The sequence below is a fragment of the Dunckerocampus dactyliophorus genome, chromosome 11, assembly GCF_027744805.1.
Source record: "Dunckerocampus dactyliophorus isolate RoL2022-P2 chromosome 11, RoL_Ddac_1.1, whole genome shotgun sequence".
Lineage (NCBI taxonomy): Eukaryota > Metazoa > Chordata > Actinopteri > Syngnathiformes > Syngnathidae > Dunckerocampus > Dunckerocampus dactyliophorus.
Genome location: NC_072829.1, coordinates 13,489,534 through 13,561,622, shown reverse-complemented (window position 1 = coordinate 13,561,622; position 72,089 = coordinate 13,489,534). Strand labels below are relative to the sequence as shown.

Here is a 72,089-nt window from a genome sequence, read left to right as displayed (position 1 = left end):
TTGAGTAAGTAATATATTGTAAGTCCTATATTATGTAAGCAACTTTATTTCATGTTCAAAGTTTCTTTCTTTCAATTTTTAATTTCTTTTTACAGGAAGTAGTGAGGAGACTACACAATGCCCAAGATGACCCAACAACAAATATTGTACTGAATTGTAAAAGTCTTGTATGCTATGCCAGCTTGCAGGTCTTTTTTCCCGACGAATCACAGACTTCCTTTGTTCTCTTGTGTATCTTCACCCCACAACACAAAGGTAACGAGGAGACCATATTGGGTGAGTTACATCGTCCTTGTGCAATCTAAAAGTAACTTGAAGTGAACATGTTGTCTTCCTGATACAGTATCTTGAGTTTATTCTTTTTATTATGATTTACATTTTTGTTTTTTTACTTATTAACTGAACTCTTTCCTTGACAGCCTAGCGCAAAACATATTTTGAAAATGTTTGATGACGTTTCAAGAGCTAGGAGGACAGTCTTAAAGAAAGGAGAGCGCAGAAAGAAAGGAAACAAGAAACAAAAGGAACCGAAGAATAATTTTATCTCTCCATGTTTTTCTTTGGCGCTACCCTATCTGATGTGTTCATCGCTCAAACTTAATTTTTTTGTCTGTGCTTTTGCAGATCTACAAAGCCAGGAGTGGTGTCGTTCATAGCATTGAAGAGGCTGTATGGAAAAGAGCTACAATGGATGTCATGTCAGAGGAGGAGAACGCCATCTTGGACGCAAAGCCCGAGTGGGTCATACGACCTCCACATCGTAGCGGCGAATTAATAGCACTGTGCGGTGTGCTGCTACAACGATTTGAAGGGGACAAAAATTCCGTTGCATGTCATCACCAAAGAGTTGCACTAAATGCCTCCAACGGCATGTGGGGTCAATGAGGTGGTCTTCTTACGTGGTGCTGTGACTATTTAGTGAGATCTTTTGTTTGTTGAATGGATGCACAGACTATGTTAGAAAGCGCACAATTGTGCATGTGTAAGTAAATTTATGATTTCACGAATAATGTACAGCCACTTTGTTCGGAGGTCCTTGAACACACCATGTGAGACTTATGTGTATGACATTCTCCGACGCTGCAAATCCAAACGTTTATTTTCCATTGTTCCTTTTCACCTCGTCCTTCTTCGTCCTTCTCTCACAAATGTTAATGTGCGCAAATGCACAGAGATGAGGTTTAATAATCGTAGCTCTGTGCTCCTGTGCATTTTCGCTTGGTTCATAATCTTACGTATGCTATATGTGCTCATATGTCCATTTGGCTCAGTAATAAGCCTCACATTGAATGAATTTGTTTATTGAAGTCTGTACGTTATGTGCCTTTGTTTTCATAATTATTTATAATTACAACGTTTACGTGTAACATTAGTTGCATTGTACTGATTACTTCCATGTTGTTGCAAATCAAAGCACAGCCAAAGAACATAAAGATCAGTTCACCACATTTTACACACACCTTGTCACCAACTGTTGTAAATCCAGCAAACAGAAGACAAACCTGCAAGGAGATATATTACACTTCAAAAACCCTCTCTATTTTAAATTAGTAGCCTATGTGTGCAGCTCAAAAATAAGACACATTATTTTTTTTATATAATGTCATAATATATAATATACAGTATTTAATAATCTATCAATGTTGTCTCGTTGTGTGGTTTTATGGTTATTTAGGCTGAATCCCAATTCTACCCCTCGTCTTACCGCTTACCCCTAGTTTTGCACGTTCATGAGAATCAAGTGGTGTCCCAATTCTTCTTAAAATGAGGGGTCAAGGGTAAGTGCTCAGGGGTATACACCTCTTCAGAGCAAACAAATTAGAGTCCTCATATCTGCTTCAAGTAACTTTGCGTGAAAGTTATGTTATTCTTGGTGGTAAAGTGATGCAAAAAAGTTAGAAGACAAAGAAAACGTAAAACAAAGTTGGGTCTTTCGTGTTGGCTGTAGTTCCAGTGAAGTACAGTGGTGGGTTTTTTTGCATGTTTGTCACACCTGTTTGACATCATCAAATCTAAATATGAGTCAATGAGAACACAACTGAGCACAAAATGCAGTTTTAAAATGAAACTTTTGATTATTAAGGGAGAAAAAAAATCCAAACATGCACGGCCTTGTATGAAAAAGTGATTGCACCCCTTGTTAAAACATAACTGAGATTAATTGAGATCTATCAGTTTGGAAAACGTTACAAAACCATTTCTAAAGCTTTGGGACTTCAGCAAACTACAGTGAGAGCCATTATTAACAAATGGCGAAAACATGGAGCAGCGGCAAACCATAAGTGGCCGGCCAACCAAATTACTTCAAGAGTGCAGCGACAACTCAGCCATGAAGTCACAAAAGACCCCACAACAACATCCAAAGAATTGCAGGTCTCGCTTGCCTCGGTTAAGGTCAGTGTTCATGACTCCACCATAAGAAAAACGGGGCTGACAAAAATGGAACTTTTTGGAAGGTGTGTGTCCCATTTTATACGGCATAAAATTAACGTGTCATTTCAGAAACAGAACATCATACCAACAGTAAAATATGATGGTGGTAGTGTGATGGTGAGCTGTTTTGCTGCTTCAGGACCTGGAAGACTTGACCTCAAGCTGAAACGAACTTGGGTTCTGCAGTAGTACAATGACACAAAACACACCAGCAAGTCCACCTCTGAATGGCTGAAGAAATACAAAATTAAGACTTTGGAGTGGCCTAGTCAAAGTCCTGACCTGAATCCTATTGAGATGCTGTGGCATGACCTTAAAAAGGTGGTTCATGCTCGAAAACAATGTGGCTGAATTACAGCAATGAGTGGGCCAACATTCCTCCATAGAGACTCATTGCAAACATTATCGCAAACGCTTGATTGCAGTTGTTGCTGCTAAGTCCGGCCCAGCCTGTTATTAGGTTTAGAAGGCAATCACTTTTTCACACAGGGCCATGTAGGTTTGGATTTTTTTTTTCCCCATAATAAAATGTTTTGTGTTCAGTTGTTTGTCATTGACTAGCATTCAAATTAGTTTGATGATCTGAAAAATTTAAGAGTGACAAACGTGCAAAAAAAAAAAAAAATCTGAAAGGGGGGCAAACACTTTTTCACACCACTGTATACACCAATAAGATTCAATTTGGAGGTCAATGCATATATAGCATAGGACTTTTTCACCTATTATAGCAAAAAGCAATGAAAATGCTGAGTGTTGTCATGGTTATAATATAACCAGAACAGTGTTGGGTACATACGATAAAATATGGAACTATAACTTACTTCCTTGGCAATCTCTTCATCTTTTATTGCACTTCTTGATATTACTTTCTCAAAGCTAGTGTGTGGTTCTCCAAAGATGTAGACCGCATGTGAAACATGAATAAAAAGTAAATTAGAAGTACAGGTTACTAAGCCCGAGACTCCCGTTTCTCTCCCTGAATGGAAATGGATGAAAGAATCCCTTCATCACTACTTAACAATTGATGCAGATTCAACAGGGGAAACTGCCGAAGGGGAAGGTGCCAAGGAGGTGCAATTTCATTCATTCTTATCGGAATATCCCTAGGATTAGTGAAACATTCCTGGGCAAATCACGGTTGATTCCAAAAAGCAAAGTGAGCAGATGGTCTGCTGGTAAAATATGGAGGCATGGTGAAAAGATGTTTTTGTACTGCACAGCAGAAGTAGACCAAAATAGCAGCTTATGATTTGAAAGCACATTCAAACAACTGGCATGTGTAAAACAGGCAAGGCAGCAGAGGTAAACAAAGTCCTCTGGGATTAGTTTTGTCAATCTGTCAACAACTGACCACTTTTAACTCGCAACCTAATTTTTATCTGTTGTTTCGTTTGTTTCTCTTTAAAACTTTAAACGACTCTAAAAAAATAACGTCTTTCTTTAATATTTGAACTTTAACCATAAAACCCACAAAATAGAATCAAGTCCTATTCCATTATTCCTGGCTGTGGTATTCAGATGACCAGGACTGCTTTGAACGCTTCGAGCCCCACGGGACACTCACTCAAATGACGTTATTTTTCCTCATAATATTACGACATTAGTTTAATAAAATTACGACTTTTTGTCATTAAATTACAATTTTTTTTTTTTATTACTTGGACTTTTTTCATTTTCAAATTTTCAAATATTCTTAGAATGTGCCACAACCAATAAAAAACACACAACACGTGCGTTCCTCATTTCCTCACCGGAGCTGTTACCTAGAGTTTACTTACCTGTTTATATTCCTATCGTGTTGTTTTCCCACACAGCCTTTGTTCCTGTTCTTTTGTGAGTTCCTGCATCTGTGCAGTTAAAGAACTTTTGTTTGCACACCACCGCCTCTTCTCTGCTCTGCCCTTCTCAGCTTCCGACAGCTCCGCCCGAACGTGACACAAAGCAACAGGCACGTGTGCACTTGAGCATCTGATTGAGCCTTCCTGTGTTCTTCCCAGGGAGGCGCAGCACTGCAGGTGGCTAAGATGGGACCTGGGGTTTCAGGCCTTTCCAGGGAGAGGAAGAGTCTTCCATGGGTTAGCTTCGATCACAGGCTCTGCATCGATGCCATGGGGTGTCTCGGGGCGTGCCAGGCGAGCTCAAAACCTGTAATCAGGTGGGGACAGGCTTTGAATTGTTTTTGTTGTGGTGTATCACTGTCAATAAAATGTAGATTGGATCAGTTATTATTACGACAATCAGCAAGGTTTGTGAAATATATCAGTTAAGGGTGTTGCAGAGCAACTGGCTGCTTCTCTTCTAGCCTTATGGGCAGAACAGAACAGCACAAGACATCAAAGTCTTCTTCTTCTTTTCCTTTCGGCTTTTCCCTTCAGGGGTCTCTACAGCGAATCAATTGCCTCCATCTAACCCTGTCTTCTGCATCCAACTACCTTCATGTCCTCTTTCACTACATCCATAAACCTCCTCTTTGGTCTTCCTCTAGGCCAAAGAGGAAGGCCTCTCGGCCTCCTGCCTGGCAGTTCCAAACTCAGCATCCTTCTACCTATATATTCCCTATCTCTCCTCTGGACATGTCCAAACCATCTCAGTCTGGCCTCTCTGACTTTATCTCCAGAACCTCTAACATGTGCTGTCCCTCTGATGTACTCATTCCTGATCCTATCCTTCCTGGTCACTCCCAGAGAGAACCTCAGCATCTTCATCTCTGCTACCTCCAGCTCTGTCTCCTGTCTTTTCCGCATTGACACTCTAGACCAAACAACATCGCTGGTCTCACACCAATTTTGTACACCTTTCCTTTCATCCTTTCATTTTAGCTGAAACTCTTCTATCACACATCACACCTGACACTTTTCTCCACCCGTACCATCTTTCCTGTACACGCCTCTTCACCTCTTTTCCACACTCTCCATTGCTCTGGACTGTTAGTTATTCAATAGTTCCCTTACTCAAGGAGTGAGTTGGTCATCATTTTAGATGTTCCAGAGTTTCAGTTATTCAAGAAACTAGATCGTATAGTTCAGTGGTTCCCTAACTTTTTACAGTGGCGTAGCCCTTCAGACACTTGACCTGAAGCCATGTACCCCCTGCACACACTTAAAAAACATATTTTGATATGAATTAACTAGAAATATTGAACACAATTAATTTGTATTAATTTGATAGTAATTTCGTGTCAAAATTGTGTATTTTGGATAATGTTTCACATGACGTTTCACATGAGCACTAAAAAATAGATAAGTAATCACCCAACATGTGTTTTACAACTATTGAAAATAGTTAATTGGTTAATTAATTTTAAAGTAAATCTGAGTTAAAGTGTGTATTGTGTCTGGTTACATTTTGATAAAATTTCACATGAGCACTGATAAATAAATAATCTTACATATGTTTTTTCCAGTCTGAAGCTGGCATTCTTCCATTTGAATGGCTTGAATTTGAGTATCATATTTTCTTGCCCACTGACTCTGGCTATGGTTTAAGTCTGCATAATAATTTATTACCAAATTGAAGGGGAAAGTTTAACAATCACGGTAATGCAGTATCTGAAGTACAAAAATATATACAACCAGCGATTAAACCCCACTCACAGTGACAGGTTTTCACCGCTGCAGCAAGTGGAGATTGGAACACCAGTATAAATAAAATCTTTGAGATTAACACTATTAATGCACAAAATAATCATCAAGCTTACTTATTTGTTCACATGATGTACACAGAGCAATGAACAACATTGTGTGTCCTTCTTGCTTTCTGCTCCGTTCCCCATTGCGCCGTGAGGCATTCAGGAGCACTCGTAGTTGAGAGTATTTAGGCACTAATTGTTTAAAATTTTTATTCATGTGCCCCCTATTACAATTGGCGTAACCCTGGTACTTTGAGAACCTAGGGTATAGTGTAAATCAGGCAGTATTGAATATTTTAGCTACCGCCATTTACATTACATTATGCAAAGACTCCCATATTAAAGGTTGCAGTTAAACACTGTTGTAGTCATTCCCTGCAAACAATAGTTAAATACTGCAGCAAACCAGCTCAGCATCAGCCATACTATTAGCTATAGGAAGGGACCAGTCCAGCTGAGATGATTTTAACCCGGGGGAAGAATTTGAGGGATGAGACAGTTCCAGTGCATCCAGGCGATCACAGGCGGGGAAGAGATTGGATGACCATCTACTTCATGCATGTGACTTGCCAGGTCACCAACTGTGCCAAGTCACCAGCTCATCTCCCTCCAGTCCCTCCAGATGACATCGTGCTGATCATCGTCGGGTGATTGAAGAAAGGGACTGATGACGGCCAACACCGTTCTTACAGGGGCACAATAATCCTCTGGGCAGTTATAAGTCACACACATCCCTTCTTTATCACCAAACTGGATGTGTGACACCCTGATTCAATTAGTCAATCTGCACTCACGGCAGACTCGGTACAACACTCTTCACCTTCACCAATGTTCCCTCACATCACAAGCTTGCCCCACTGAACATGGAGCATCATGAACGTTACTATCCATTTAGACTTACAGGGTTATATGGGTTTAGAGGTTCACTGTACATGTTATGCGTCTCTTTCACCACATTTCTGGTATGGGCTCCAAATTGATAATTGGTTTCCTCAAATTAAACTTCCTTATTGACTAAAGTCGTATCTCCTTATATTTAATTAAGTTTTATGACTGTTTATATGATCAAAGCGGGGAAATGTAATGGAAATCTTATGTTACCATTAGGCCAATTGATCTGAACAAGTACTGTATAGTATTTCTTCTAATATATATTAATGTCACAATGATTTGATAGAACACACCTTGTTATGACGGCGTCGTGTAGCCAGTAACAGGATCACAAGATGCAGAGATGAGGCAGTTTCCATCTAACAAAAATTTATTACAAGTCCAAGCAAAAAAAGTACAACAGAACAAAAAATATAAAAATGTAAAAAGTACAATAGAAATACTTCCGGACCTAGCCACGAGAATAATACAACAACAAAAGAAAAACTAACTAAAAGCGCTGCTAATATGGAAGTAGCAGGAGAGGGAAAAAAAAAAGCCAACAAAAAAACACTGCTAAGGAACAGGAAGGTAACAAGACTAGGAGTGCAGGTATACGTGAGCATGAGGAGACAATCTGGCAACAGGTAAGAGAAAGAACAGGGTCTAAATCAGGGGTGTCAAACTTGTGCCATGGAGGGCCGAGACACTGCAGGTTTTCTTTCCAGCCAGTCACTACAGCAGGTGATTTTAATGATCAACACCTTCAGTTTGAGGGAATGAGCTCATCAATTAAATTACCTGCTGAAGAAACTGGTTGGAGAGAAAACCTGCAGCGTCTCGGCCCTCCATGGCACGAGTTTGACACATGTGGTCTAAATAGTCCAGGTGAGTAATTGCTTGTAGGTGTGTCATGAGCTCCTCCCCGTGAGCAGGAAGTGTGCTGGAACAGACAACAAGTAGAGGGCAGCAGAGCAGCACCACAACTCATGCCAATTTGCTTGTTTCTCCAAGTTTCTCCAATGGCGTTTCCACATCAACAGGTTTTGATCAACCCAGAATAGATCCTTGCACCAGATGAAGTCATGATAATGTTTATATAACTATGCTTCTGTCCTGTCCTGCCACTTACAGCAGACTCTCAAGGATCTGTTTCAACTGTCTTCCCCTTCTGCAGAATAAATATGATAAAAGACAAATTTGTTGTTGAGCAGTTTATTTCTTCTCTCCACCGGTATTAACGTAAATTTTCCACGACATTAGTTAAATCTTCTATGTGTTTCAGGGCATAAAATAAATTCCTTTAATTATATTCTAAATCTTCCATCCCCATAAAATATGTGTTTTTGATCTTGGGGAAAAGTATATCAAGCACTTACAAGCACGTGGGGGCCACACAAACTACTGAGAATCATTTTGAGTTGCTACAATGACAGTTTGGCAAAATGGACCAGTGTGCTGCATCATTTTTTCACTTTCATTTTTGGGGTGTCTTTGATTTCCCCCCTCTATAGGGTAATCATTTTCATTTCTATCAAATGATGTGGCATCATTTTGTTACTAATACATCACCCACTTATTATCAGGAAAGATATTCAAGATCATTTTTCCCCCAGTTTAAATCTGCTGTGTTTTCCAAGTGTTCCTTTAATTTTTTTGAGCAGTATATTATGTTCAAGAGACTCGTTGATCTGCGGGTTTTAGAATTACACTGAACACTAATTGATGCATTATGTGCTTTGTGTGTCACATCTATACAAAAAAAAAAAATCTCCTTTTCAGCACAAAATAGGTTTGTTTAGATAGAGCCTAACAACAGGTTAAAATCAAATCAAGAGCCATATCATTTGGATGGCTTTGTTAATAATTAATAGTTCTTCTAGTAATTTTCTGTGATGACAGGCTCAAAGTGACTAAATCAAGCACATCGTAATTAGTTGGGAAAATTCACAAGAAATGGTCTTCTTAGTGGATGCAGTAGTTTTTTCAAATGAATGATATGAAAGTGGCAGACTAAGAAAGTGAGAAGATTTGCTATGCCAAGACAGGAGATAGTGTCAATGAGAGGACACTAAGGTGAAATGTAAGAAAGAAGTACATTCTTTTGTGCAGTTTTCTTGGTGACACATTAGGCGATGTGGGGCTTTCACTATGAACCTGCGATTTTAAACTGTCCTATCAAAAAGTTCCCAGTGCAGCAGTGGATCGCTTACAAGGCCGTAAATGTTTGATGTGGCTCTTGTCAGGTTGGATTTATCATCCTCTGCGCTGTAAATCGGTTCTCTTTGCAGACCATATGGCCAAGCGTAGCGTGCCCAATCTCAACACTGATTTATTTACCATTGTCTTATGTGTGCGAGGAAGAGAAACATGGCCGAAAATCAGTTCTTGCGCAATGAGAAGTATCAGTCCTATGGTGTATTTATGGTGGCTTTCACATCCACAGTATTGGATCAATAGTAATATCATATGCAGCATATTCATATCCACGGTAAAGCTTTCATAACACCACTGTACACTACCTTCTTAGCAACTTACAATGCAATATCTGTCTTTGTCCAACCACATTGTAATGAGCAGCACTTTTGGTATGTGTTCTTACATGAATGAGGCATGAGATGGCAACGACATGGTATGGTTAAGTCAAGGTGCATCATACAAGGCTAACACCGGACTGGCAATGAGACTGTTTTTAAAAAACAAATTGACACCAACTCTGCGATTGGCTGGCGACCAGTACAGGGTGTACCCCGCCTCTCGCCCAAAGTCAGCTGGGAGAGGCTCCAGCATACCCGCGACCCTAGTGTGGATAAGCAGTATAGGAGATGGATGGATGGATGGAAATTGATATCAACTGTCTCTGTGGCACAGCTACAGATGAGGGAATTGTAAGTACAGTGGAACCTTGGTGGGCATCATTAATGCGTTCCAGAAGGTCTGACTCCAGCCGAAACATGCTCAAACCAAATCAGTTGTTCTCATAAAAATAACGTAAATCCAAGCAACCAAACATTAAAGTTGTTAATCTCTCACCAATTTGCATATACAAAATTAAGTACTGCTTGTTCTGTTTCAGTTTATGAAAAACTTGCAAGAAAATATCACATTTTAATACAGTCAAACCTGTCTTAGCGGCCACCTTTATAGAACGGCCACCTGCCTATAGCAGCCACTGAAAAATCCCCCGCAGCAAATTTACATGTTATAGACCCTGTGTATAGCAGTCACCTGTCCAACGCAGCCAGCGGCCACCCATTTTGTCTCCCTTGGTCAATATCTGACTGCATATAGCGGCAAAATTACCAACTCAAGGAGAAGCTTCATGCACGAAAAAGTTTCGTTTTTCAATCAATGAAGCCGTCATTTGTAGACTTTAATTACTGAGTCCTAGCTCAGTCACAATCATTCACAAGATCCACACAAACTGTCAGTTGTTCCACATAAAAAAGCCATCTTCTTTTGAGCTTGCTATTTCCTGGTCAAACATGTAACTTTTAAGAGCATTTGCACCAAAACATTACCGCAAAGTAGGCTGGGAACAGGACGTGCTCCCAGCGGCGCTACAATAAAAAAAACACAAAAAAAACCCGCTAGCATGCATGCGGAAGCGGGAGCAGAACTGAGTTCGGTTGTACTTAATTGAAGTATTTTAGAATGTACTCACGTTATTTTTGATCAATCCTCATCCACAAATCCATCAAAGTCCTCATCTTCTACATTCGACACAAACAAAGCTGTCTTCTTTTCCGTTCGCTACTAGTCTGTTAACTTGTCAGTGTTATTCAGCTCCGAAGCAAAGAAGGAAACTTCCTGTTTCTTCTGCCAACTTTATTTATTGAACGCGGCCACCAGACAGCAGCTCAGAACACACACATCTCTCAACATCGTCTCTCCTTCATGCTTGCCCACAAGGCAAAGGTTAAACAAGCCCCACTACATAGCTGTCCAGCCAATGCCTGTAAGAAATGACACCGTTTACTTCCTGGTGTGCACTGGTCAATACTGTAATGCCGCTTGTTGTGGGGAAGGAGAGACTCGCCGATGCACTTTAATGGTTTTATTAACAGCGGAGAACACTGCAGGACTTTACATCCACGCCAACATAAACACACTTCCCAACTCTCTCGAAAGTCACAGCTAGCACTGAGCCTAGCTCTCCTGCTCGGGACGCCCACCGTCACTTCCCGTCACTTCCACTCTGCCGTATAAAAAGTAAAATATTAAAAAGAAGCGTAAGACTTTACTAGCACAGCTTTGTTCTGTGGGTCGTGGATATATTCTACCAGTTATTGTTAAGCCTCTAGCTTCCTTTTAGTAAGTAAAAAACCTTGGCTATGATTGCACTACATTGTCATGTAGACCTACAAAGTACACTTGGAAGAACAAGAGGTGAATAAATGTATTGAAACTGATGAGGGGTAGGATTAAATAAGCTTTGCTTCTTCCTACTCCTTTTTGGACATGCAAAATTGTGAATTGTACTATGTGATGTGCTACTGTTTGACTCATGCATGTTCAGGATTAAAACCATGAACCATGAACCATGATAATAACAAGCTTAGTAGTGCTGTACAACTTTTATCCGCAGTCCGCAGTGCCCTCTACTGGTCAACGTTATTATTATTATTTTTCCCCCTTTTTTTTCTTTTTTTTCCTCTACTGGTCAACATTCAAACTGGACGCCAACTTGTCTATAGAGGCCACCTGTCTATAGCGGCCACTTTTGCAGACTCCCTCTAGTGGCCGCTATAGACAAGTTTGACTGTATATTGCATGGCAGCAGGGCACAGTTGACTGGAATCTCAATGGTAGCATTTAGATAAAAATACTCAAATGTATGTACTTATTGTTGTACTTATATTGATAAACTCTTGATTTGCATTTTGTATGAGAAAATAAAGACGTTTTAAATCAAAGGTTTGGAAAAAAAATTCTGACTTTTTTTACATGCTTTTTACGCGTCTCAGTGTGTTGAACAAGTAAGTGCCTCACTGTTTCTTTAGTTTTTCAGTCATCAAAAAATGATATTGTGCACGCTATTTATTACAATTTATGATGGTGAGGCTTTTTCTGTGAATTTACGTTTTCACAGCTTTACATTTTTGGTGTTTGGGCTGACCAGGATGTGATGTAATGGCGACGTAATTTGACATAACACAGAGTGGATGAGCCATGCTTCATACTGCGTGTGAGACTCATCACTGTGTTCTTCAATTTCTCCCAAAAAATTAATTAAATAATAAGTGATTTTCATATGGCTATGGCTTCAAATCAATGCAGCCTAGGGGTGTCACGAGACGAGACGATACACAAGAACAAAATGAGATTTTGACATTACTTTTAAGAAAAGTAAAATGAAAAAATATTAAAAACATACATTGCAATCTACTACGTTGCACTCTTCTGCACTCTGTGTGTATGCTAACGGCTCCTCCTCCACCCACGGAGACAAAGAGCCTGTATGACTGACAAAAAGGCTCAGTCCATTCATGCTGTTGTTCTATGGAACAAACGCGCCAAGGTGTTAAAACTAGTGCCAGAGTGAATACTCTTCCTGTCTGTTTGGAGGCGGGAGAGGAGGAAAACAGACACGCATGCACATGGCAATATATTGAGGCCGGCAAAATGATCGAGTTCATTTTCATTTATTGTGTGATTACGTCTGTGTAGGCTCTCAGTCGTACAGGAGTTGTCCATCGAGGAAAAGGCTTCTTGAGACGTCATCTGTACTTCTGTGAAGAAGGTGTCGGACGTTTCGCTCCTCATCCGAAGAGCTTCGTCAGCAAACTAATAAGTGCTGGTAGCTGTATTTAAGGCCTAAGCTACCAGCACTTATTAGTTCGCTGACGAAGCTCTTCGGATGAGGAGCGAAACGTCCGACACCTTCTTCACAGAAGTACAGATGACGTCTCAAGAAGCCTTTTCCTCCATATTGTGTGATTACTTAATTATTGTTCCAAGACTAGTGCCATTTAGACATAGACATTTTTTTTCTGAACAAGAACTTTTCTCACGTTTTAATCATTGCGAGATCTTGTGACACAAGATCTTGAGACACCCCTACTGTAGTCTGTGCGTCATACCCCTCGAAGTGACGGCACACTCGCTGGTATGCTTTTCGGGAGAATCAGCATATAAATCATTGAATAAAAGGGATAAATGAACATTTGAAGGTTACTTTGAAGACCTGATTCAAAGACACAATATGGTAGTGAGATCAACACGGACACCACCTTCGTGTTTTGCCTTGACTTATTTCTTGAATTCAATAGTGCTTCTCACCTCATTTCTGCTTTTCTTGTGATCACAGCTGCACAATAACCCAAAATGGAGCCGAAGACAGTTCAAATGCTAGCATTTTGATAAAGAAGATAACTGTGTGAGCAAAAAAATTACAGCGTCAACCGCTGATGGAGCTAACTTCCGGTTCTTGTTTCCATGTATCAGCAAGCTAATAGGATGATAGCAAGGCCATTTTGTGATTACAAATACATTAGGAACTAGGGATGAGCGAGTACACCACCATCTGTATCTGTTCACCCATCTAAATTATCTGTATTGTAGCTGTACTTGGAGTGGGCATGGCACAAACCTGAAGTGAGCGTGGTTGACCGGAAATAGGTGGGGCTTAAATCTGTACTTATTTTATCTGTAATTATTTTAAACCTGAAATTGACATGGTTTGGTCAGAAGTTGCCATATTTATTGTTTATTTTTAGGCTATATATTTGTACTGTGTATGTGTGTAAGTCAGGGGTGTCAAACATACGGCCCGCGGGGCGGATCAGGCCCGCAGACAGTTTAATGAGGCATGCGAGCTGAAGTATAAAAATGAGCTGCAATTTTTCTACTTGTGTCCACTGGATGGCGCAATAGCAATTGCGTTAAGCCAGCAAACTGCCTATACCGGCGCAGTTCAAGAAGGTCAAGGAAGTGCAAGCAGCTACTTTGTGTTTTGCCCGCGCTATTGATTATGGCTTCCAGTTTTAACATTATGTGCTTTGGCACCCTCATTGCCTTAAAATGTCTCTGTCAAAAAAGAGAAAAGTGGACGCAGAGTGAGTGTCGAGTGTGTCAAGAAAAATGGTTGTCCTCCTATTTATTCACGGAAGTGAACGGGAAAGCTGTATGTTTGTTGTGTTCACAGCATGTTGCAGTGCTGAAAGAATATAACCTTCGTCGCCATTATGTGAGTCTTCATGCTGACATGTTGGCGTGTCTGAAGAAACAGCAGTCTTTGTTTACTCACAGCCGAGACATCAGGGACGCTGCAGCGAAAGCTAGAAAAACCATTTAGTGAGGGTGAATTTGTAAAAACACGCATGATGCGGAAAACATGCGGAAATTGTGTGCTAAGAAAAGCGCCAGGCTTTTGCAAATACCAGCCTGACAAGAAACACAGTTACAGACAGGATTTCAGATCTTTCAGTGGATTTGGACAACCAGTTAAAGCACAAAGTGAAGTCATTTATTGTGTTTTCAATTGCCATTGATGAAAACACGGACATTACCGATGTTGCACAACTGGCCATTTTCATCCGCGGAGTTGATGACGCATTGACCGTCACCGAAAAGTTTGTGGAGTTGGTGCCAATGACAGATACAACAGCAGCTGATATTTTCACTGCACTCGTCGGCGCGCTGCACAGGGTGGGAGTGGACTGGTCCCGCAAAGTCAGCCTGGCTACAGATGGTGCGCCTTCAATGACAGGGAAAAAAGCAGGTGTTGTGACAAAGTTCACAGCGAAAGTGCAATCTGCAAATGGAGGACATGATTTTTGGACTTTTCACTTATTTTGCACTCGGAGGCTTTGCAAGTCATTAAAGATGGATAACATCATGAAGGTGGTCATTCAAACTGTTAATTTCATCCTATCCAGAAGCCTAGATCACCGTCACTTTGACAGCCTTCTAAGAGAGAAAGACCACATCTATTGCCTGCCATACCACACTCAGGTAAGGTGGTTAAGCTGAGGTGCTGTGCTGAGGCGTTTCTTCGATATACGAGAAGAAATTGAACAGTTCATGGAAGAAAAGGGCAATCCAGTGTTAGAAATTCATTCTGCAAAATGGATGCAGGACCTTGCATTTATGGTGGATGTTACAGAGCACCTGAATAACTTGAACAAACAGCTGCAAGGGTGCAACAAAGTTGTCACGCAGTATTATGACAGCATATGCTCTTTCAAGTTGAAGCTGTCATTGTGGGAGGCGCTACTCGTCAGTGGTGATGCAGTTGACTTGCCCTGTCATGTGCCCTTGCGATGTGTGCGCGACCCAATATGTCGCAGACATGAAGCGGTTCAAAGATAAAATAACAGCACTGTTATGGGAGTTTGAGCAGCTTTCAGATTTTTGGTGAACTAGAGAAAGACTTCAAAGTTTTTTGCTCGCCATCTCCGTAAATCCCTCTGGTCTGCCCGTCAACATCCAACTTGAAATAAAAGACTTGCAGTGTGACTCAAATTAGCTGCAGCTGGCTTGGACACATTTTATCAGAATCTCTTGCCAGGTTACCCCAACTTGACAGCCCTCACTGCAAAACTGTTATGCATGTTTGGAACCACATATCTTTGTGACCAAGTTTTCTCGGTAATGAGCATAAATAAAATAAAGCTGCGCTCAAGGCTCACACACAAGCACTTGAATCACACCCTGTGGTTGGCTGTCATTCAGGATGTGACACCTGATATTGATGCTCTGGTAAAAGCTAAAAGATAGCAGGTATCAGGAGTCAAACAAACAGTGCAACCCCACTTAAAGTGCTGCATGAGAAACCCTGATATAGTTCTGTGATATACTTCTGTGAATCACTGAGGCATTGTGCGTTTGTGTGGTCTTTGTCCTTGGAATTTTCTAATAACCTGAGGTTATGATGAATAGTGATGTTTTGCTTGCATAATTTTGGACACTTTAATTACATTTTTTTATTTGTTTTATTCTAATCATGGTATATAATATATACCATGATTTTACCATAATCGGCCCACTTGGGAGTACATTTTCCTCCATGTGGCCCCTGAGCCAAAATGAGTTTGACACCCCTGGTGTAAATGATCAAAAAGACTTTATTATTTAATAATTTTTTTAATGATCTATGTGAAGTTGGTGATTCATGCAAACATCCAGTGATGGCGATCAGGGAAATAATCTGTCAGCCTTGTTGACGGTATTTTTCTCAAAAGCACTCCGTTCAGTACTACAAGCAATGTTTTCCAACTGACTTTATATCACCAGCCGAATTAGAAGCAAGCAGATGAGAAAAAAACAAAAAAAAACACAGGCAGGGACTGACGCAACACGAGACGTTTACAGCTCTGTCTTGTCAAATGTACCACGAATGTTATAAAACAAGGTTACCAACTAACTTTAAATATTGAGCTGAGGAAAACTGAGTACTAATTTGAGCAACGTGAGCTGGAGTCAAGCCACTATCTGTGTATGAAAGAGTGAGGCATGGGTCCTCTCTGGCTGGGCTGCAGCCTGCAGCAAGTCTGCCTAGAGAGGGGCGGTTGCTGTGTGTGACTGGCCAATCACACAGTGAGAATAGTAAATACATAAGTAGTTACCCAATAAGGATTTTCCTTCAGCACGAGTACAAATAATGACAAGCTGTACTCATTTCATACTCGTACTCGGCAAAAATACATTATCTATAACGAATACTTGTCTAAAACGAGTACCCAGCTCAGTCCCGTTAAGAACACAGTTGGCGTTGCGTGCCATGTTGTACGCTAACAGGAAAGTGTACACAAACCGAGGCAAAATTTTGTCATAAATGTTAAACTTTAACTGAAAAACGCTCTAACCGCGGTTCCACTGCATTAAAAAATGATTATGGTTTGTGTTTCTCTCTGTTTCTCTGTGTTAGCTATTTAGCCCAAGTCAGCGCTAACAGTTGATCTAACATTAAGGATCACATGTCAAGTTATCAGCGTTACTTTTTGGAGCAATTCCGTAAAATTTTACTAAACTCTGATAATGTGCATATTGACATAACATTATGCAGTGTATAATGTCAAAGCCATACTTGTGTCACACTTGGTATACTTGGGGTAGGGTGGTCTGGACAGCCCCCCTAGAATCGACAGGGATGTTTAGAGAGAGTTATAAGTCTGCTGAAATTCTGTATGTCACTTTTATTAAGACACCTTGTAGTTGTTAAAGCCTGTGAAGAAAATGCACGTGTCTCGTTGAGTATAAAAATTAATTTGATAATCCTGTTTTCTAATAAACAATGATTTGATTATGTACAAATCAGATGGCTACAAATGTTACCTTGCAGTGGTTGAAATGTTGTGGTGTGCATGGCCCAGCAGCGTACTTGTTATAGCAATAAGGTGGAAAAGGAACACTGACAACTGCAATCAACTGTAATGAAAATGGAGGGAACATTAAATGTAATGACTTGGTGACATCATTTGCACTACAGTGAAAGTTATCAACCTGGTCCCACAGGAGGAGGTACCAGATACTAAACAAGTCTGGAACCCTCAGACTTCATTAGATATTTTTATTTGGCAATAAGCATTTGCCTCAATGCCTCCTCTGTGTGTTGTTGTCATTTGTGTCCAATTACTGCAAAAATAAAGTTTAGCCAGCCTGGGACTTGTTAGTGATGCTGCATTGCAGTACATTCAAGTCTTGTTATTGTTAAGTATGCACACATCTGTCACCTGTACACGCTCTTTACCAGTTGAATCTCACGGAATCACAGCATAATGTCCCTTTTGGATGGCTCTTAACATGCATCACAGTTGTTTTACAAATAAACTAAGTAGCCTCGAGAGTGCAAGCTGCACTGTGAGTTTTATCGATTAGAGTAAGGCAATTTATACTTCATTAATCTCCTGATATAAGCTTTAGAATGTTTCATTTCAATAGAAACTTTTCTCATCTGCTTTATTTGAGTGGTGTCATGCCAATCATCCTCCTCCTATCTTGGGTGTCCTCTTCATCAACGTGTCCAAACGTTCCTTGCCTCCTGAGCATGAACGAATGAAAAGACAGGACGCTTATATATAGCGCCAACACTTCCGCACCCAAAACATTGTCAAAAAAAACCACCTTCCTGGGTGAGAGACATGCCTCCTACTGTCCGCCCCATGTCATTTCATTTATGTCATATTTTTCAACATTTGAACAAAAAATGTTCTCTATTTTTTTAGTTTTCGGTAAAATAATAACACAAAAATAGAAGTTTGTGTGAAATTGACATATTGATATATTTATGGAGACCAGGGGCCTGTACTACGAATCAGGATTTCTCCTTATCTTGGATGAGTTTAAGTCCAGATATGGTCATTTATATACATGAAGACATGCACACATACACAGAGATACCTGTACACATGTACATATACACACATGTACTTTCCCACATAACTCACTGATTTATCCAGAGTGGTGTAAGTTAAGTTAGGTTAAGCAGTTGGTTTAATTACAGTGACGGTGATGTCGTCAATATGATTTTAGTTATTACAATTGTGTGTATTACAGCCACTGTCATTCTGTTCACTATCGTGGTTATTAATTTCATTACTGCTATCATCACTAATATGTATGACTGTTTCATTTCAGTATTATCACTATGGTTGTTGATATTATTTTGTCCTCTCCATCATCTCCGTCTTTATGGCCATAACAGACATTTGCTGATGTAGTCCTGTTTATTTCCGTTGTTATGTTATTGTCGTCGCAATTGTTGTTGTTGCTGTTGTTCTTGTCTCTCCCTTCACTCCCTTCTCTGTTTTCTTTTCTCTTCTTCTCTGTCCACTCCTGCTCATGTCTGGCCGCTCCAAATTTGCATAACAACTAAACGTCAAATAAGGTCAAATAAATTCTGTATAACAAGAGAAGAGTATCTTACACTTTTCCCTGGCAGAGCAAATCTGTTGAACACGTAAGGGCATTTAGATCAACAATACTATCTGCCCTAATGCCAGGACACAAAAAAACAAACAAACAAAAAAAAAAGTCCAGAGATGCCTTACTACAAAGCTGGTTCACTTTCTAGCAAGATAGGCCGCCATGATAACTCATACAAAATACAAAATACAAGAAATCACAGCCTATAAACCACTGACCAATCAGTTGTCTCTGAATATGACGCCATCGTTCATTGACAACAAGCGCAGATAATAAGAGTCATTCAGGCCTTAAAAGCAAGGATTGTCCAGATTTTGCCTCAAAACTGTTTTCTCCATAATTTCCATGAGGAAAGTTCTAGATCATTGTTGGGGGGAATGGCTTATAGCTTCTTGGGTCGTATATTTACAAATTGACACGGTGAAAGTGTATTTTATTTTATTTCACATATCCAGTATGTGTTGTTCCTGCTCCTGTTAATAAATCATCTCAAATCCCTTCCATTGGTTGCTCCTCTGAATTTCATTGCTACAGGCTCACACCGGTGAGTCACCCCACTTTTTAATGTTTGGCCAGGAGCCACATCTCCCCGTAGATTTCCTTCTTGGCCATCTCCCTGAGCCCTCGGCTGGGAGGGTGTGTGAATAGGTGACTGAGGATCGAAGACGCCTGCACGTAGCCATGGATGTTTCTCTGAACCGTTTAGTGTTGGCGGCGCGGCAAAGAAAACAGAGACATGACAATGTCCTGTGTAAGTCGTTCAAGTTGGGCCAAAGTGCATCTGAGAGAGGTTGGCCCAGGACGCCAAAAGATCCAGGATTCATGGAGTTCTACAGTGTATTAGGTGGTGAGGGCTTCTGATATTGGCGGTGTGGTCTACTTGATTTCTTCTGTTCATCAGCTTGCTCAAGTCAAGCAAGTGCACCGAACTGCTTTAAAGCCAACTCTTCCCCCTTCTGATATGGGTTGGGAAGCCCAGCCACTGTGTGCACCAGCAGACGCCAGTGATGATCTGTAGTCTGGAGCTTGGATGGTGCTTCGAGAGCCAGTCAGCCATCCCCCAACACCCACTGAGCAGTCTGCTCCTACAGCAGTGTCACTAAGTCCGGGTAGGCGCATGTTTGATGTTGAAGTTAATTTAAAGTTAGTTAAGGCTTATGGTTAGTTTTTGGCTGGTTGATTTTCTTAAAAAGCATAGTAGTTGTTGGGGAGAGACTAAAAGTCATTACACGATTTTTTACACAAATTTAACAAAGCTAAGGTTAGCAAGTGGAAGCAAACAGAGTAAAAGGGAAAAAAACTGAAGTAAAGTTAGAATGTTTACATAAATCTGGCATGAGGATGCTGAGATTGTGGGCTATGACGGCTGCAATGACAGGGAAAAGTACAAAAAAGTGTAAAAAAGTGGGGCTCACAAGGCGAGGATCCTGAAGGAAAAATATGTGAATTTGGGAAATGGAATATGAAAGAGAGTCAAGCTGGAATGTTTGAAAACCATAAAGATGCATTAAATAGTTCAGGTTTTGAGAGGTCCTTGTCTCCACCTTGTCCCAAACCAAAATCAAAATTTAGATAATCTGAATTATGCCTGACATCATGGCTCCTGTGTCTAAACTTTGAAAACATCAGTGAAACTCAATAATTGTTTAAGATAATACACTCCAGTTTGTGTCCTTCAGAGGAGCCAAGGGGGACATCACACCCCCTCCTCCATTCTGTTCCTGCTGTATTAGTGAACCAAATGACCAGCAGTTTAGCCTTTGGGGACTGAGAATTTCTTATAGGGCCCTTTCATAGACATTACAGTGTTTATTAATCAGCTGTGCACAACTATTATCCAACAACTCCAGATGCAGCCCCCTGATACACTTTTAAATTCTGAAGAAAAAAAGTTTGACCTAGATTGAGACTTTGACTCATTAACACCCTCCCTTTTTACTTTGAAGCACTGATGATAATGCTGTCCCCTAAATAAGGAATAGATGTTAATAAGTACTTGATTTAAATGAGGTATAATAGAAAGCACATACACGTGCATCTCAATTAATTAAATGGTTGAAAAGAATGTATTTTATTTATGTATTTTATTTTAGTTTAAGACTATGAGACCAGGCTCAGGAAGTTTGTAATGCCTCATGGCTAGCATGCTGGCCTTGCAGTGAGAAGAGCAGGGTTCGTGACTCCAGTGGAACATCTCTGTGTGGAGTTTGTGTGTTCTCCCCGTGCATGCGTGGCTTCTGACTTTCTCCCACATCCCATAGAAATTGTTAGGTTAATGGGAAACTCTAAATTGTCCATAAGTATGAATGCGAGTGTGAATGGTTGTTTACCCCTATCAAAATTATTAGGAAATCCATTTTTGGAGTAAATCAATGCATTATAGGGCCACACTTTTTGTATTGGATTACTGAAATAGGTTAGCTTTAGGATGATTTTATGGTTTGTTGAGATACATTAGCATACTTACATATACATGTACTGTATGTAGTACATCATAGCAAGTTGTTCCAGAAGGCTGATGATGACAGAGGAATGGCAATACACTGTAAATCACTAATGGCCAAGTTTCTCAAATCCTCTCAAGCTTGAGTTTCAGAGGCCAAGGAGGAACTGAAGACCAGAGGTCAATAATCTCGCCAAAGACATCTCAGAAACTTGGATTAATGCTAACAAAAGGTATGGACTTTGAGCTGGAAGGATTTGAAATGACCAGTATAAACCGGAAAAATTCAAGAGGAGGAGGTGTGGCTGTGTACGTCGACAAACATCTGAACTACAAAATCGTGAAGAATATGTAATTTGTTATTGACAACATTTTAGAATGTATAACAATTGAAATCTGTAAAGAAAAAAGCAAAAATGTGTTAATAATTTGTTTATATAGAACTCCAAAGTCAAGGATTGGAATGTTTGAGGACTGGATTAAGGCAACCTTTAAGGACATAGGTCAAAAAACAATTTTTACATGTGGAGATTTCAATATTGATCTTCTGAATCCACATAAGTACTAGGAAATAGAGGACTTCATAGACACAATGTACAGTTTGAGTCTATATCCTAAAATCATTAGACCAAGCAGAATAACAGACCACTGTGCCACCATTATCAACAATATATTCACAAATGACTTTGATAATAACACAACTGTTAATCAGTGACATTAGTGATCATCTTCCAGTGTTTATAATTTACAATGAACATTATAATAAAAGACAGGTGGTGGCTAAAAAGACTTTCCAAAGACTACGCACAGACGATAGCATCAGCGCTTTTAGGAAAGATGTAGAAGAACAAAAATGTGAAAAAGATGTGGAAAAGAAGAAGTGCAAAAGATATGGATGAAGCATATGATCACTTTCTATGCACTTACTGTATATGGAGCTCTATGATAAGAACTGTCCCTGGCAAGAAAAGTCCAAGAAGCAAATGAAAAACAACTAGCCATGGATGACAAAAGGACTACAAACGGGGGGGATTCAAGGCGGAGGAAGCCACCGGCTTGAGGCGAGAGACGTGGAACAGCAGGTGGCACTTAAGGGACGCTGGCAGTTTTAGATGTGCCGTCATTGGGTTGATCATACGCTTCACTTCGTAGGGCCCAATAAATCTCAGGGCCAGTTTCTTAGACTCTCCCCCCAGAGAGATCTCCTGGGCTGATAACCAAACCCTCTGACCAGTCTTGTAGTTCGGGGCTGGTTTGCGATGGCGATTGGCCAGTCTTTGGTTGCGTCTGGCCGTACGTAATAGTGCAGCCCTTGTGTTGCGTCAAACACGATAAGCACGGCGGAGGAATGCGGCCACTGAGGGCGTTGTACAGCCAGCCTCCTGAGATGGAAAAATGGGGGGTTGATAGCCGTGGACAACATGGAAAGGGGAGAGACCTGTCTATCAGCTGACGAAAGTATTGTGGGCATACTCGACCCACGGAAGGTAGATGGACCAGGATGAAGGACGCTGGTGACACACGCCAAAGTGCCACCCCCAAATCTTGGTTGGCTCGTTCCGACTGTCCATTAGGCTGGGGATGGTGGCTGGACGATAAACTGGCCGTGGCGCCCACGGACTTACAGAAGGCTTTCCATGCGGCTGACGAGAATTGCAGGCCTCTATCGGACATCACGTCCTGGGGAATCCCATGAAGGCGGACCACATGCTGAATCAAAAGTTTGGCCGTCTCCAGTGAGGAGGGAAGCTTACGGAGAGGGATGAAATGAGTCGATTTGGAGAACCTGTCCACAATCATCAGAATGACGGTAAATCTGCTAGAAGACGGTAATCCAGTGACTAAATCCACCGCGATATGAGCTCAGGGTCGGGAAGGAATGGGGAGGGGCTGGAGCAATCCCACAGGGACCTGATGAGAAGGTTTGCTCCTGGCACAGGTGGTACAGGCCGCGACAAAGCTCCTAGTGTCCGCCTGGAAGGTCGGCCACCAGAAACGGTGGGCCAGCAGGAAGGCCGTCCACCCAGCTCCCGGGTGACAGGCGATCTTGGAGGCATGGTCCCATGTCAGAACCTCGGAATGAAGCGCCGTCAGAACAAACAGATGGTTGGGGGTTCTACCTGATGGAGGAGGGGAGTCCTCGCCAGCCTCAGTGACACGCCTTTCAACTTTCCATCGGAGGGCCCCCAGGATCCTGGACTGGGGAAGGATGGCCTCAGGGGAAGAGTTCTCCACCGCAGCCGGTTGTCGAGGCGTATGGACATCGTGAGGAGCTCCTCCAGTGTCTGGGTCTCGTCCTGAGCGGCCAGCTCATCCTGTAGGCGGGCTGAGGCTTGCCCAGTACGCGCTTCTTAGCGCCTTGTCGTTCCAGCCACTCTCTGCCGCCGGAATGCCGAGGGAAATGGAGTGATCCGCCACAGACGAAGAGCCTTGACGTATCACCGAGAGGCGGCTTCCTGCCTCTCGTTCTCTCACCGGGTGGTCGAAGACACTCCAGAGTTTGGCGACAAACAGAGGCATGCTGGAACACAACTCCGGCTTGATGTCGCACGCTGCCATCGCCCAACTGGCCGGAGAGCAAGCTGAGCATGTACGCCACCTTTGCTGCGTCTGTGATGTAGGTGTGTGGCTGCTGTGCAAAAACCAGGGAGCACTGATGGATAAAGAGCTGGCACTGTCCAAAATCCCCTTCATACCGCATAGGATGAGGAATGCTGGGCTCCCGGGGTGAGAGAGTGGAGGGTGGCGAGTGGCATGTGGTCAGCAGAGGCGGCGGGAGGTGCACTTGCCAGCTGCGCGTGCAACTCCCAGATGAGCGTGGTTAGCTCGTTTAAAGTTTGTTCATGGTGGCTTATTCACTGGCCATGAGCTCGGAGAGCCATTCCAACTTTGTCGTCCCCCGCGGGATCCATGGCACTCAGCGTCACAGAATAGCAGAGTCGAGTGCTTATGAAACAGTTAATTCTGGATCCTCAAACAATGTACCAAGATGAGTAAATTAAAAAAATAACACAAGCAGTTGATGTTTGCTAACTATAAAGCAGAAGAGTCTTGAACTTGCTTTATTATGCTTGTCTTCATCTTATTTGTTTATTATGATATTGATCATTATATTTATTGTTCCGTCAAGCTTGTTTTTATTTTTTTTATTATTTATTTATTATTACACTGATTATTATATGGAATAATATTACATGTAATACAGGAAGTCAATATTATGTACTGCACAAGATGTGGAACGGATGGGGGGTAGGATTAAATAAGCTTTGCCATTTGGACATGTGGAACTGTGAAATGATTCATTAGATGTATTCAATTGTAACCTGCATGCATGTTCAAATAAAATTAAACCAAACCAAACCAAGAACACCGGATGCTGTAGAAGCACGTGACAGCTCCACGTCACCGCTCCCAGCCACTGCACTCTGTCATGGACAACACGTACAGTTAACATCAAATATTCCTGTGCCTAATGATATTCTCATCATAAACACCCTGCCGCCTCCTCTGGAATGAGGCTAAAGAAGTCGCAGGAATGTGCGACGCCGCTGCCTGGCCAACCTGGAATACAAATTTGTTTTCCACTTTGATGCAGTGGGAAAAGGAGGGGTTGGTAAGTGGGTCACTGGGGTACTAAAAAAAAAATAATACAAATCTTTGAAAAGCATGTATAAAAAAAAAAACATAGACAATTGCAAGAACGCAAGGAGGGTGTGTCAGAGTCGTCATTATTATACAAAACAGCCCATGAAATGCACCATTTTCTTGTGAGCCACACGTCAGCACTCACACCTCAAAGGAACGATAAGTACTCTATGTCATATAAAGCATTATTATCGTCATCTAACGATTTGCCATCATTGCTCAATTATTGTAGTTCAGCACAAGCATGAGCACTTTCAACCTGCTGAATCAAATGTCAGCATCTCGCCTACATCTGCACAACCTTTTGCATTAGTCACACTCACACAGTTGACAGGAAAGTCAAGATTTGTGGCAGATTTAGCTTAAGCACACAGAAAATTAACACAGCCTTGTACACTTTTCTAAATATCAGGTGGAATATTTTTAGGAAAATTTGTAAAGCGTATTGCCCTTAAATTTTAGGTTACTCCAATCAGTTTTCACATTAGTTAGAAGGATATATTATTATGAAGACATGCTTTTGAGTTAATGTGTTTAAAAATTTTGATATTGAGGACATTTTGGTAGGGGTAAGTTGTGAGTTATTGTCGTTTTGCATCGTTTTTTAAGTTAGTTTTAAACAACTTGACATTTGTTTTAACTAATAAATACAGAAAATGTACAATAAAGGCAACTTTTTACAGCAGTCTTCCCTTAGAGGTAGCTGATGTTAAATGTAAATTACAGTCTAAGACAGTGTATGAAATTAACCATGTGGATCTTGATTTGAGCATACAGGAACTGATGGAGGTGCAGGAAGCTGCTTTCACGGAAGAAAGATCAAAATGGTTGGGAAAAGGTGCTAAAAACTTAGATAGGGTGTGGTGTTATACAGTTAAATGTTTTGCTCCCACAAAATTTACTTTTGTTTTGTGTGAAATAGATCATCGCGTCATGTAATATATTAATTAAACGTTGAGAAAGTTCAACATTAAAAAAAATATGTATATACATTCTGGTCAAAAGTATGTAACCTGTAAAGGCCAATTCACTCAAAACTAATAAGAGAAAAGGACTGCTTTTGAGTCCACGTGTAATTTTTGTAGATAAGCAAACAAATTAACTTGTGGTTTGGTTATAGACCGGCAGCCCAGAGCACTTTGATCAAACGAACGAAATCCCAATATCTGAGCCCAGGGTCATATAATATGGACCCAAACATGCACAGATATGAACCTCTGCCGGGGACCCCTTGCAGCGTGTGGCCACAGGGACCCAAAATAAGTGGCTGAAAAATGGGCTGGATAAAATTTTGGAGGTACCAAATAAAACTGAATTCGCATGAAAAAGCACATGTCAGTAAGCACTGAATGACCCCTGCCAGACAAATTGTCCACTGTTTTAAGGGTCGCCAGATGCCAGAAAAAGGGTCCAAAATATGACCTGGATCAAACATTGTAGGTACCACATGAAACCAATGTGAAATGAACAATTTACACTCTACTGTTTAAAAAAAAACCCACAATGCCAGACAAATTGTCCACTGTTTTGGCCCCTCCAGACGCCCCTTAAATTTGACACTTTTTTTTCCAATGACAAAATTGGAAGTCAATTTGCAAGTCAAAAGTACCACCTCGAAGTTGACTGAACTGGTTATTTGAGTCTAACAGAGTTCAGCAAGACCCACGCCAGACAAATTGTCCAGCCGAATGTAAAATTTCTGGGTCTGTATGAACCTGTCGTTTGTTGACTTGATGCACTGACTATGTTATCAAGCCCCCAATTTCGTAAGTAAATGTATGCTTTCACGAATAATGCGTCTTCTTCTGGCGTTGCAGCCACTTTGTTCAGTGGTCCTCCATCACGCCATGTTTGAGGCAGATTGAGATGTATCTATATGACTTTCTCCGACACCGCACAGGCGTGTATTTTCAATTCTTCCTTTCACCTCGTCCTTGTTCATAAATGTTAATACGGTGCGTAAATGCACATAGGTGAGGTTTACTTATGCTACTCTGTGCTGTTGTGCATTTTTGCTTGGTGCATAATCTCACGCTGGGCTGGGTGATAATGAGCAAAACTCATATATGATATATTTATGTTGAATATTGATATACAATAAATATTTTTTTAAATATTTTTTCCGCAAATTGAGTTTAGACAAAATCAAAGCCAAATATGTGTATCAAATTGTTTTATTAAAATTAATACTTAAAATGAGGATGTTTTTTGTTATGAAGGAAACAAATCACTTTGTTTTGGGTGCAAAACCAAGCTGTGCAAAAAAAAACTGACCTGTAGAGGCCAGAAAACATGCATCAATATTTAATGTTGTCAAAAAGTTTACCCATAAACAAGTTATTCAGTAATTCACATTTCAGTTCAATATGGCGCTCCCGCCGTGGGTGGGCTCCTTTCCAGTTGCAGCTCCCGATGGGTTACAACCCCCGACAGCAATCTGCGGACCCCACTTTGGGAACCTAGGCCTTAATGCATGTCTGGGAGTGTTAAGTCTTGTTTATGGCTGATGTACCCTCCTGTCTCTCCATTTGTCTGCATTCACCTGCAGATAGGACAGTATATCAAGGTTCTATTTTCCTCCATTGTTCAGTTTTCCTCACTGCATGTTCTGAAAACATAAATGACTGCAGGTATAAAAGTATGACATAATTATGGTTTTGTACATAACATTGTTTTAAGGTCACAGTTTGGTTCAGGCTGTGAGCTTCAATGTAATACTCTCTTTAGCTTGGTAATTTTAAGGTATGGTCCACTGCAGAGTTGCTCGCAGTCCCGATTTCGCTGGGAGGTTCCTGCAAAATGCATGATTCCCAACATCCTAAGCATCTAATATATCACCCAGATTTACCGGTAAGTATGTTCCCTTTATCGTCCATATGTACCTTGTTTGTCCTCTTGACACACCGAGTTACACACAATGCATCTTCATGCTATCAGAAATTGTGAAGGCAGATGCACACTAAATACCTCACAATGCTGAAAGGCACCGTTAAGCCCGTCTTCGGGACACCACTATCTGTATCTGTATCTGTTCACTGTTCAATTCGTGCGTGTGAAAGTTAGTGTTTGTGCATTTCATCGTGCAGACGCTGGCTTGAGACGGGATCCCAGAAAGTTTAAAAATGTTCAACTTTTCATCACTGTTGCCCATACGAGGACCAATCAGCGGAAGTTTCATTGATCGACCAATAAGCGGACAGGACGCTCATCAGTATGCCGCCGTGTCAGATGTCCCGGAGCTATTTGACATTTCTAAAAAAAAAAATTGAGATATAACAAAAAAGCAGCATGGGAGCTCGTTGGTGCCATAGTAGACATATCTGAAATATGGAATAAGACAATATATTTCAAGGAAAAAAACGCTCAGGCTACCCCAATTTAGTTGCATAAGTGACTGATGCAACACAAGCCTGCACAGTGCTGTCTTGTCAAATGCACCGCATGCTATACGAAACAAGTTTACCAAGTAACTTTAGATACAAAACGAAATAGAGGCGAGCGGAGGAGAACTTAATAAAGTGGAGGCAGTGGGCAACGCCACACGAGCTGTTTTCAACTTGCCAATTGTATGTGAATGAGGCACCGATCAACTCCTCTGTAGCTCCAGCCTGCACAATCTATCTCGGGAAGGGCGGTTGCTTTGTGTGACTGGAGTGATAAGAGATAAGCATACGTTTGCAACACCCAATTGACGGAAATAAATAACGAAAGACTCCAAGAAATGGTGGGGAAAATGTCAAGCCCGTGCATAATTGTTTAATAAATGGTAAAATTACATGTTTTAGTTGAACAGTAATGTATTTCTGCATTCATCAACCAAACTCTTACCGGCTGTTTTATAAGATGTGCTTGTCACGGGATGCAGTGATGATACAGTTGTGAAAAACACCCATAGTGTAACTCTTCGGGGGGGGGGGATTGTCAAAATATCATTCCTACTATGTTGCATGTGCTATTACAGTTGGTCCTCGGGTTCAGACTTTCACCCTTTTGTGGTCAAGAACCGGGAAGAATAGCTAAAGAAAAATAGCTTTTACATTACGTACCCCCATAAATTAATTAATTATGGCCTTTAAACACTCGAGTAACTTTTCCCAGTTAGGTTGTTAGATATTATTATTATAATACCTGTAGATTCAGTGTAATAGCTCAGTGCATTTTCTGTCTAATAGCTTCTTATAGAAGCCGTTCTTGGCACACACACACACATACACGCACAGTGAATTAATAGTTAATCATAATCAATAGTTGCACAACACTCACTGTTGGAAACAATGGAGTTCTACTGGAGCCACATACCACCAGGAAACGTTTTCAATTGAATCAACAAGTGTTTATTTTCCCATAATTGAGTTTGCCATGGTTCTAGACAAGAACAGAAAATAGCATTCAGTAATATCAAGTATCAAAGATATTAAATTTCAAATCAACTGAGGTCATATTAGAGCAAATGAATAAAACAACAAATAAACTCTTGGGTCAAATAAACCATCACATCAGCACACTGTAGATGTCACTTACATTGATGTGTTTTCAATAGACGCATGGCATTTGTTTGGAACCAAGGACAAAAGGATGATTGTTAGTTTAGACCAACCCTTTATAGGAGGCATCCCAGGAAGTGGGCGGGTCCCACTGAGACTGGTGCTGGGGATTTAAATCTTCAGTGTCTCCCTCTGGAGAGGATGGGAAGTGCAGGGAATGAGCTGATTTCTGACACAGCCGCCCCTGGATTTGTGCAGCAAATACATGTCAATTAGGTATCCGTTTCAGGGAGAGGGATTAACCTGGAGACAGGGCGTAGGTATTTGTGGCCTTTGATTGCCACTGTGACACTGCGAACATTACCATCCTTCCCAGGGTAAGTTTTGGTTATTCTTCCAACAGGCCAGGATGCTCGGGGATATAGTGGATCCATGACCATCACCATCTGACCGGTGTCCAGGATCTCATGGTCAGTTTCCCATTTATGCCTGGTTTGAAGGTTGGGGAGATAGTAGTGAAGGAAGGCTGTCCAGAATTGATCAGCCAAGATCTGGCTGTGACGCCATTTCCATCTGCTGGGGAGGTCACTTTCACAGTAGATAGCCTGAGGAAGAGAAGCATCTGGCTGCCCTATGAGCAACATATTTGGTGTGACCGGGTCTGGGTCAGCGAGGTCAGAGGAGACATATCCCAAAGGTTTTGAATTCAAGATACCCTCCATCTCCACTAAGACTGTGTGCAGGACCGTTTCTGATGTTGTTTGACTTCGTACAGCAGCGTTGAGGGCCATCTTGATGGATTTGATCTCCCGTTCCCAGCTCCCACCGAAATGTGGGGCAGAGGGAGGATTGAACTTGAAGTTTACTTGTGAGTGAGCTAATTGCTCTTGCACATCAGGTGCCATGGCCTGGAAAGCACTTTGTAGCTCTTCCTCTCCTGCTTTGAAATTGGTCCCACAGTCAGAAAGGAGTTTGAAGGGTTTTCCTCTAAGTGAGACAAATCTCCTGAAGGCCATGAGGAATGTGTCTGCATCCATATGATCAAGCAGCTCAATATGAATGCAGTGTGTTGGTAGGCATTTGAAGAGAATACGCCACCTTTTCTCTGTGTGTCGGCCAATTTTTATGTGAAAGGCCCAAAGCAGTCCATTCCTATGGACCAGAAGGGCGGTTTGTAGAGCCTGAGACGGGCCGGAGGAATGTTTGCCATTTTGGGAATGATTGGATTGGCTCTCCATCTCCGACAGTCTTGACACTGGTATTGATGTTGCCGTATCAGGATCCAATACCTGCGTCTCATTTCTGCCAGGACACGTTCAGGACCTGGGTGGAGGAGTTTTTCGTCATAGTGTTTGATAAGGAGTTTGGTTATGGGATGTTTTGGAGCTCGTATTATTGGATGGATATTGTCGTGTTGATCCATGTGATGTGGGAAGTACCAGGTTTCAGCTGGTTTGTCGACCTGCTCAGCCTGTGAGTAAACTGGCAGCTGCTGGGTTGACGTAGCTTTTATTGGCAGTGTGGATAAATGACTGGAATGATGAGGAAGGGATGATGGTGATATCTGGGATGATACATGGTGACTGGGAAAGGTGACTTGGGCAGATACTTGCGGAGTGGACCAAGTGACAGATGTAACATGGTTCAAAGGCAAAGGACGGACCGGAAGAGGGCCTGAACTTGGCTGTATTGACTGAGAGATGGGGGGTTGAACTAAATGAGAGATTGGAGGTGATGCTTGAGGGATGGAGAATTGAACTGAATGAGACATGGGAGGTTGAGGTGCCTGAGGCCTGGGGAGTTGAGGTTGAAGCATGGAGAGTGGAGATGGCTGAGACATGAGCATCCTTTGAGGGGCAGGAATGCCTATCCTGGATGGAGGGAGATCATAAAGGAAAGAGTTGGCTACCTCTCCATTAGAAGATTAGGGGATGGAAGCAGTTCCAACCAGGTGATCTCCAGAGGCTTCGGGAGTATTCTGGATGGTGAAACTAGTAATGAGCTTTGTTGTCTCTAACTGCCTTTCCTTCATACGAATACGCCTGTCTAGGTCTCTCTGTCTAATAAGTCTCTCCCTCTCCCTGTTTGCTTCTTCCTGCATTCTCTGCGTATCTCTAGCCTTCATATCTATTAATGCACATTTCTCATCTAGTTCTTCTTCCTCCTGCCTTTGTTTCCTAAGCTCTTCCAACTCATATGGCTTTGCTTTTCTCCAAAGATGCAGTGCTGGGTGTTGCTCAACCTAGAGGTATGACTGCCATTCGACCTGCTGCTATGCTTGCTACCTGGATAGCTTGTGGGCTGGCGAGGAGCTGACTTGGGGTAACGAGTCCCCTTCCTCTGGGAACGATTTGAACCATGGGATTTAGTGGATGCCGTAGGTGGCGGCGGGGGATATCCTAAGCGGTCAGGGAGGCACATATTTCTTTTAGGTCTGGCCCCTACGTCAGGGATGATCTTCGGCTGAATTGACTCGGTTGGGAGTTCAGCCAATGGTTGCTGGTGCTCAACTGATGGGAGTGGTAATATTGGATCAGGCTGAGGTGAAGATGGTTTGTCTGAGGGGGCAATTAGGTCTCCAACCTCATTGGGTTGTGCAGCACTGGCTATGGTGGTTACTCCTTCAGCTCCACAAGCATCAGTCTTGGGTAAATTCGCTTCACTCTGAAGCATGTCCTCTTCATCCATCATGGAAGTGCCTGAGATACACGGAAACTGCCTCTTCTCTGCATCTTGGGATCCTAATTACTGGCTTCACACCGCCCATGACCTGATCATCCACGATCCTTATGTAAGACATGAGCACACGTCTTTCCCTTTTCTGTGCGTTCTAAAGAGAGAAAAACTGTTAGCATGAGGGAGCTAACAATGCTTGTCATGGGACACACCTATTTCGACTACAAAGCCCTCTAAAAAACCTCCTTTTTATATACATGCTGTGACATTGCAGTAACAAGTACATTCACAATATTTAATAAATACTGCATTTTGCCGTATTTTGATCATTTTAAACATTACCGGAACTTCTTTTTTTGAGCCTGAATACGGAGAATGAGCTACGGGTGTTAGAAGCTGAGCCCGCAAGAAGAGAGAGTGAAACTTCATAGCAGATAGGGAGCACATCCTTACACCTGCATGATGTGTTAGCGTAAATGTGGAGCTTGCCAACCCATGCCAACAGAAATAGAGTGTTTCTGCTGCACTGAGTGACATACAGTGTTACAATTGATGGAAAGTCTTTGTGTGTATGCTGAGGACATTGCCCCAAGAGATTGCATCACAATGAACGAAGAATTGTTAGCTAACAAATCCTGGTAGAAACTTTTTTTCCACCTTCCACCTTCCACCTTCCACCTAAAATAAACTGGAAAAGACACCCCAGACCAGCTGGATCAGACGGACAACTATCCATAGAATAAGTCACCGTGATATTGATTCTGATACATGGAGCACAGTACATGATATCACAACACAGCCCATCTAGCTGTGTATAAACTAAACATGGAATGTGGGCTAATACTGAGAGTGGGCGGGGCATAAACTGGAAGTGGGCTTGATATAGCCGGAAATGGGTGTGCCCTAAATCTGTAAATTATTTTAAGTCTGAAATTGACATGGATTGATCAGAATGAGATATATTTATTGTTTATTATTCAGCTATATGTGTACTGTGTATGTGTATAAGTTATCTGTAAGACTTTATTTTGTAATTATTTTTAATGATCTATGTGAACTTGATGATTCATGCAAACATCCAAAGAGGGAAACAGGAAAATAATCTGTCAGCCTTGTTTACTGTACTTTTCTCAAAAGCACCGCGTTCAGTACTACGAGCAAAGTTTTCCAACTGACTTTATGTTAGAAGCAAGCAGACGAAAAAAACAAAAAGAAACAGCAGTGACCAACTCAACACGAGCCATTTACAGCTCTGTCTTGTCAAATGCACCACGCACGTAACAAAACAAGTTTACCAAGTAACTTTAGATACGAGCTGAGCTGAAGAAAACCTAAAAAGACCCGTCCAGAGTGGATGCAGTGACCAACGTGACACGAGCCGTTTTCAACTCTGTCTTACCAATTGCACCGCGTGCGTGAGCGAGGCACGGCTCCTCTCTGACTGCAGCCTGTAGCAAGTCTGTCTAGGGAAGGTTGGTCGCTGTGTGTGACTGGCCAATCACAGAGTGTGAAGAGTGAATACTGTACATACCCAATGAGGATTTTCCTTCATCATGATTACGGATAATGACGAGCTGTACTCGTTTCATGTTCGTACTTGGCAAAAATGCATTATCTGGAATGGATACTCGTCTAAAACGAGCATCCAGTTCATCCTAAGACATTACCATTTGTGTTCCAGTTCTATTTTATCTTTTGGCTGTCTGTTTTATATGGTTTTACTGGTGTGTTATATTTTGCTTTCTCATTGCCTTCTGAGCTTTCTCTGTGATGCCCCTGATGTATTGTAACGTTGGCTGTGCTCAGTTTTGGTTTTTTTTCAGCTTGTTTTGTTTTTCCTTCTCCCTGCTCTGTTTTCCTGCTGTCCACAATGGTCATCATGGGGTGCCCTTTTTTGTGTATTTTGAGGGTGCCATATATTTGCGGTGGTATCAACTGGTTCTAAGTTTCCTTGTCTATTTTTCTTTCGTTAAGTAGGGATACCTTTTCAAGCAACCTTTCAAGCATCTTTTTCTCTTCTTCAGTTGGGCCTTTCTTAATCATCTCATATCAAGTATCTTTTAGCATGTTCTCCATTTGTTTTTTGTAGTTCTCTGTATGCATTATCACTCACACTCTTCCTATTTTTGACATTTCGTCCTTTGCTAATGCGTGTATAGCTTTCCTTTCCTCCGTATTTGTTTATTATGCTTTGTTCCTGCTTTCTCTCCCTGATCTTTTAGTGATTGGCACGCTAGCTAAACGTACTAACTAAAATGTACTCATCATATGCCATTTTACTGGGTGTAACTGCATAATTGAATCCATAGTCTAATTAGTTTAGTTCTGTTTGGGATAGCGGTCACGCAATTAGCATATCTAACTTTTTGTCTTCGCTATTGCTTTGAATATAACAATTATGAGTTTGTAGTAGTTCTGTTGTTAAGGTTTGTGTATCTCTTCATCCAGAATTGTTTTAACAAAGTTGGCCAAGTTGAGTATTTATGTCATCTACCTTATTTGTTATGGTATCTTCTCCTTCAATAGGGCAAGGCATGCTATTTTTATGCTTTTCTACACATTTTGGTTTGGGATGAGGTTTTTTAAGTCCAGGCTTGAAGGTATAATTTCCTCGTCTTGGCAACGTAGATTGAATCTGAGGGGGTTGCGGAAACATGCCCTTTTCGATTCCAGTTGTTTAAATTCTTGGAATTCCTTGACACATTGTTGTCCACGACTCGAGCATAATAATGAGGTTCATTTGTTCTGTCGCTAATATTCATCCATCCATCTTCTTCATCATCTTATCCGAGGTTGGGTTGCGGGAGCAGCAGCCTAAGACGAGAAGCCCTGACTTCCCTGTCCCTCTGCTTTGTCCAACTCCTCCTGGCGGATCCCATAGGGCAGGGGTGTCAAACTCACTTTCACTTAGGGCCCCATGGACATAATGGCTGTCCTCAATGGGCCAGATGTAAATTAAAATTAAAATTAAATGTAATCAAATGTAATGTAAAATAAACGTAACAACTCCTTAATGTTAAATAACTCTGAATTTACTACTTATTCAAGTGACAGACATTATAGTTGCTTTGTTACAACATAAATCATTTGAATTTGTCAGCTTATGAAACCCACACTACTCCATCAAACAAGGATCAAACTATCCAAGTGAATTAAGAAAAATAACATAAAACACAAATTATGACATTAACTTTGTTCAAAACGTTTTTGTCAAAGTTAAAATGGGCTTAATTACTGTAGAATCAACAATTGTGAGCTGCTAACAACATGTATGACAGATGTAGCATTTTACACAAAAAAAAAGGCTGCGCACAGTCTTGTATCCAACTGATGGTTTGACTACAATAATTTGTCTGCATGCAAACATAAAACCTGCAAATACAAAATAATTGCAACAGCAGCTACACATAAATATGTAATCAACTAAAAATTACAAAATAAAAGTTGACTCAGTTTACAACTATATTGGTCAAGTTTTCAGGTTAGTAACTAACCTAAAAACGGATATTTTTTTTAAGTCTGTAATTGGTCGGGACACACCTGCTCACAGACCTTCAGCATGCACTGCTTCAAAAAACACTCCCTCTGAATAACACTCGGAAGCGTGGGCAATTTCTTCAGCCACAATAAAGCTAGCTTCCACTGCAGCATTGTTTAGGATAGGATTATATTGTATACCTATATGAATGTAATCCATGAATATCAATATTTCATGTATTTGTTTATTAGACTAGGAAATGCTTCAAGGCCCTCCACTCACAGATCTGCTAAACTACTAATTAGTGAGCATGAACCTTCAATGGCTGAGGGATATAGGTTGCAAAGCTGATAAAGGTTGCATTTCTAAATGTTAGAGTACATTAGCATAGCTTAGTTTGTGTTGGGTCAAATGCAAATGTTCCTCTTCTAGTTGTAATTGCATTTCAGACACACTCTGCTTCTCGTTTATCATCTCAGTCGTACTGCTTTTATTCATTTGTCGTTAACCCAGGTTAATTTAGGTGTTACTTTTTGGTTTCATTGTTTTGTCACAATCATAACACGATGCCACAACTCAATATTCACTAGACCACACACAACCAGAAATATGGTCCCCACCACTGTGTAACTGGAGATTGTATGAAAGGCAGCGTGCACTTTAAAGTGTGTTACTTTCTAAAATAAAACATTTAATTTTACAAATTTAGATTACAGCACTCATGAAGACCACATGTTGATATTATGTAATATACTGCTTATTTGTGTGCCATCTCATTGTCAATATCAGCATTTTTGCTGTCATTCGAGGAGACCCACTGGCAGTGATTGCCCATAATTTCATAACAAACTTGTAGAACTTGCAAACCTTCAAAACCAAATTACTTCTAGATAGAAAGATAGAAATGCATGGGTGAAAGCTTGTGTTATGATGTGTAAGATTTGAGTCAGTCACCAGTATTTCATATGGGTGTACCAGTGGCAGGTGGTGCATTTGGTACCTGGGCCTTCAGTGGGCCAGTAAGAATTTTTTCGCCAGACATCATGAGAGCCAGTATTGAAAACCAGTATAAGAATTATAGTAAATAGGCGCCACGTGGTGTTTCAAACCACGGTTGCCCATACAGCGTAACACGCTACACAAGCGTTGGACCGTACAAGTGTTTAGAGAGGAGGGAACTCTAGTACATTAAGTAACATAGCCTCAGATGCTGTATTTGACCAAAAATGGTGTAGTTAAATTACTTATCTTCGAATACATAGACACCAAGACCCTTGACTTACATTGCTGCTAATAACTTTGAGTTCCTGACAAATTTCCACCGGTACACCGGTGATGGTAAACATGGCGCTCAGCCAAATTTGATGAGCATAAATTGAACGGCTCTGTGATTAAAGTTCAGACAATTCCAAACATCTACACTACAAAATCATCTGAATCAGTTCACAATCAATCTGAAAGATTTCATTGTGATTTGATCAGATTTCTCCTCAGTCAGCCATTGTGGGAGAAACTTATCCTGCAGAACAGTTTTCAACCAGCACGACAGGGTGCCGACTTCTTTGCTTTGAGGCAAATCAGAAGTCAAATCAGAAATCTGATTTGATAAAAAAAAAAGCAGCCTCATTGCTACGGTGTATGTAACAGCGACCTCAGCAGGATATCTGTGAATTTGATTCTGAAGGCCCTGGGCATATTACATTGACATGGCAACACATACTGTAGAAGCTGAAATATGATTAGACAAAAAAATGTATCTAACATACACATAACACTACTGGAAGCACTTCAGCCAATAAATATGCTACAAAATGATGATAAAAGACTGTACATTTTTATAACTTAAGGGAACAAATACTACAGTTTAAGTTTGAAATGTAGGTCAGTTCTTCTGGTAGTGGTTAGGTTAGCAGAGAAGGCTTTGCTGGCCCTGACTCCACACCACTAGTGTGTACATTGTTTTCAGAGTTTTCTTCATTATTTATACTTTATATTTATACATTATATTTATAAGTTGATCCTGTTGTTGGGAAAGAGGGATTCTGTTTTTTTAATCACCCAGAGGATGTCTTGGTTGATATCCACATGTTGATTTTCTCTCCATTTTCCAGCTAAAGCTTTCCAACATGTCAGAAATCACAAGCAATGCTGGCAGGTGGACCCCAAGGGCCTGTTGTTGTGCTGCATGCAAAGCACATACCACTGCTTTTGGCAAAACACATTTTGTTTTTATCATAAAAGCACCACTTTTGTGGTGAGATGTGGAGATCACTCTCGTCGTGTCCATGCTGATGGGGAACAGATTGAACTTTAGTATATCTGCCAGCAATTCATAGCAAAGTTAAAGTGCCCTTGACACCAAAAAAATGAACAAAATGAAAACACTCACTTAATAAAACATTTTTAAGAAAACAACTAGGACATAAGAGTGAATTTAAGTGGTGATGTTAGGTTCTGTTGTATGGTAGACCCCAGACACAGAGACGAGAGGCTGAGCCGGAGGATCCGATTGTCTGTTCATCAAGACACAGGGCGGTCTTTGACCCAAATTAAGGCCCTTACTCATGCCGACTGCAGCACAATAACCATCAGACAGCATCTGTGGGAAAAGGGTTTAACAAACAAAAAACAAATTCAGAGACCTCGTCTCCTTCAACGCCACAAAACTGCCTGTTTAGACTTTGCCAGGGAGCATCAAACATGGGACATTGAAAGGTGGAAAAAAGTTGTATTCTCTGATGGGAAGAAATGTAACCTTGACGGTCCAGATGGCTTCCAACGTTACTGGCATGACAAGGAGATCCCACCTGAGATGTTTTCTACCCGGCACAGTGGAGGGGGATCCATCATGATCTGGAGTACTTTTTCATTCAGTGGAACACTGGAGCTTCAGATGGTGCAGGGTCGTGACTGCATACGTGCAGATGTTGCAGCGGGCATCCCTTATGACTGAGGGCCCTCGTCTGTATAGTAACAGCTGGGTTTTTCAAGGACAAGGCTGCATTTCACAATGCTCGCTTGACCAAGGACTTCTTCAGGGAGAATAACATCACTCTTTTAGACCATCCTGCATGTTCCCCTGATTTAAATTCCATACAGAACATTTGGGAATAGATAGCAAGGGAAGTTTATAAAAATGGCCATCAGTTCCAGACAGTTGATGCCCTTTGTGAAGCCATCTTCACCACTTGGAGCAATGTTCCCACTAGCCTCCTGGAAACACTCTCATCAAGCATGCCCAAACGAATTTTTGAAATGATTAACAAGAAAGGTGGAGCTACTCATTACTGAGTCCTACTGAGAAAATCTTCTGTTCTGGTTTGGAAAGTTTTTTTTGTTATTTTTTGAGCAATTGTCTTCATCAGCCGATAAACAGCCTATTTCAGTTTAATTGTTGTTTTCAATAAATTACTTTTTCAAAGTGCTTTTTGTCTCACTCCCTCTTCTTGCTTTTGCATAGTGTAGCTCTACTCAAAACCTCATGAAGATCCAAATGTGCAAAATGCAAATTCTAGCAATTTTTCAACTGGTCTTAACATTTTGATCAGCAGTGTGTCAAACCTGTCTATAGCGGCCACTAAAGGGAAACGGCAAAAGTGGCCGCAAAAGGCAGATGGCCGTTACAGACAGGTTGGCGGCCATTTTGAATTTGTGCGCGCACATAACATGTCTGTGATTAGAAGCTTGTTGTGTTTGCAGATACATATAATTATATTGTTACATGTTAATATTGTTAATTATATTATTACATGTCAAACTGACAGTTTGTGTAGATCTTGTGAATGACTGTGACTGAGCTAGGACTCAATAATTAAAGTCTACACACGACGGCTTCATTGACCTAAGTTGACCCCTCTCTCATGAAAATGTCTTTTGTCCTTTTCAACATGAGTTCTGATGAAATGTATTAAAAGAGACTGGATGCACGGGTGTGGAATCGGACCTGGTCTCCCGGGTGGCAGGCGGGAATTCTAAAACTGGACGGCTATTAGTGACGAGCAGAATGAAGGATAAAACATACTCCAAGGAGGAAGCACGACCTAAATTTGACAATTTGACACATTTCACCGTTCGGAGCACAGGTCAGTTGCAGCAACAACACAGCATCGGTTGCTTTCTTGATCTATACTCTTGTCTGGTGTTGTTACAAATGCCATGCCTATGCTTTCAACTGTGACGCCGACATTACACAAGGACATCATGATTCATGCGGACTCACCTGGAAACAAACAGCAGCATGTAGCAATACCATTTAAAACCCAGTAGTCAGGCGAATGAGGCCGGACGGTTGACGGGATCTCATTGAGGTTGCTGTATATAACGAAGTGTGGGTTAGAATTCCACTTTTGACAGAATTTTGCTGATACTCACGTCTAAGGTAGTCAAGGCTGCTGCGTTTCGGATGTAATCCAGAGGTCCTGCCTTTGTCACAACAAAGGTCTTTGTACTTTTTCCAACATGACCTCTGGATCAAAGGTGTAAAAGCTGCGCTGTTGCATTGGCCGGGAATCGGACCCGGATCTCCCGCGTGGCAGGCAAAAATTCTACCATTGAACCACCAATGCCTGTGGAAAACACCCACAGGGCCTACCGACATGGCAAAGTGAAGGGGGCCTCTACAATGTGGGTTCTTTATATAACAATAATGATAATTACACGCATAGATTTCACTCCCAGAGCCATAGGTGAATTGCAGCAACAAAGAAGCATTGCATTGTCTCGTGCTTATAATCCTGGCTGGTGCTGTTGTAAATGCTTATGCTTTCAACCGCATTTTCCGTGTTTCCCAAGTCTGTAATCATTTCCACGGACTTGCGAGCAAACAAACAGCAGTCTGTGACTTGATTAACATGAGTTCTGATCAAATGCAAAAAACAAGGCAAGCTGCAGTGTGCTTTTGACAACTGGCTGTGAAAGTGTTTGGACCCCATTTGAAATGGTCTGTTTCCTGAATCCCGGCAGTGTCGTGTCCAAATTGAAAACGGCATTTCCTTTGCAGGCAATCCAATTCTGTGTAATATTAGGGTTTTCTGCAACGCAACATTTCGGATTCGCAGATATGTGGTTTGAAAACTAGCTGTGAAAGAGTCATAGAAAGAACAGCACGGGACTGCTGGGATTTCAACCCAGCAGCTCCTGTTTGCAAGACAGGCACTTTGACCATCTCAAGCAGTGGAGCTTGAACATCTTGCCTTTGTCCTGTTCACTTGGCAAAGTGGCGCCAACAGCATTTGTTAGGAGTACTTTGCGTCAGGCCAAAAAGAGATGACGGAAATTCTGCAAATGTGGCGCAAGTTGTCCTCGACAAACAGTTTGCCAATCGGGAAGAATACAAGTGCTGTACAAGACACAAAGTGCAAGACAGCGTCCCTGGGTGGTCTCGAACCACCAGCCTCCCAGTTAACAGCCGAGCGCGCTGACCGATTGCGCCACAGAGACTCACAGCATGTCCTGTTTACTTCTGTTCAATCGAAGTCATACGAACGCATGCAACGCCACCAGCATTCCCTACACTTTGGATGAGACTTGTGCCTTCTGGCATAACAGTCGAGACACTGCAGTCCACGACAACAGCTTTAGTTTTGATGAGCGCAAAGTACTTTTTGGGTACGAATCAGGGGTCTTGCGCTTCTCACGAAAATGGCTTTGTCCTTCTTCAACATGAGTTCTGATTAAATTTATTAAAAGAGACAAAGTGCATTGGTCTGCAATTGGACCCAGGCAAGAATTGTAAAAGTGAACCACTAATGCCCACAATGAACAGACTGAAGGATAAAAGTGCAAAGAGCAAGTGAAACGAAACTTTGGACAATTCGATGAATATACACCATACAAGCACGGGTGAATTGCAGCAGCAACGCAGCACTGGTTCCTTTCTTGATATCTGCTCTTGTTTTGGTCGGCCCGTCAACGCTCATCTGTTAACCGAGAGGTTGTTGGTTCGAGACCACCAAGGGGCAGTATCTTGACGTGTGCGTGGCAACTTGGGCTCTTTTGTCAGATTGTCTTGTACAGTCTGTGGTATTCTTACCTATGCATGATGAGAAGAACTTTATGACGTGACACACTTTCACCAGTCTCCTGCACTCAGAAGTTTTGAGGTTGCCTATTTCAGAATGCGTGACACGGAATCAAGTCAAACTCCATCGACTGGTAAGTGGAGTTCTTTGGGACATGACACTGCCGCTATTCTTTCCTGACAGACATAACATAAGCAAACGGTTCGTCCTTCGAGCCGGACTTGAACCGGCGACCTAAGGATGCCAGCCTGTGCCACTACAGTCCTCCGCTCTTCCAACTGAGCTATCGAAGGTCTTGCTGCTGTGCCTCTGGCAAAAAAGACAGGAACAAGCAGAAATGTCCACCGCGTGACTGTTGCTTATCGAGTACCTTGTGGCAGAGTACGACACATTTTAACCTACAGTATCATGTTCAGTTTAGATATTGCAAGTTAATTCATAGGTGACATTGTCATGGGTCAAAACTGATTCCAGCAAGACACTGCTGTGATTCTTTATGGACAGACAAAACATAATAACCCAATGTGAGCTGATAATCTTCCCACCAGCCCACATGCCAAAGAGAAAGAGCATAAGCATCTGACAGATCCCCTCAAAACCTGTGCTTACCTCAGCTTGTCATTTGTAAAACTTTGACGATGACGAAGAAAAGAGTAGCAGACGCACTAACATTGTCATCTTGTACGTCTCAGGTTTATCTGAGAAACTCAGATGGATTTTTAACCGACACAACATAGCCGTACACTTCAAACACTTTGCGACAAAGGTTGGTACATCACAAAGAGCGGACACCGCATACCCAGAAAAACAATCTGGTGCACGCTGTCCAGTGAACTTTGATTTTGTCAATTTCAGACTATGTGACAGGGAATCAAGTCAAACTCCGTCGACTCGGAAGTGGCGTCCCTTCGGAAAAGACACTGTTGTGATTCTTTGACAGACATAAATTAATAACCAAATGGTTTGTCCTTCGATACGGATATGAACCAGTGACCTAAGTTGACCCCTCTCTCATGAAAATGTCTTTTGTCCTTTTCAACATGAGTTCTGATGAAATGTATTAAAAGAGACTGGATGCACGGGTGTGGAATCGGACCTGGTCTCCCGGGTGGCAGGCGGGAATTCTAAAACTGGACGGCTATTAGTGACGAGCAGAATGAAGGATAAAACATACTCCAAGGAGGAAGCACGACCTAAATTTGACAATTTGACACATTTCACCGTTCGGAGCACAGGTCAGTTGCAGCAACAACACAGCATCGGTTGCTTTCTTGATCTATACTCTTGTCTGGTGTTGTTACAAATGCCATGCCTATGCTTTCAACTGTGACGCCGTGGCAACTTGGGCTCTTTTGTCAGATTGTCTTTTCAGATTGTCCAGTCATATCCCTGGAAGGACGCACAGACCTCTACCGGTTAGATAATGGCACCCTGACTGCTGTTCGGTATCGAGATGAAATCCTTGGACCCATTGTCAGAACCTACGCTGGTGCAGTGGGACCTGGGTTCCTCCTGGTCCACGATAATGCCTGACCTCATGTGGCTAGTGTATGCAGGTAATTCCTGGAGGATGAAGGAATTGATATCATTGACTGGCCCCCACGTTCACCTGACCTAAACCCAATAGAACACCTCTGGGACATTATGTCTAGGTCCATCCGGCGCCGCCAGGTTGCTCCTCAGACTGTCCAGGAGCTCATTGATTCCCTGGTCCAGATCTGGGAGGAGATCCCCCAGGACACCATCCGTAGGCTCATTAGGAGCATGCCCCGACGTTGTCAGGCATGTTTACAAGCATGTGGGGGCCACACAAACTATTGAGAATCATTTTGAGTTGCTACAATGACATTTTGTCAAAATGGACCAGTCTGCTGCATAATTTTTTCACTTTCATTTTTGGGGTGTCTTTGATTTCCCCCCTCTATAGGGTGATCATTTTCATTTCTATCAAATTATGTGGCATCATTTTGTTACTAATACATCACCCAATTATTGTCAGGAAAGATATTCAAGATCATTTTTCCCCCAGTTTAGATCTGATGTGTTTTCAAAGTGTTCCTTTAATTTTTTTGAGCAGTATATATCAATAAAAGATAGGCTAGAAAGACTGACTGCAAGCAATTCAGGTCTACAACACTTACGGGTATCGGCAAAGAGATGGAAACAAGTACAGCCATTAACACACGCAAAGAAAGTGTATATTTATAACAATGACTTACCATCACCTTGGCATGCTTTTCCACGGTCCAACGTCTTGTGGGTTTTTCACTTTTTATTTCCATCTGCAGCCAGCAACATTTGTCCACAAACGAGGCGAATGGTGTCTTTTAGAAATGTAACTAAGCTTACTCCATCTCCTCCAGTGTTCCAGCAAAAGCCTTCAACACAATGAGCGGGCATAATATAAAATATATATAACAAACAACAGAAATTCATCCAGAATTGGACGTAGCATTGGAGTGACCGTGAAATTCTGGATAGGAATGTCTGGTGTAGACGTCACTTGCTTCGCCTCCTAGCATACCCAGAAGAACTACCCATTTTTATTTTTTTTTATCTTATTTTAATTTGTAAATATTTCAATATTTGAATACACATCTTCTACAGGAAATATGCCTTTCAATATTATTTTTCACAGCACAAATAAGATTAATGTGTTTTGGTGTCATGAGCACTTTAAATGTCCATGTACAAAAGGCACTTTGGGGCAGACATTCATGGAAATTCGTTGTAATGTATTTGGATCATTTCCATTGGCAGTTTTGTGGCTTTACTAAAAATAAAAAAAAACAAAAACAAGATTATTGGCAAAGATAGGCTTTTATGAGCAAAAAACTGAGATTTGTTTTATTGTACTATATCCTCTTCATAGTGAGAGCTCCTTCTCTCTCTCTCTCTCTTACACTCTCTAATGGAGAGCAAATCCATTGTGGACTCCTCATGAAGTGTATTCCCACACTTTCAACCCATTTCACTCACCAAGAACATTTGGTCTTTTGACGATGTACTGTACACACCATACCCTTTTGCGAAGAATCCTTTTCAAGCTTTCTCCCCTCTGTGATTAATTTACCCACAAACACAAGCTAATAAATTAAGGGCTTTAATAGATTTTTTGACGAAGCAGTAATTTGTCTTGTCGCCTTCAGATTGTTATCAAATTTGAACGAGCAGACATCAATATTTCATTCAGTATTTTTTTTCTCCTATTCAGGGTCAACTTTGGAAAAGAGGCACAGTAAGCATTATTGATATTGTTATGTACAGTCACGTGAAGATCCCAAATGCGGAGCCAGACACAGTTCAGGTCAAAAAATAAGTCTTTAATGAAGGTGGAGCAGGAACTAAGTAGTAACAGAAATACATAAAGTCTAGAGTCCAAAACTGATGTAGAACTGTATGTAGAACATAAGGCACCGTGGGAAAAGGCAAAACTCACTGGTGACCAGGGTTTTTTACGCACACGCACGCACACACACACACACACAGGTCAATAAACAGCAAACCAACTGGAGCATCACGGGCAGCATGCAAACCAATAGTAACAATCCCACGTCCTCCTTCTGCAACCAGGTGGCGTAAGACCCCTTGATGGCAGAGTGGCTACAGGTGTGCCTCATGGCACCGCCCACTCAGGGAGTGAAGGGATCTAAAAAGAAGCTCAACAAAGGTCAAAAGGTGACAACACAAAATGAAGCACAGCCACAAACAAAATCTAACAGATATACTGTTGATATACTGCAGAATTCTTCTGTATGACGTTTCAACACCACCAGTGATCAGGCCGATGACTGTAGTGTCATCCGCAAATTTAATGATGCTGGTGTTGTTCTGGGAGGCCACACAATCATAGGTGAAGAGCGGACTCAGCACACACCCCTGTGGGGTCCCAGTGCTCACAATTCTTGAGCTGGATGTGCGATTGTGGACTCTGACTGACTGGGCCCTGCCTGTGAGAAAAGTTAAACACCCAGTTACAGAGGGAGGGGACAGGCCAAGTGTGAGGACCTTATCTGTGAGTTTGTGGGGGCAGACTGTATTAAATGCAGAGATATAGTCTATAAATAGCATTCTGACATATGTGTCCTGGCCTTGTTGGTGCGAAAGGGCCGTGTGGATGGCAGTGTTGACTGCATCATCAGTGGACTGGTTCTGGTGGTATGCAAACTGTAGAGGGTCCACAGTGGCCGGGATGCTCTTTTTGATGTGGGTCATGACTATCCTTTCAAAGCACTTCATTACAATAGGAGTGAGTGCTATAGGGCGATAGTCATTCAAGCAGGTCACGTTGCTCTTCTTGGGTACGGGCACTATGGTGGTGGACTTAAAGCAGGTCGGTACAGATGCTTGTGCAAGCGACAGGTTAAATATGTCAGCAAGCACATCAGCTAGCTCTGATGAGCAAACCCGAAGTGCACGTCCTGAGGTGTTGTCTGGGCCTGCTGCTTTTCGTGGGTTTGTTTTGTTCAGAACCCTGCGCACATCAGCTGATGTCACCATGAGAGGTGAGTCCTGTGTGCCCAAGCCCAGCCACCCTCTCTGCTCATCAGGAGTTTGAGTGTCGAAGCGTGCGTAAAACTCATTCAGCTCGTCTGTAAGTGTGGTTTGGCTGGATGTGGCTATGCTACTCCGCTGTCGATACTCCGTGATGTGCTGAAGCCCGCCCACATGCACCGAGTGTCTGAGGTGGAATAGTAGCCCTCCAGCTTCTGTCTGTATTGTCTTTTGGCCTCTCGTATGGACCTCCTCAGGTCATATCTGGCCTTTTTGTAGTCCTCAGCGGTGCCCATGACAAATGCAGTCGAACGAGCTTAGCCATTACATCACAGTTCATCCACTGTTTTTGGTTAGGGTATTTTCTGTAATACTTGGTGGTGGTAACAGTCTCTATGCATGTGCGAATGTAGCCAGTAACAGCAGACGCGTATTCATCCAAATCAACAGTACAATCTTCCCTCTCCGCTTCAGTTCTAAACACATCTCAGTTTGTACAGCCAAAGCAGGCCTGAAGTACTTCATCAGTTTCTTCATTCCACACTTTAACAGCTGTACTTACAGGGGGAGCTTGCTTGAGGAGTTGTCTGTAGGTTGGATACAGGAATATGGAGATGTGGTCGGCCTTTCCAAAATGGGGTCTTGGAACAGCCTTCAAAGCACCTTTCATGTTGCTGTAGATTTGGTCCAGGATGTTATTTTCCCTTGTGGGAACTCCCTCGTGGGCTCAGGTGCGAGAGTGGCCATCTCCTAACCTGAAGGTTGTGGGTTGCTGTCCTCCTGTGATTGTGTCGAAGTGTCCTTGGGCAAGATACTGAACCCCCAGTTGCTCCTGATGCTGCGTCATCAGTAGGTAAATGTGCTAGTAATGTCAAAGCACTTTGAGTGCCTTGGGAGGTGGAAAAGCGCTATACAAGTTAAAGACAATTTACCATGATAGAGTACAGCACTTTAACCAAATATATTGCTCTTATATTTTAATATAAAGAGCAAAATCTTGTGAAAATCTTTTAAAAATTGTGTGATCATTGACTGCTTCTCCGATAGTAGGGAAGTAAAATATTGTAAAATACCTTCTACATTAAAACATTAAAAACAGCTTTTACAATTTAAAAACAACAAAAAAAAATGCTGCTGGTGGTTACGTCACTGAAATGCACCCGCCAATGTCGCCTTATAAAAGGTGTATGGTGATGTGTGGTTTGTTTGATTCCAGAAACCTTAAAGTCCTATGGTGAGTTTGAATGCTTTTACTTTCTTAGAACCACAAATGCATGTTATACGTAGATGTAAAGGCGAGACAGGACGTTCAAGCGTGCAGCCTTGATGTTCCGCCGGGTTAATGAAATGTTTTGTTGATGTGTGGGCGTGTGCATGTCACCTGCAGCTAATAATGAAGCCACTCTGTCACAGCATCCTTTGTTGCGAGGGGACGATGGTAATTACAGAGAGAAGGGGATTTTTACTGCAGCTGAAACTAATCGATACATTACAACAGTCATTTGTATTGCAAATTTTTATTCGAAAGCGCAGGAGAAGACATTTGCAGAGGTGGGCTGTACACCCAATGAATGAGTCATATGCACACACAGGAAATAGTGTTCAACAAGGCAACCAATAGCACCCTTAACAGTCCCCATCGCTGCAGGGCAAGGTTAGATTTTTTTGGAGGTGCACGTCACACTACGCAAGAGGTTTTGCAGGTGCAGGAGCGCGCCGGTGTACTGTACGTTGGTGCCTCGACACAGGAGCATAATACAGGTTTCAGAGACTGAGCTTGAAACTGAAACTGGCATGTGTAAATAGTAGTAATGTAGTAATCCATAAATCTAAGCAAAACTATGACATTGAATGGCCAGCAATGAGCTAATAATGTGAACTGCCCTGCTGGTTACCTTTTGGGGGCACTTTTGTGGACTGACTACCTATACACTGCTTTATTGTAAATGAGTCTTACAATGAAATAAAATGAGTGTTTTTCCAGACAAATATTGCCCTGGATATTTCTTTGAAATTAATGTATTCATACAGGCTAATCCCATCATGTATCTTGCTGGGCTTGTTCTATAAAATGCAAAGAGGATTAACAACAGCTTTATTTTATTTTATTTCTAATTTAAGGTAGGTTGATTCAAGCAATGGTCATAAATTCACAGTAATAGGGTGACCATTTACCAGACTGATTTTACAGCCATAACCAACTGCTCTGAATGGAATGTCTCAGCTGACTAGTTTTTATTTCTTATTAAAAGAGATAAACTGATTAAACTGATTTTTTTTTTTTTAAAAAAGGACTTATGAAATAATTATCTACAAACATAGATTTTTGATGTCCTCTCCTAACTTAGCTTTTGTAGATTAAGTATGTTATGGCGGCTGGCACGGGTGCCAGGTGTTGTGGACCCCAAAGCAAAGACAAACAAAGTTGTGTTAAAAAAACAGGAACAAAAAAAAAAAGGTATTTTAATAACGGAAAACTAAACAAAGTACAGCAGAAGATGCCGGTAACAAAATGTCACCGGGAAGCTAACAAAGTACAAATAAAAGAACAAAGTAGCAAATAAAGGAAATGCAAAAATGCTCAGCGACTTACTGCAACCAGCTGGCAGGAGGGAATGAAGGTTAACAATAATGACTGGCAAACGTGGCATGAGCGAGCACACCATGCTTGAAGCTGGCAAGGTCAGACAACAATCTGGCAATGACTGACTAGGCAGCATGGCTTAAGAAGGGCGAAGGGCTTGTTTGGTGATGAGCCTCAGCTGCACTTACCAGACCAGCTGGTGAGAGATTCCTCTGCAGAGCAGCAACGAGACAGCAGAGGGCAGCAGACCAAACAGAGTGCAAAACATGACACAGGCTCTGCAGTCGACTTGTCCAGTAGCCTACCCAGTCGACGAAGGCCAAACGTTCGGAGGGTCCTCCTCCGGTCGTGAACTAGTCTTGTGAATTCAGACGGTCCCCTTCCTCACATGTCCTGGTTGTGTCATGTGTTCTCATGTTTATCCTGACATCATGACAGAATGATATCTGCCTTCAATCGCAAAAGGAGAGAGAAAACCTACCTAAAGTAAGGAAAACAAACACTGTGGCATTATAGGAGCAAAGTTATTGCTTATTTTAATGTAGGTTTTACAGGAGAAAGAAGAGAGGTTCTCTGTCGGCAGATTTATCTCCAGCTCAGAGCTAAACCTAACAATCATAATATTAATAGCCACTTATTTGTTACTCTGTGGCTACTTCGCTCATCTGTATATAGTGTATAGCATATAGATCATTTAAGGATCATTTGAATATCTCAACTATATTTGCATAGTATTTATAAGTATCAACTCTTTCACTGCCAAAGACGTCTATTGACGTCTTTTCAAAAAGTATCGTTGACTGCCAAAGACGTCTATTGACATCTTTTGCTTTTTTCGTGGGAGCTACAGGTAAAAGTCTTATTCATCTTGTGTGTGAATTTCTGACTTGTAAGCAATGTATGTCTGTCCCAGTATGGGGAAACAGTTCTCTTTTCCTCCAACCGGCAGCGACAGATTGCCTATGAAGAAGACGGATTGTGGGTTGAAAGAGGAAAATGGCGAAACACATACAGAAATCGAGCGGAGACAAAAAATACAGACAGCTAACACTGTCACAGAGCTTGTCTGGCGGTGGATCTGGCTTTAGTAGTGGCGTGATCGCGAAAGATAGAGGTGACATGGGTGATGTAGGTGACGTAGACACAAATGCAGTTGACAATGGCAGCCGAAGCAACAAGCTAGTGGTTAGCGTTGCTGAGCCATGTGGCGTGACACCAGAGCCTGACACCGGAAGCAGTTCAGAGTCGGGTGACTCAGAACCTGGATCGGTCAGCAGCAGGTATTCATCCCCACATCCAGCAGACCCCCACCGTCACTTCAATTTGCTTCTCTGCAGAAAAAGTTTGTTTTCTCAGTTTTTTGGTCAAAATCAGGTGTTTTTGCTTAAACTACCCTATCTTCTACCGCCAATATCTAAAGACCCAAAAAGGCTAGAAACAAACTTTTTTTTCTGATGAAAGAAGAGAGTCTAAAGTTTCTTTAGATAGTTTCAATGTAGTCCTAAAACTCAATATTCTGTGAGTCCTGAAAGTTCAGCAAACATACCCAAAAACTCTCTGCTCTGAACATGGCTGGCAGTCAAAGAGTTAATAGATGTATTATTTGATCACATGTGTGACTTGATGTAATAAAAAAATGTAGCATCCTGGTCCTAGCTGGAGGGCAGGTGAAATATTGATGAGGTGCCAGAAGCCAAAGGTTTGGAGGACATCAGTGATGTTCTATGGCGTTACCACATGTCTGGCTGTCCTGGAGCTCCATCCTGATCATTATTATCTTTAGTAGTTTAAAACTATCCTATTTGTATACTTTAGAAAGTTTATGGTGGATGTCTTCTGTGTTTACATAATTGAGAAATAGTATTTTCTTTGAAAAGGGTTAGTGACATGGCAGTGGAGATCATCATTGCAGACCCACTTCATGGATGATGCTGGGGACAGTGGAAACATGCACCAGTCCACATGATGTCCCAGTGACAGACACAAGACATGTTTGTTGGTGGAACACATACAGCAACACCATGCAGTAATAGCTCATATTTATTTGAAATACATATTTAATACAGTCACTGTATTTTCATTCATGTCTAAAATGTATCATTTGCTGCCATTTGCTAAACCTGTTATAAATGATTGTACTTTACACTGTGGTTGTAAATATGAAGTAGAATACAGTAAATCATTTGTAATTAATACAAATCTTTGCAAGTAATACAGCAGATGAAAACCACAAGAGCAGTAGCTTCAGCACAATATTTATTCATTTACATTTTTACATTTACTTGTACATATTTTTTAATTGTTCGTTTACTGTATGTGCTTGTGAGCTCATGCATTTCCTCCATGACTGCTCTAAAGACAGAAGCAAGAGAAATGTAAACACAGCATTACATTAACAGTAAGTACACGCATAAAAGTTAACACACAGAGTTTGCCAATCAAACATGTACGTGATGTACACAAACAGAAATAATGACTTCATCTTGTTCCATTTATGTACGTAATATGAAGTGTTATGTCTTAACATAATCACGGTAGGAAGATCAAAGTCAACCCTTCCATGTTGTAGAAAGATTTTGGGCTTTACATCCAAAGGCTACACACATCAAACTGTCTGCTTGCACGAATAAATCAATACTTACAAACAAATCCATCCATCCATTTTCTATACCGCTTCATCCTCATTAGGGTTGCGGGGGCATGCTGGACTTTGGGCAACTCACATTCATACCTATGGGCAATTTAGAGTCGCCAATTAACCTCACCTGCATGTTTTTGGGAGGAAGCCGGAGTGCCCGGAGAAAACCCACGCGCACACGGGGAGAACATGCAAACTCCACACAGAAATGCCCAGGGGAGAATCGAACCCAGGTCTTCCCGATCTCCAGGCTGTTACTGTGTTGGCCAACCACTAGACCACCGTGCGGCCCACAAACAAATCCATACTTATTAATTAATTAATACTGTTTTATAGTAAAGAGATTATGTTGACTGGTAACTTGCTGAAAAATAGTGTGCACCCCTGATGTACATGTACAATGTACACAGATACTCATATTTATAAATAAAGTAAATACATATATTTTCTATGTTTATAGTCGGAGGTAGAGCTTTGGGACTTGGTCATTTTAAAAGTAGCTCACAGGCTGAAAAAGTGTGAGCACCACTGTTCTAGACATAGAGAAACATGTTATGTACATTTTATCTATGCTTATATTTGTGTTATTTATGTCTTTTTCTAGCAAGCCTTTCAAACCCAGGGTTTAAGAGGTTAAGGCACACACAGACCTTCATGATTGAACATTTATGAAGAGGCATGGTTTAACAATAATGGTGAATACAAATATTCACTAAAGAGAGTCACTCTGTTTCACTGATAACAATAGTACAGGGGTCGACAACCTTTAACAACAAAAGAGCCATTTTGGCCCATTTCCACGAAATTAAAACCTACTTGGAGCCCCAAAACCTATTTGACCACTACATATATAGTTTCCTAAAGGGTATTGTCACGTTCCTTGTCTGTCTTCTTGAAGTGACGAGCCACACCTGTTGCCACCTGGCAGTTAGTCACATTTCTTAATGCCGTAACACATTGGTTAGTTCCAGTTCCAGTACCACTCTCCATACCTCTTTAGTTGCCATTGTTCATTGATGACAACGGAAGCTAACAAGCAAAATAGTGGACCAGCGCCATGGTTTCTCACCGAGCTGACACACCAGAAAACACTGCCCCTGGCACTTTGGTGGAGAATTGCAAGGCACACGCTCAACTCCCACGCAGAACTGTGAAAGGCTCATGATGGCATCAGAAGAGATGGCATACTGACTACACAGAAGTATAAACCAGCTGGAGCCACAGCAGAAGGCTCTGGCGCCACTGGTTGCAAACCCTTGCCATAGTAGGATAGACACTTTTGTTGTAACAAATTAGTGGAGAGCTGGTATATAAAAATGGGATCATATAATAGACAAGAAGTGCTTGTGGTGGCTCCTTCCAAAGATGTATGCCAATGTTCAGCTGAGGCCCTGTCCACACAGAAACGTTGTTGGGATTTTTTTTTTGCCGGGTTAAAAAATTTGCATCCTCACTGTGCCGGATTAGTAAATAGTTGCATCCAGACAGGAAGATATGACTGGGTGAAAACGATGTAATACACACAAGGCACACCTACATGTGGAGCTGTGTACACACAGATGGAACCACCTGACACACCATACTATTGAAGAAGAAGTCCATCGTCTTCTCCTTTCCAAGGCTCATCTAGACTTACAACGAAGCGGAATTACCACTTCAGACAGCAAAAATCAGGAGAATGTCGACTTGGGTGAGTCATGCTAGTTGAAATATTCAGATATAATGTTGGCTTGTCGTCAAAGCTCACTTCTGGTCAAGTGACGGCAATGGGCTGGTGACGTCATCGTTTTCAGGAAGTTACGGGCTGCTTGTCTACATAGAAACAACGTTTTCAGCGTTTTCAGATTTTTCTACTCTGGAAGCCGTTTTCAAAAAATACCATTGCAAGTCACCCAGAATGCCATTTCTGAGTGGATGAATGGCTGAAATGATAAATACTTTGCCATTTTCACCTGAAAAACTTTTCAGATAGCTCATTAGACTCATCTTTATACGCTCTCCATTTGGTTTGGGTTACCATGGCAACGCATACTGTGCGGGGATGTCCTGGCTTTTCCGCTTGTAAATACCTCCGAGCACCCTAGCACGATGTAAACTGTATGTGCGACACTTTAAACACTCCTATGCTACAACATAATAATTATACAACAGTGCAGAAATATAGTGGTATAAGTCAATATGTTCATTTTGTCAAGTGTATGTGTGTGCTAGAAAGAGTGTGTGTAATTTAGCATGCGAATATATTTTTTAAAAACATGAGTAATCGATACACTCATAAAAATGTCTGTTTTTTACATATAAACCAAAACACATAAATCCAAACTGTAATGGATATTCATTCTCTTTAGCCTTTCTTCCTGGTTATTTGGTCACTCTAGACAGTGAAAGTTAAGCTTGTGTAGAAGTGAGAGTTAAGCTTGTGTGAGTGAGAACGTGTCTATTGTGTGTCTCCCAGTATTTTCCATTAGTCCTATGTATGTGTTGCACAACTGTGATTGTGCTATATGAGTGTGTGACGAAAGCCTTCTATGGGAGGCTATTAAACTGAAAATGCACCGTGAAGCATAAAGTTATAAATGTAAAAATGATGGTCTTTTTTAACAGTTGTATATGTATGCTGTATATTTTATCTGTATTGTGACGTATTTCTAAATTATTGCCAACTTCTAAAATTATTACCAAAGATGTTTTTTCGGCGGAAGAAAAGGCTATTTTCAGGAAACAAATGTAACTTTTTTTTTAACCAAAAATTTTGCAGTGTGTATAGGTTAGCCTCTGGAGTCCAACAACTAAAAAAAGTAATGTACCAAACTCTTTCCCTCTCAATCAATATGCTGTGAGAATTTCAATTTCAATTATTTCTTTGTTTTAATGATTTAATGGTACACAGAGATGGCAATTAGCCACTTCCTTCCCATTAGGACTGTGTCCAGACTGTGATATGATAAATAAACTGTGCTTACATGCATATCCTACATCAATTCGCTGACATTTACATTCATCACAGGCACTGCTTAATTTTATTCTATTCTGTACCATTAGTATGTCTCAGAATGCAAGAGTGAGGCATGAAAAATGCTACACAATGTAAATAAAGATCACACAATGCTTTATGAGTCCATTATTCTATAGAACAAAGACATTAAAAAGAGTTAGTGGCTCTGTCGCTTTCTCTCTGAAATAGTAACGACACTTACTGCGACTGTGCATGTGTGCTGCAGCTTCATGACTACAACCAATAGTTGACAACATTTTTTTTTTAAACATAAGAACCAAGACAAATTTCTGCAAATAGGAAAAGGCAGTGGCGTGCAGTCAGGGCCAGCAAGGCCCATACATACATTTACAACATTTCCATGGAATTTTATTAATTCATTCCAATAGTCAATTATTCTCAGTTATTAGTGTGTTTCTTGGCTGCACTGCTTCCAATAGTGTATGTGTATGTTACATGTTTATGTTCAGATTTCAGATTGGTTGATTAGAGCAAAAAGTTTCAAGCCAAGTTACACCCACAATGGCTGATGGAGGAAGAGATATTAACATATCTGGTGGGTAGATGTATTTTACTTCAAAATGTTTCTATTTTGTGATGTTATTAGATAAATATTGATTGTGAACGAACTGCTCCAGATGTTGTAGTGTAGATATTTGGCTTGGTGATTAAGGGTTTAGGCAACTCCAGTCTACCTACTGTACGTTCCATTTGGCTGAGCACCAACTTTACAAGTACTGGTGTACCGCTGATCACCAGTAGAAATTAGTCACTAACTCAAAGTTACAAGCAGAAATGTAGGTCAGGCTATTAATAAACCCACACCAGCTCACCGCCTCTCCCCATCAGAGAAGTGACATTCCAAGTCCCAAGAACCAGATTTGGCCGCCCAAGACCAGGTATCTGTTCAGGTATCAGTATGTGTTCACCCATCAAAATAATCCATATCCGTACATTTCAAGGAAAAAAGCGGTCATGCTAACCCAGCAGAGTTGCATAAGTGACTGACTGCAACACAAGCCTCCATACCGCTGTCTTGTCAAATGCACCGCATACTTTACGAAACAAGCTTACCTAGTAACTTTACATAAACACCGAAATAGAGGCGAGCTGAGGAAAACGTAATAAAGTGGAGGCAGTGGGCAAAGCCACACGAGCCCTTTTCAACTTGCCAATTGCACCGTGTACGTGCAACTCCTCTGTGACTCCAGCCTGCACAGTGTGTCTTCGGAGGTGTGGTCGCTGTGTGTGACTGGCCAATCCCATTGCGTGAAGAGTGAATACATAATGAGGATTTTCTTTCATCACGATAACGGATAATGACGAGATGTAATCGTTTCATTCTCCATTCCATTCCATTCCATTTTCCTCCGCTTATCCGGGTCCGGGTCGCGGGGGCAGCAGTCTCAGTAGGGAAGCCCAGACTTCCCGGTCCCCGACCACCTCCTCCAGCTCCACCGGGAGGACACCAAGGCGTTCCCAGGCCAGCTGTGAGACATAATCCCTCCAGCGTGTCCTAGGTCTTCCCCGGGGCCTTCTCCCGGCTGGGCATGCCCGAAACACCTCACCAGGGAGGCGTCCGGGAGGCATCCGGACTAGATGCCCGAGCCACCTCAGCTGGTTCCTCTCGATGTGAAGGAGCAGCGGCTCTACTCTGAGCTCCTCCCGGATAACCGAGCTCCTCACCCTGTCTCTTAGGGTGAGTCCCGCTACCCTACGAAGAAAACTCATTTCAGCCGCTTGTATCCGCGATCTCGTTCTTTCGGTCATGACCCAAAGCTCATGACCATAGGTGAGGGTGGGAACATAGATCGAACGGTAAATTGAGAGCTTTGCCTTCCGGCTCACCTCTCTCTTCACCACGACGGTCCGGTACAGCGACCGCATTACTGCAGACGCTGCGCCGATCCGCCTATCGACTTCACGCTCCAACCTTCCCTCACTCGTGAACAAGACCGCGAGATACTTGAACTCCTCCACCTGGGGCAGGACCTCATTCCCAGGGAGCAATCCACCCTTTTCCGACTGAGAACCATGGCCTCGGATTTGGAGGTGCTGAGTCTCATCCCAGAAGCTTCACACTCAGATGCAAACCGTCCCAGTAAACGCTGCAGGTCACAGCCCGATGAGGCCATCAGGACCACATCGTCTGCAAATAGCAGAGATGAGATCCTAGTGCCCCCGAACTGGACTCCCTCGACACCTTGGCTGCGCCTAGAAATTCTGTCCATGAAAATTATGAACAGAATCGGTGACAAAGGGCAGCCTTGGCGGAGGCCAACGTTCACCGGAAACAGGCTTGACTTACTCCTGGCAATGCGAACCAGGCTCCTGCTCCGGTTGTACAAGGACTGAATGGCACGTAGTAGCGCGCCACCAATCCCATACTCCCGGAGCACCCCCCACAGGACACCGCGAGGGACACGGTCGAATGCCTTTTCCAGGTCCACAAAGCACATGTAGACCTGTTGGGCAAACCGTTTCATTCTCGTATTCAGCAAAAATGAATTATCCGTAAAGGATACACATTTAAAATGAGTATCTGGCTCAGCCCCACTAACTAGTTAGTCTCCAATTTATTCATTCTAAACTTAAGAAAGGGTTTCAAAGAAAGTGGGGAGGAAGGACAAAGTAAGAAGCCAAAAAGGACCTTTTTTTTCCGTGTCGGACACATGACATAGTCACAAAATGTCTCCTCCCATTTCCCATGCCATGCCCGACTCTATGCAGTGTGAAGGTAATCTACTCTCATCTCCATCTCTATTTTGTCACAGGCCAATCTATGTTGGCAGGCTGAAGAAGAAAATCATTAGAATAATGTAGAATAATGTGTTAAAACCTAGGGAGTCTGTGTGTGGGATGGAAAATGAACAAAAGACCTCAAATGTGTGGGAGTCTTCACGTGTTGTGTCTCTCTGATGGGAACTGCAGATTTAAGTTTAGTCTCAATCATCTTGGGGGATTAAAAATGAAAAGCTTCTCTGGGCCAGGGAATCAAAGTGTGAGCGTGTGTGTGCAGCAATGGAATATTAACCTGACTATCCGATTGTCTGTTTGGATGTCCCGTGGAGAATCTACAAAATGCCTTTGACACTTAAAGGGGAACTGCACTTTTTTGGGAATCTTGCCCATCATCCGCAATCCTTATGTGAGACATGAACACACATGTCCTTCTCTTTTCTGTGTGTTCTAAAGATATAAAAAACAGATACAAAAAGAGGCAGCTAAGAATGCACATATGGGAGGCACCTATTCCGCCTATAAAGCCTTCTGAAAAAAAATCTCCAAAAGCCAACAACACTCCAATTATATAATGTGACCTGCATATTAACCAAGCTACAGCGACATTGTTATTATTATTGTTATTAACATTGTTACGCCACATTGTATACTTTTATCCCAAGATCATCCATGTAGACCTTGTAGATGCACAGAAAAAGTTGGAAGTTCAACCTCCTGCTGCATCCTCCTCCTGGAAGTGACATTTTGCGACATTTAGTCTGGTGGAAATTTACTGACCAGTTCAAGACTTTTTCTTTTATTGGTAGGGAATAGTGCATATAGTAAAAGTGAAAATGGTAATACGCTACTCAATAAATTTCAGTTTCAATTATTTTGAATTAATAAATGTTTTATTGTTTAATGGAAAGTACATTTGTGGTACTACCATATTTCCGGACTCTCAGTGCACCTGAATATAAGCCGCACCCACTAAATAAATAATTAAAAAAAAGATTTGTATATATATATATATATATATATATATATATATATATATATATATATATGTACAGTAGGCCACGCCTGTCTATAAGCCGGAGGAGTCCACGTTGTAACATGGGATATTTATTTAGTATACAGAAAGATTTTACACAAATATTTTTAAAACTTTTTAATGAAATTAATGCCAACGCCAGCTGGGATAGGCTCCAGCATGCCCCCGCGACCCTAAAGAGGAGACGCGGTATAGAAAATGGATGAATGGATGGATTAATGTTAAACAGAGCTGCTTGAAAGGCGGCCACTCGTGTTAAAGGTGTTAATTCCACAACATAGATAGACAGAGATAGACAGAGAGGGAAGAGAAAGTGTGTGAGAGATAGAGAGAGACAGAGAGCGATAGATTCACATTATATTTGAATACACATAAAATATACATAAAAATACACACATTAAAATACACATTTTACACTTGTTGAATTAAGTCAACCAAAAATATTTGCACTGCTTCTTGGGTGTATGACAGTGGCAGATTTTGGGAAGGCAATTTTCTTTTATTCATACAGTACAGGCCAAAATTTTGGACACACACAACATAACCCCATGGTCCAAACCCCATGAATAAGGCAAGAAACTCTACTAAGTAACCCTAACAAGGCACACCTGTGACATGAAAACCATTTCAGGTGACTACCTCATGGAGCTCATTGAGAGAACACCAAGGGCTCGCAGCGCTGTCAAAAAAGCTACTTTGAGCTACTTTCAGGAATTTAAAATATCAGATATATTTACAGTTATTTCACATTTTTTGTTAAATACATATTCCACGTGTTCATTTATAGTTTTGATACCTTCAGTAAGAATCTAGTCGTGAAAATAAAGAAAACGCACGGAATCAGAAGGTGTATCCAAACTTTTGGCCTGTACTGTATGTTGTCTAATCTTAAAATGTGCTGTGCCTAATGTTTTTTGCTGTATCAACCAATCATGTGGCACTAACAGGAAAAAGAAAATAATTCCTTCCCCCCTTTAGTACTACCTCAATAAACATTTGAATGTTTCAAGGCAATCATCTGCTTAAATGCAACCAGATTTAGAGATTTGTCAAAAATGACAGATGGACCAGTATCTTAAAACAATGCAATTTCATGTCAATCAAAGACATAATACTGTAGCACTTGCTGTTTATTAGATGAATGTATTTTTTATTATTGTTTGTCCCAGTGAAACTAACAACACTATGGTGAAGAGGACAGCAGTGTAACTGAAGATTTACACCGGCCAGTGTGGAAGCTGTCACTTTGCCCCCTCACTGCTGCCAGTGTGAGCCTGTCAAAGAGGCCCCGGTGGTGCTGTCTGCCTCTTTACAACTGATTTCACACAGCCTGGCACACTCTCACTCACATTGTCTTGTTGGCCTTTAAATGTGGATGAAGGAGGCTCACACACAAATGTGTTCAATTCTCGTGTGAGCCTTCAAATAATCACCAAGCAAAGTGTCCAACATTTTTTATTCTTTTAAATATTCAAATTTAAGCGTACTAATGACATCTAAATGCTGTAATAATCTCCTTAATTGTATATATTGTGACAAAATACATCAAAAATATGTCCTAAGCAATCATATCTGGTGACCTTTCTGTCTGCAAGAAATGTTGGCAATGTGCTTCTTCCTGAGTTATTTTACTGTCAGTTGTCATGCCCAGGGTCTTTGGCTTCTCTTACTCAGGCGGTTTAGTGCCGTCAAACAGAAGATCCAGCCAGGTGGATGTTCTCTTTCCCGAAATAGTCAATCCTTTGCATTTTGATGGCTCGAAGGTCATCTTCCAGCGGTCTGCCCAACTTGTCATTCTCTCTAGTTCTCTCTTTAGACTTTTCGGTCTTGGCAACTGGTTCATCAGTAGCCTTAGGCTGAATCCCAATTCTACCCTTTAGCGCTTCCCCTCGTCTTATCCCTTGTCTTACCCCTTCCCTTACCCCATAAAACCTAGGGCCAAGGGGAAGAAGCCACTAAGAAAGGGGACACCACTTAATTCTCACTACATCATCACCCTTCACCACTTGCTGGCTGTGACATAGATAGATTAGATAATAAAATTGCTCATAATAAATGTTTCTTACAATGAAGTAAGGTACAGTTAGCAGTATTTGTGCAATATTTAGCTCGGAAGCAAAATTTCTTTGGGTGAAGGCCACGTGAACAGGTGTTCAGATGCTCAGCTGTTTGTTGAACAGTGAGTTTATCTGCATCTTTAGACATACTGATCAGGATACTGATTGGGCTGTAACTGAAAACAGACAAGGGATTTCAGTTGTATAGATTGGGACAACTGCAGAGTCCACCACTACAAATTGTTGCCTGAAAGACTGAATGATTGAGTAATTAGGTTACTCGTGTGATTAATGGTTGGCTAAGCTCTTTCGGCTCTAATTTCAAAATTATTTAGTTATTTATTGTACAAACATTTACATTGTTGGTTGGAAAACACCAGGTGATAGTGGTAGTGGATACTCCTCGCAGTGTCCCTTGGGTATCTGGGAGGGAGACAACCCTCTGGTTAAGGTGTTTTTTTCTAAAATAAAAGGGGACGTGGCGGGGCAACTGGGTAATCCGATCTCCGTTAAGGAGGTGCAATTAATCTGCCAAAAACAATTGTCTTTCTTTTCAAATATTCAATGGACGGATTTATATATTTGGCAGTATTATCACAAATTCGATAAACCGACTTTTCTCCAAATATTTCTCTCTGCAAAATGGACTTTGAAAGGTGGTCTAGTCTCCCAATATCCCTTCTTGGTCAAGTTAACCTGATTAAGATGGTCATTTTAACCAAATTTTGATGTCTTTTTTTCCTCACATTCCGGTGCTTAATAGGAAGTCCTTTTTTTGATCGCTCAATCAATTAACAAGCTCAGTCACCTGGGGTAAGCCACGCATTAGAAGAACAGCGTTACAATTTCCAAAAGCTTTAGGTGGCCTGACATTGACTATTTTTTTAAATGACAGTTGCCATATTCATGAACGCTTGTGCTGGATTAACAACATCGTGTATGAATGGCGGCCTTTGTGGGTGGACATGGAGCTTGCAGTATCGAAAGTTTCCTTCCATTCTGTGGTCTGTGCTCAACTCCCTTTGACGATATGTACTTTTACTTCCAACTTCGTGGTATCGAACACGATTCAAATTTGAACTCAAGTTAGGAAGAGCCTGGGCCTTCACAGGGCTTCAGACTTCGCTCCTATTATTAATAATCATTTGTTTCTGCCGTCACGCACCGATTCAACTATTTGCCCTCAAGGAGTCCTGCGAGCAGGAACTTGCAACCATTTTGCCTGATGATTATTGGCAATTGGTATTGCGGTTAGTCCACTCCATTTGTGGAAGACACAAAACACAAAACTCACTACACCAATTTGAAGTTGTCTGGGATTTACCCCAAAATAACCAATGCGTGCAATAGGTGTAAACATCCTCCAGCCGACCACTCTCACGTTTTGGTTTTGTCTCAGGCTTGCCATATTCTGGTCAGAAATCTGTAATACTCATAATAAAGCGTATAGTACCAATAACTCTCCTGAGCCTTTTTTTGTTTGCTTTGTTTGCTTTGTTGGCTTAGCGTTTGTCACCCTGCTGTTACTCTCCATTAGGCTTGAAAAGCTTTGATTTTCCATCAATGGCTCCATGAGTGGATTTGAAAAGACGTGGAGACACCTTTTACATTATTAAGTTGCCCGCCCTGCCTGGCTGTGACGCCACACCCACACCCCTTCTCATTTAGTTTTTTTTTGGGGGGGGGCCCGAGCACCAACCGGTGCTCACTATGTACCACAAGTACCAACTATGTAGGGTGAAACCAAAGATGTGTTTGGTAAGTCAACACTTTCATCTGTTTAAAGCAGACGTGGTCAAATTGCAGCCGAGGGGCCATTTGCGGCACATAGCTGTTTTTTATTGGCAAGTGAAAAATTCTAAAAATATAATTTAACAAGACAATTTCATCAAGTAATAATTTTATGAGAAGAAAATCTATTCAGATTATTTATTTTGAAAATTAAAAAAACAACAGCAAAAATGGAAAAAAAGAACAAAGACCAAAGTTCTTACTAATAATACACTTTTTCACTTAAATCACAAAGCTGAGATGCTGCTTTTTCTTGAAATATACACTCCTAATCAAAATCTTAAGACCAGTTGAACAATTGCTAGAATTTGCATTTTGCACATTTGGATCTTAATGAGGTTTTAAGTAGAACTATAATTTGAAAAAGCAAGAAGGGGGAGTGAGACAAAAAGCACTAGTAAAAAAGAGGTCTTAAACTTTTGATCAGCTGATAAACAGCCTATTTCAGTTTAATTGTTGTTTTCAATAAATTACTTTTTCAAAGTGTTTTTTGTCTCACTCTCTCTTCTTGCTTTTTCATATTCTACAGTAGCTCTACTTAAAACCTCATCAAGATCCAAATGTGCAAAATGATAATTCTAGCAATTTTTCAACTGGTCTTAAGATTTTGATCAGGTCTGTATACAAAATAAAAAAGTGGTACTTGCATCCCTTTAATTTTTCAGCATGAGGCCCTATACTTATGTCCCGTCTACGCTGTCATTTGGTTTGGTTGCTACCATTGCAGAAAATCTCGCTTCACAAAGATAGGATGTTGGTAATTGAAGCAAGGAATTCAGTGCTTTTTTGCCAATCTTGTCAAATTCTGAGTGACTTATTGGACTCTTGTATTGGTTCTCATTACTTCCTGTTATGAACCCTTATTTTGTTACACTTCTTGTTTTGTTTCGCTCCGTTCTCAGCTTCCTTTACTTCTATGTTTATGCGCACCTGGCACTAATTTGAGTTCCCCTTTTTTAGTTCACCTGGTAGCTTCTTTGTTTGCTGGTTCATTGTTAATGCTTTGTCTGCTGTCAATGCATACCTGCTTAGAGGTTTGATGTATCACGCTAAATGATCTGTTTTTGGCACTTTGGAATTAAACTCCTGCTTGTGTGAGTACCTGCACCTGCCTGTGCTTCATTGAAAGACTTTTTGTCTGCACTACGCTCCTGACTCTGCATCCTGGGGTCACAACCAAGTGCAACTGTAACAGAATGAACCAGCCAATAGACTGTGACCCCACAGAGCAGGATTTTTTTTTTCATGTGTGAGCCTTACACGGAAAAGGAATTGGACATGTTGATGGTGGGTCCTGACAGCAAGCTCGTCCCCATCAACACAGTGTTCCCCAGCCCCACTGCCTCGTGCTCCCGACCGCTCTTGACACAAGTGCAAGCCTGAACCATCTCCAGCGGCCGCTCACACACCAGCCCACCCTCGATGCAAACGCAAATCCCAGCCGGCTCCTTCTTGCTCACCTCCTGACACCTCCGGTGACCGCACTTCGTCAGCTCCCAATGCCCCCGGTGCCCGCACCTCGTCAGCTCCAGATGCCCTCGGTGCCCGCACCCCGTCGCCTTGTCTAAACTGTGGCTATATTTTATGGTAGTGTCTATTTTTTAGTTTTTAAAAACAGTGGTACGTGTTTGCATTTCCACATAATGTTGCAGGCAGGATGACAAAGCAAAATGTCATTCGAATAACTCCAGGAGCCACAAGAGTGGCCACCTCAATGCAGCCGACATTTTGTCAACACTCCAACTCTTCCTCCCTCCAGCCATTGAAAAAAAACATAATTGTAATGACAAACTTGGAGGGGGTTAATCGTTACGGGCAAGAACGGAAGACCATTGGTGTGACTGACCTACATGCCTACATGGAGTTTCTAATACTGGCTGGTGTGTACAAATCCGGAAATGAGGCTGCTTCCAGTCTCTAGAATTCTGAGATGGGAAGATCATGTGCCTGGAAATGTTACGTACTATATCAGCGGTGCTCAGATTTGACAATCGTGAGACATGCATGGCGTCACTGACAAACTGGTATCAATCAGGAATGTGCAGGACAAGTGGGTGGAAAGTCTGCCCCTTGTGTACATTCTAGGCCTTGATGTTACGGTGGATGAAAGACTGGTTTCATTCAGAGGTAAGAATTGTCTTTTATTGTTGACTCATTAATTTCTATGCTTTTGTATGTGCGGCTGTGATAGTCAGATTTCAGATTACATTCTCTTTATTTCTTATGCACTCTTATATATAAAATACATTGTAAAAACAAAGGCTAGAGCAGTGGGATTGTCTACCAGAACAAAAAGATAAACGGCTTTCCTCTTTTTTTGTTTTTCCAGGTTGCTGTCGTTTCCGCCAGTACATGCTAAGCAAACCTGGAAAATATGGCACTGAGTTATATGTAGGTCAAGCTAGTGTGAGTGACAACAACACATCCATATCATCCGAGTTATATCTTAAGTGTTGCGCAACTCTGATTGTGCTAGGTGAGTGTGTGTACTGTAAAGCCCTCTACGTGAAGCAATTAGACCAACAGTGTACTAAGCTATTGGACCAAAAAAGTGTACTAATAATAACAATATTAATAATAATATCTAACAGCAGTATTATTTCATTGGATTCTTATTTGTGAATTTATTAAGACAAACCTGCTGTACTTGTTGATAGTAGGAGAACATGTTATTTTAGTTGACTCTTGCTCATGATTTTTTGTAATGACTTGTTGAGCGTAAATGTTAAAAATATATATGGCGCTTTTTGTATAACTTGTATTGCATATTGCAGTATTTGTCTTATTTTGCACAAACAGTGCACTGCATCCAGTGGCATTACAGTAAAAGAAGCATCATGTGTTCATTCATGACATTAGTTTGCGGGAACTGCTATCGGTATTGGTTGACATCGATATCGGAAATTAAGTGCTGGGCAATATCGGTGCATCGGTAAGAAAGCCAATATCAAGCGTCTCTAATTATGCCACAGATTTCGCCAAAACCCGCTTAAAAAATCAAGAAAACATCAATCGAAACAAATAGTGTATATCATCATATACCAAATGGCCAGTGTCTACCATGCTTTTAGAAATTACAATCCACTAAGAATGACAGCAAACTACTAAAGGGCGGTGTCAAAAGTACGTGTTTTGCCGAGATTCTTCCACTTCATGACTAAAGACTTGAAAAGATGCAAAGTTGATATTTACTGTCAGTATTCACGTCATTTCTGACGATTTCAACTTCTTCTTGACTAAGTGAGCTTTTTTGTGGATCTCTTTTATGTATGGGTGCCTTCCTGCTTACTTACTTGCAGAGAAGGAGGCTCTCTGTGACAGTAAAGTGTTGGCCCTGCTTTTTATCCCTGACCCGTGTAATATTTGGGCTGCTTCTTGAGTGTCAAAAGCCTCTCTGGGAAGAAACAATGACAAGAAGGCGTGTCAGCAATCACAAAGAGTTGGCCATGCATACGGCATATCAATTAGTGATGCTCTAGTTCTTGGGAAAGAGAACAAAGTTTGAGAGCTGAGTAAAATGTCTACATAATGCTAAAATTAAGGGCAAGGTAACCTTTTTGTTAGTACTTCTTGTATCTGCACAAAAGTTATTGTTTAGAGTTATGTGCAATGCTTGGACTGCTAATGCAAGCGAAAATGTTCAGTCATATACTGCTAAGTAATTCTCTTCGTGTTTTCGGTTTAACCGTGTCTTTGCTGGTAACAAATGCATATTCACTGCTACCAGTTTAATCACTGTCTTAAAAGTACATTTTCCTTGACAGCTGTTGAAGGAAACTGAAAACAGAGAACAGCATAATGAGGCTGCTATGGAATGAGTTCATTCCTTTTGATTTGTTGTGCTAGTTTTTGTGTATGTTCTTTAAAGGAACATCCTCGGGTCATCTAGCATGACTGTGCCACCTTTCATCTCTCCAGTCATGGTAGCGCTCACATCCTATTCAGGGTCACTAGTCAGCTGGAACCCAACCCAACTGACTCAAAGGAAAACTGCACTACGAATATCCTTATGTGAGACATGAACACATATGTCTTTCTCTTTTCTGTGCGTTCTAAAGATATCAAAACAGCCAAAAAGACACAGCTAACAATGCACGTAATGGGGAATATTTATTCCGCCTATAAAGCCTGCTGAAAATAACTCCAAAAAGTGCCAACAACACTCCATATACATATAATGTGACGTGCATATCAACCAAGCTACAGTGACATTGTTATTGTTATTATTATGATTAACATTGTTACGCTGATCGAACAACGTTACTGGTGTATTGACACCTTGCCACACCACACCCTCTCCCGGTAGCGCGTCAGCGCCCCGCTCTCAATGCCTCAGGACACTACCAAAACGTAACGCTACATATTGGAGCTGTCGCTACTGCTGCTATTTTTGTTTTTTGGAAAAGTTAATGCTAGTTATAGGTTTTGCTTTATGAAATTAATGCGCTGAGGAAGGAAGTTCCGGTAATGCTTAAAAGGACCAAAATACATCAAAATCCTGTAATTATTACATGTTATCGTGAATGTGCCTGTTACTACTGTACATGGTTACAGCTTGTATATAAAACCAGAAAACCTTGTTGGAGGTTTTTGCAGGTGTTGTAATAGTGTAACTTTGGCAGTGGCGGTTCTATCTATGGGCCATATAGACAATTGCCCAGGGCGACATTCTCTTGGGAGCGCCGTAGTAGGGGAAGGAAAAAAAACTCCTATTTACTAATGCTCAGCGCTCATCAAATCCTCATCAAGTCAGCACATATGTGTGGCAGATGGGCGCCCTCTACAGGCGTAATACTCACGACCCAGTGCTGGTCAAACGTGATCAAACGTCCACCACGTGATGTGGATCAAACCAAAGAATAAGCGAGGGGGTGGGTGCCGCTGGGCCACAGACCTCAGATTAATTACAAGGTAAAAACGTAAATTACAGTAATTGCTCAAAAATAAAACGTATTTAATTGTTAATATTATATTATATTAATTATATTGGAGACCAAGAGTCTCAAACATGTTATTTCACTAGGAAAATGGAAGGAACTGTGACTCGATATGAGATGGTTTAGCATTGACTGCTAGTTGGGTGACGGTGGGAGATGATGATAAAAGTATTGTATTGTACTTTATTTATCCCACAGCAGGGAAATTCACTTGGTACAGCAGCAAACAAGATACGCAAGTAAAGAATACAGTGTACAGAATGCATATGGACTACAACATGGTTCAGGTGGTGCAGGTGTTGTAGAGCCTGACAGCGGTCGGTATGAAGGACCTGCGGAACCTCTCCTTCTTACACCGTGGGTGAAACAGTCTGCTGCTGAAGGAGCTGCTAAGGGAACCCACAGTGTCATGTAGCGAGTGAGAGATGTTGTCCATGATGGATGTCAGCTTAGCCAACATCCTTCTCTCCCCCACTTCCTCCACGGAGTCCAGAGGACTGTCCAGGACAGAGCTCGCTCTCCTGATCAGTCTATTGATCCTGCTCCTTTCTTTCCCTGTCCGTGCTGCCCCCTCTAGCAGCCCACAGCATAGAAGATGGCTGAGGCCACCACAGAGTCATAAAAGGTCCGTAAAAGAGTCCTGCACACACCAAAGGACCTCAGTCTCCTCAGCAGGTGGAGGCGACTCTGGCCCTTCTTGTAGAGGGCGTGGGTGTTGACGGACCAGTCCAGTTTGTTGTTAAGGTGAACACCCAGGAATTTGTAGCTGTCTACCAACTCTATGTCCGCTCCCTGGATGTTCACCGGTGTGAAATGGGATGTTTTCCTCTGGAAGTTAATGATCATCTCCTTTGTCTTGCTGGTGTTGAGTTGTAGCTGGTTAAGCTCACTCCAGCTGAGAAAGTCCCTGATGACCGTCCTGTATTCCAGATCATTCCCCTCTGAAACAAAACCAACAATGGCTGTGTCGTCTGAGAACTTCTGGATGTGACACTGCGTGGAGTTGTGTGTGAAGTCCGAGGTGTAGAGGGTATTGTTGGTGTATTGTTAATTTGTGTCAACAAAACATGGAAAATACAAAATCAAAGCCATCACGTGCACAGTTTAGAAAGAAGAGGATAGAAGAAGAGGAGAAACAGGTCATATATAAAGGAATTGAGCTATAACATCACTTTATGTACATGATGTATATGATCAAATAAGCTAACGTTATTTGGTGGCTATAGACTATAGACTGGTTTCTGTTTCTTGAGAGTTTTAATTGTCAAAATGTGGACACAAATGCAATGTAAGGGGAGCTTGAACCGAACCGCCACTAAACTTTAGATACAAACCGAAATAGAGGTGAACTGCAGAAAACCGAAGAAAGCTGAGGCAGTGGGAGGGGTGGTTGCTGTGTGTGACTGGCCAATTACAGAGCGTGAAGAGTGGATACATAATAAGGATTTTATTTCATCACGATTACGGATAATGACGAGATGTACGCGTTTCATGCTTGTATTCGACAAAAATGCATTATCCGTAACAGATACTCATTTATAACAAGTTTATAACGAGTATCAGGCTCATCCCTAGTGAGGATGTCTACGTCCGCCTTTTGTCAATGTAGATAAGTCACAACTTGTTGCTTGGTTGAAGCGACATCCATTTCATCTGGTTCTTCCTTGTTCGTGACTGCCCTGGCATATGACCTGGGTTTAATCTGAAGCCCCGTCACGATCACATTGTTAATTCTTGCCTTTTGGTCGATGTCTTCAATTGCTCAATGATTGTATCCTTTGCTCCATTATCTTCTTTAAAAGCGGTGCCCAAGGCAGCATTATTTCCTGTAGTACGTTGATTTGGTTGTGCTACTCAGTGTTTTCCTCCCTCAGGTGGTTAACTTCCTCCTTCAGGCACCGAACCTCCTGCAGTATTCGATCAATCCTCATTCCAGACTATGCCATAATTTTCGGGCTTTCCTCTTTCACGTGTTCTATGAATTTCTGTTCTAGTTTTTCAGTCATATTTGCCTTGTCTTCTAGCCCAGCCGCGTGCATGGACATCTGATGATTCCAGCCGCCGTGGTGCTCCCCTCTGGGTGGCCGTGACGGCGGGAGCGGTGTAGATTCCGCCTTGTCCTGCCTCCTGGGTGATTCCATGTTTGGTGTTTTTCCCGGGGGTGGCCTTTCCGGGGTACTTTGAGCCGAACTCCCTGAATCAGCGTCTATTTCGTTTCTCCTCGGCATTGTTGTTGTTGTTGCTGAGCGACCACCGTGTAGCGGTTAACCTTGACGAGCCCTGCAACAGTCGTTGATACTTATTCTTCTTTCATCCCGGCGAGTTCGTACCTCTCACCAGTCCAAGTTGAAGCCCGAGATACTGTATCAGCACACGCTTTGCAAAGTATGATCAAGAAGACGCCAAAACAGTTTCAAACTGCGGCAGTGTTTCTGAGCAACTGCCATGCGGCAGCTAGCCTGTTGGCTTGCCTTACAGTGGCAGCACTTATTATTTATTTATTCCAGCGAACTCGTGCCTCTCACCAGTTCGAGTTGAAGCCTTAGTTGTCAGCACCCTTTTCTGGTTTTGTGAGCACAAAGTGTGGCCAGGAAGACGCCAAATTGGTTTAAAACTCCGGTAGCAAAAGCGGTACTCTTACTATAAACGTCCTCTCCGAAGAATAAGAAGTCACAGAGCGGTACTATGGACGCTCATTGCATTTGGCTTAGCACAAACTTTCAAGCACCGGCGATCATGTACATAGAGAGATCCATGTTGACAATTTAGCAACATGGACACTATATTTAGTGAGTTAGAGTGTGCATGTAAGTGTTTCTTGCATCATGCATGCATTCGATAATAAATACAAGCTATCAACAAAGGTGAAGCATCCGCCGAGCAGGCGCGCGGGAGTGAGCCCCACATCCGTAACGCCGTGCAATGCATGTCTGAAAGCTCTGAAAAAATAAACCTCCATCATGCAACTCAGTCGCTGACCAACACTGCCAAGAAGGCAGAGCTTGGACACACTCGCCTTCCTGGCTAAACATGCATGGGTGTCGAAAGTGTGGCGCAGGGGCCATGTATGTAACGTGGCTCATTGCAGAAATAAAATGAACAAAAACCCAGCAAAAGTGGAAAAACAGAGCAAAAAGGCATAATGTAACTAGAAAAAGCTAAAATGTTGATAATAACTAATAAAAACACAAACATTTGTCTGTGAATATAGTCATAGAAAACATGATTAGACCACCCTTGTTTCTTCCGTTTATTGATCTGTTTTAATGCCTAGTACAACTAAAGGCACATTTGTTTGGACAAATATAATGATGATAAGAAATAGCTCATAAGAGTTTAATTTAAGAGCTAGCAACGTCCATGGTTTTCTTGATAATAACCAAAATCACTTAAATTCTTACATGAATAGCTATAGCATTGTACTGCCAGAAAATTTAACTCCTATGAGCTATTTTTGTTGTCATCACTATAATTGTCCAAAAAAAGGTACCTTTAGTTGTATCAGGTATTAAAATGAACAAACAACTCAAGAAACATGGGTGGTCTGAGTTTTTTCTATGACTGCATGTATAATCCTTTTTTATTATAAATACTTTTTTTTTTTAACTATAACTATCAAAAGACAGCTGGACAGTCCTGATGTAAATACACAAGACAAGTAGACGAGAAAAACAGTCAGCTGTCTTATTATTATTATACACACATGGACAAAATTGTTGGTAACATTCGTTCAATGAAAGAAAAACAATGGTCACAGAAATAACTTGAATCTGGAAAAAGTAATAATAAATAAAAATTCTATTAAGTTTAGACAATGAACGTCAGACATTGCTTTTCAACCATGATTCAACAGAATTATTGGAAAAAATAAACTCATGAAACTGTTAAGGAACGGTGCGTGCCGCGGGTTGGATCCCAAGACGCGGGAGTCAACGTTGGGGTTTGGTGAATAGTTTAATTCCAAACCACGAGGAAAAAAGTACAACACAAGAAAAAGGGTACAACAAAGGGATGTATAACTAAAGGTGACCCGGATGGTACACGGGAAAACGACGAGAAATAAAAGAGCTACCAAAAGGGTAGAGCCAGGAAACACAAAACACTGCTGAACAATTCAAGCAGGAAAAAACTAGTAATGTCCTTACGCTGCCGGAGTAAGCCGGGCAGGGAACAACAATAGCAAATACAGCTCGTAGTGGGCAACAGCTAATGAAAACACGAGAGCCTGAGTCGTGGGAGAATGGCAACGATCTGGCAGAAGGTGTAGAATGCTTGAGACTGATATAGTCCTGCTGTCAATCATCCACAGGTGTTGCCACTCTGCTCCTCAGGGTGGTGTGAATGGTGTACTGCAACGAGAGCACAGCAGAGGGCAGCAACGCAGCACACAGAACACCACAGAAACAGGCCTGGACAAAAATGATGGTACACTAAGTCCCAATTTACGAACATCCGACATGCGGGCATTCAGAGATACAAACGCAAGCTGATTGGTCTATATTTTCATGTATTTTGCCTTTTGGAACTCCATATTTATACTGCTACATGCTTGACCAGTAGAGGGCACTGTGACACTGCTAATTGGACCAACAGGTAGAGGAAAAAGAGGAAGAGGAGAGAGGAAGGCTAAGTTGTAGTTGTATGATACAACCCAGACAGAGCGTGTTAATAAAGTGTATGAAGAGTTAATAGGCCTGCTTAATTCTACACCACCCACAGAACACTACCTCTTTTAGAAGAGTCTAACGAAGACGACGATTTGTCTTTTTTTTCAATATCTCCTCCTCCTCCACCACTACAAACGACGTATGCTCGAGCACTCCTCTTCAAAGGTAAATAACATTTATCATTACGTATTATTATATCACTTTTATTATTGTTTTTTTCATTAATTATCCCTCGTTTAATATTACTACTACATCCAAACTCATACTGTATTTACATACATACGCATATACTGTATATGTATACACGTACATGTAGTACCTATATCATTGGTAATATTACATTTTTTTCGACTTAAGAACAAATCGACTTGCGAACGGTCGTCTGGAACCAATTGTGTTCGTTGGTTGGGGACTTACTGTACCCCATACACTTAATATTTTGTTGCACAACTTTTTGAGGCAATCACTGCAATCAAATGATTCCTGTAACTGTCAATGAGACTTTTGCACTTCTCAGTAGGTATTTTGGTCCACTCCTCATGAGAAAATCTAGTTGTCTCAGGTTTGAAGGATGCCTTTTCCATACAGCATGTTTCAGCTCCTTCC

The 72,089-nt window shown here is 41.6% G+C and overlaps 3 non-coding genes across 3 annotated transcripts; all 3 read right to left on the bottom strand.

Annotated features, from left to right (window-relative positions):
• Positions 1-40,019: 40,019 nt before the first annotated feature.
• Positions 40,020-40,090, bottom strand: trnag-gcc (transfer RNA glycine (anticodon GCC)). Its single transcript has one exon. It is a non-coding gene; the product is annotated as a tRNA-Gly (tRNA).
• Positions 40,091-40,890: 800 nt separating this feature from the next.
• trnan-guu (transfer RNA asparagine (anticodon GUU)) lies at positions 40,891-40,964 on the bottom strand. The gene has a single exon. It is a non-coding gene; the product is annotated as a tRNA-Asn (tRNA).
• Positions 40,965-41,751: 787 nt separating this feature from the next.
• On the bottom strand, positions 41,752-41,838 carry trnay-gua (transfer RNA tyrosine (anticodon GUA)). Its single transcript is given in 2 exon segments — positions 41,752-41,787; positions 41,802-41,838. It is a non-coding gene; the product is annotated as a tRNA-Tyr (tRNA).
• Positions 41,839-72,089: the final 30,251 nt, after the last annotated feature.